Source organism: Armigeres subalbatus, chromosome 3 (genome assembly GCF_024139115.2).
Source record: "Armigeres subalbatus isolate Guangzhou_Male chromosome 3, GZ_Asu_2, whole genome shotgun sequence".
In the NCBI taxonomy this organism is placed as follows: domain Eukaryota; kingdom Metazoa; phylum Arthropoda; class Insecta; order Diptera; family Culicidae; genus Armigeres; species Armigeres subalbatus.
The window spans coordinates 48,944,665-49,016,578 of NC_085141.1; the positions used below are offsets into that span (position 1 = coordinate 48,944,665).

Sequence of the window (71,914 nt, forward strand, 5' to 3'; positions counted from 1 at the left end):
AATTTCTTCGGATTTTTTTCTAGGGATTCCTTCAATAATTCATTTACAAATTCTTTTAGGAATATCTTCGGCAATTCTTTTGTAAATTCCACTGGAAATGTGTATGGAATTCCTTAAAAAAATTGCCTTATATAGGAATTCCTGCGGAAATTGAATTAGGAACCCTTTCAAATATTTCAAGAAATTGCGTCAGCAAATATTTCAGGGTTTTGTCAAACAAATTCTTCTTCTAATTCCTCAAAAAATTACTTCCATAACTCTAGGAAGAAATTATTGGAGTTACTTTGAAATTTCACTTAGGAATTTATTCAGAGCTTCATCTTCAGAGCTTTACCTTATTTAGGAATACCTTCGAACATTCCTCCGAAAATTTAATTAAAAATTCCTCAACACCTTCGGATATTTTTTTCGAAATTCTCTCGGGATCTCTTCAGAAATTCATTAATTAAAATCTGATACGAATCATTTAGAAATTACTTCAAGAGTTCCTCGAAAAAATCAATTCGAAAATTCCTTCAGGATTGCCTATTTAATTCTTTAATAAATTTCAGAAAAAAATCTACCAGCTAAATTTCCGGAGCAATCCCTGCATGAATTTTGTATGGTTTTGCTAAAGAAAAAGGAACAGCCGAAGAAATTTCTACAGTAAACTCTTCCTAACTCGATGTTCTGTAACTCGAGTCTCTTGAATCTAGCATACAGCGATTCCGCCGTAAGACGATACCTTCCTTACTCGATATTCTGTAAGTCGAAGTAATTTTCCAATGCATATGTAACTCGCGAACTCGATGATGTCAGAAACGGTTCACATGCACGATATACACTTTGTCGGGCCATTTGTCCGAATTCCATTTGAATGTCATTTATATAGTTAAAAATTAACTTAGATTGTGAGAAGTGAAAAGTGAGTAATGAGAAGTATCTAATACAGTCTAAAAGATGAATGCATGTATTAGATAATTAGCAAATAAAATTAGTTAAAAAAAAAAAACGAACAGTGGGTAATGTCTGTGACATAACCGCTAAGTGGACGTAGGACTTGACTTGACCATGCCTTTAAAATACATAATATGTCCAAATTTCTCACATCAACTATTTTGGATAAATAATCGGCGTTGCATACCATTCCTTGGCAAAATCTTCTCATCAAACCGACACGGAAATCAAATCTACCTCAAACCTCGAACCTCGTGGGCCAATCAGCTAGTGTCTTGTATCCCGCTTCTTTGTCAGCCAAAGCGTCACCATCATCAACGCGTTCGAGAAGGGCTTCTTCTTTTTACGCTTGTTGCTCGCTGCTGGCGTCTATTTTCTAACAGGACTTTTCGCTTGATACAGGCCAATAAGCTGGGCAAGCGAGCTTAGAATTGCAGTTCAGGTGAGAAGTACGTGTTCTTTTCTGAGACAACATTGTTAGTAGTAGAAGGAAGGAAACACCCGGACACAATGTTTATCTACATATTTTTTATCAATGCCAAAAATCCAACATTTGATGAAAAATCGATTGATAGTTTATTAATGTTTGAGCTGTTATCGGTGTTTTTTTATCCAAATAAGATTATGTGAGAGATTTGGACATCTTATGAATCTTTAAAGGCATGGTCAAGCGAAGTCCTTCGTCCACTTCGCGGTTAAATCAGAAAAATTATCCACTGTTAGTTTTGACGCTATTTATGAAAATCACGCATAAAATTTTATCTCTAGAATATTGGATTGGCACCCAAGCACAATTTCTATCCCGACGGCTATCACGCAAGCTAATTAAATTTTTAAAACGATTCTACTGCGAAAAACTCTTTAGTAGATCTTGAAAACTTGAGATCGTAGAAAACTTGATCAATGAATCGTCCACTTTGAACGTACAGGGGCACACTAGAAGTTAACTTTCTGAAAGCAGTGTGGCGAAAGGCATCTAAGGTTCGATTTCTCAAATTTAAGCACCTTAATCAAAAAAAATATTTGGTAGGCGTACTAGCGAACACCATCCATTATAACCGGTACCATATAGTTTTTCATGAAAAGTTCCTAATTTTGAGAAAACCCGCGTTAGATGTCTTTCGCCATATCAATTTCTGGAGGTTAACTCATGTCGGCTATTTGCGTATATACGATAGCGCCTGGCTGTGGAAGTGGCGGGTAGAAAATCAGCCACTGTCAATAATTCATCTTGTTCAGTGTTGTCATTGACAGTCTATCGTCACACCGCCGAGCCGCGCTTACTGTCCGGTAGGCTTCTCCTTTGTGCGGTGGCCTCGACAATGCCGGACCGAAAATGCCGATGATGCTGACGATTCTGCCTTGCTCTTGAGAAAGCTTAAGTTTGCGATTGCGTAGCTGAGACAATGGAGCAAAACTTCAAAAGTTCTGGCGATGCTGTGGTTGCTTTGCCTGTTCTTGTCAGATCTCAGGGTCAGATTGAGAGAAAAAAAATCGTGCTGCGCTTTTTTATGCCTTCCTGACCTAGCGAGAGCTCATTTGCTGACGTCTGCACCAATCAGAGCGTGGCAATGGAATGATGCAAGAATGATGCGGTACTCATATTTATAGGTTCTCGTGAATTCAATATTTTGCTTTGAAAACAGTTTTGGGCCTATTGAAACAAGTTTTCGGATATTATCAAGCATGAATATGAAAGGCATACTTGAAAGCTGTTGATTGAGTGGTTAACTACAGAAAACTGTTCAATAGGGCAAAAGCTATTTACGTTTGAAATCTTTCAACACAGCGTAACGCGGTCGATTTAAAAAATTTGAAATGACACCCGGTATAGTAAAGAGAGACGTAAGTCCTACGTCAAAACGTGTTCTTAACTAAAACGTGGAATAGGGCACTGCACGGAAACATCTCTTTCTCTTTCGTTCTTCATAAATTTTGACGTTTACTGGCCTTGTTGTTTTCTAATTTCTTTGCAGCGAGAAAGAGACAAAGCAGTCCGTGCAGTGCCCTATAGTTCTCAACTCGTTTTATGACAGGTACTGAGATCATATTTTGAGAAAATAGATATAATTGTGTAGCAGGGTTACTGTCCCTATTCTTTATCTCATTGCCCCTTTTTAAGCACTGAGCAATGAGCATGCATGTTAGAAAAAGAAACGTTGGTACTTTATCTCTTTGTTACGAGATGAGATGAATTTGATACTGTAAGATGGAACAATTCCCCTACATATTTCAATACATCTGTCATCATTTCAACAAGAGAAATAAACCTAAATCTTTATTTTAAAAAAATGTCATCACATCATAAACTTTTTGTCTACTATTATTGGATCTACACAGTTCTAAATAAAAGCTACAAAGTAATGAAAATAATCTACATCCGCACTTCCTTCCCTCAATGATGCCTTCCGTAGTACGACCGATCCCCATCATTGTGGTAGTTATTATTCCGGGATCCACCGCCAACATTGACCGAGTATTCTCGCCGTCCAGCCGAATTGTTCGATCCGGGCGTCTCCTGTTGCGCCTCCAGATCCCGAACGATCTTGATGGGCGTCGAACTGACGTATTTGTCGTCCTTCCGATCCCCAGTCGGATTACGCTCCGTGGACACTTTGTAGGGGGCCTTCGTGGGGTAAAACGGATCGTACCGATTCGGGTACTTGTTGTAGTTGCGATAGCGCAAGTCTACGTTCGGGGGTGTCCGGACGACTTCGGGTAGTGTTGCGTAGTAGATGATGCGGCGGTTTCTCGACGGGATGTAGGTTGAGGGTGGGATGACCGGTTGATCCATGACATCGTTTGTGAGTAGGTAGTTCCGGTCACGATAGTAGGACGGGACGTCAAACCGTTTGTCCGGATAGTAATAGTAGCTGGGAAATGAGTATCTTGGGAAGTAGCTGTCGTAGTCGTTATCGTATCGACGCTGGTAGTACATGTCGAACCGGTGCGGCGCTGGCGGGTGCATCCGATCCATCATATCCCGATGGTACTCATCGTATTTGTTATAGATTTTGGGATACATTGGGGACTGCGAATGGGCGGAATATGAGTCGTATGCCCTTGGCACCGCTGGATATTCGTAGAATAATCTGGCTAGCGGTTTCCTATACAGCTCTGGGATAATCTTCTCCTTGTCTTCGCGAGCCTCCGATTGATCAGAGCTAAACTTCTTCTGCGTGACGAAGTTGACCCGAGGAGCTCTCGCTTTGATTCCCTCGCTCATCATAGAAGCTTCCGCTTCAGAATCTATTTCTTCCTCTTTAGCTGGTTTCTTCACCTGATAAGGAGTTTTCGCCCACGACTCCATGGTGCGTTCATCCATTCTTTGATGTTCTGGAATTGGAAGTTCTTCAGTAGGTTTTGTTTCTTCCGTTGCGTCGTCACTTCCACTCGTAGTACTTCTCCGCTGTCTTTTGTGTACCAAACGATTTCGACGATGGTGTAGATCTTGATCATCCGTCTGAGGTCGGAAGTGGCTTCTCAAACCTGGAGACTCCAACACGCGATAGGGAATTTCTCGCTTGTCCCGAATTGCTCGATAGTATAATGGTTCCAATAAACTCCGCTGTTCGTAAAAATCCTCCTCTGGGTTAATTTCAGTTCCCGCTGATTCCATGTTATAGCCATCCAAAATCTCCATATCTTCTGGAATGTGCATTGAATTCACCACACAGGCTGCCACAACCAGCATAACCAATGTGGTCGTTGACGCATTCCACAGGTGCGCCATTCCGTTCACCGATCTGCCAAAATAAAACGGAGATGAAAGCATTATAAATCTAATCAAGTTATATCAATCAACTATGTATGTACAATGTTGAGAAGATTGAAATGATCAAGCCACAAGGTAGATCAGATTGCACATTTGGTTCTGCTGTATCACCACAAAAAAGTAATTCAATCAATAGCCAACCGGAAAAGCTCTAAATAGAGAACCGAAAACAAAGCATCGCACTGCTACTGGTCATTCCCATTGAGTGCCCTCTTTGTCACCTGCGCTATTCATTGGAGATGTGGATAAACTTTTCGTTGTTACCGAGATGAATGTTGGCGTCAAGGTCAATACCATAAGTGGTATTGTTATGCAGTTTTTCATTATCTCTCTATATATATAGGAAACTTGCGTCACCCTATGAATGAAATCAACGACTGTTCTTGTTCAAGCGGTCACGAATTAATCTTATTCAAATCCATAGCAATCGATTTCGACATTCGTCACAAGAGCTAACATAACGCAGTTCAATTTATGGATCTGTCTTCTCAGAACATGAAGCGATGAAATCTGCAGTCTCGAATAATGTTAAAAGGAGCAGCAGAATTGAGAGAAAAAACAGCTACCGGGAATCGAACCCAGCATCTTCAGCACACTCTTAATGATTTGCTGAGATCCATTTTTTTGTTTTGCTTTTCTCGATGTCCCAGACTGTCAGCAAACATATTCCTGAACATATCGCTCGCTTATGTGGTCCTACGCATGAATATTCCTGGGTGGGACATTCAAAGCATTGTCCTACCCATGATTATGGTAAGTACATATTAAGTCCTAAGCTGGCAGGAATCTGTGTGTTAGCAAAAGGGAATTTTAATGTTAAGTTTAGACAATAATCATAGAGGTTTCTGGGATCATAGAAAGCAACTCATGATCCCGAAATCGCTCAAAGATGTCTAAAGTTGTAGGAATCTGCAAATGTCGGTAATTAAAAATCTTAGAAGAATACATTAGATAAATATAGCTCGTTTGAATAAATTATTAGAAGTACACGGAAATCTAAGGAACCGCAAACATCCCTCCCAAATCTGGTTCGTAAAAGGTTCAAACTACCAAATAGATTGGACATGTTCCAGATAGTTTGCTACAAATCGCAAGAATTGAGACGTCTAACTTACCAGTCCTCATTTATCACTTCTCACTGTAAAAAGTCCCACTACTCACTTCGCGCTTTTTACAGTGAGAAGTGAGAAATGGGGAAAGAGAAATGAAACGTCTCTCATCTTACTCATAATTTTTCACTATTCATATGACCTATTCGGCGAAATACTCTTTTGGCCAAACGACCCTTTTGGCCAAATGACCCTTTCGGTCAAACGGCCCTTTCGGCAAAATGACCCTTGGTCAAATGACTTTTCGGGCCAAATTACCCTTTCGGCCAAATAACCCTTTCGGCCAAACGACCCTTTCGGCCAAATGACCCATTTGGCCAAATGACTTTCGGCCTAATGGTCTGTTCGGCCAAACAACTTTCAGCCTAGTGGCATTCGACCAAATGGCTTTCGACCGAATGGGTTTCGGCCAAATGACCCTTCCCCCTACCGATGTCAGACATACAGAGTATTTATACAGACATTTGGTCTTGCATACAGACACCATATAGATTACAGACATTAAACAGACTTTTGATTGAAGTAACAGGCTTTTACAGACATCTGTTGTTTTCGAAAACTTTAGGCTTAAAAACAGAATATATTTACTGTTGGGCTTTCCATGCGTACGGAATTCTATAAGACTTCCTATTGCAATTATTTTGGACTTTGGGCGGAGACTTTTAGGCTTCTGAACGGATTTTTTTTAAATCCACACAGAATTCTTCTAGAATTCAAAAAGAAATCTATCTTTGGTTTCTGTCGAAAGCCCACAAAGATTCCATTCCGAATCCTAAAATAATTCCATTCAGAAGTCCGAAATAATTCCGTAAAAAATCCCAAAAGAATTGCGTTGGAAAGAAGCCCCAAATTATTCCGTTCGAAAGTCCAGAAGGAATTGCGTTGGGAAGTTCAAAAGATCTCCGTTCGTATGAATTTTTGCAAAGAATTAGGTGAACTTCCAAATGTAATCCTTCTGGGTTTACAAACAGCATTCTTTTGAACCTCTGAACGAAATTCTTTTGGACTTTCGAAAGGAATTCATTTGGTCTTTCGATTCGGGGATGCAGATCCGTTTCTGCTTCTGGACAGGGGATTCCAAATATAATCCTTCTATGCTTCTAAACGGAAATCCTTTCAGTTTCCAAAACAGAATTCGTTTGGGGTTCCGAACAGAATCTTGTTGGGCTCCCGAACGAAATTATTTTGGACTTTCTAATGTAGTCGTTTTAGACTTTCGAGAGGAATTTTTTTTGGTGTTCCGAGTGCAGCCATCTGTGCTTCTGAATGGAATCTTTTTTATGCTTCTGTACCAAAGGAATACGTATGAAAGTATGTCCTTTTTGAGATTCGCAACGCAAAAGAATTAGGTTTGAAGCCTAAGGCTTTGGTCCGATTCGTGAATCAAAATCGAATTAAACTTAAAAGTGACAGTTCAAAAATTTCCAAATAGCCCCTGCTCGCAGAGTAAGATTACTTTTGACAGATATTGAATCATTTTTGATAGATGTTGTGCTGGTCTTGCTGGGTAGCACAAGCCATTCTTATGAGCGGGGGATTTCATAATTTCCAAACTGTCACTTTTAAGTTTAATTCGATTTTAATTCACGAATCGGACCTAGAGTTTCCATCCCGGGACATCCCGGGACAAAAAATCCCGGGATTTAGGAAAATTCGGGATTTCCCCATTCCCGGGATATTATTTTTTAAATCCCGAAAACCCCGGGATACTCGGGACAAAAAAATACTGTTTCGTTTCCGGTTCGCAGTGTGTTTTTCTTCATACAAAACAAATAGTTTTGTACGCAAAACTCAACTTAGGTGATAAAGTCATATCATAAAAACCTCCCATCAGACATGAATTTTTTTTTTCCAAGTTCGTTTATTTGGTAGGTTCAGGCATGTATACGGAGCCTAGGTTCTTTGTGATGCACAATCGATATCATCTTACTATTAAATTAGTAAGAGAGGAATAGGCATGAAAATATCGGAGATAGTTAATAGAACACCTTCACAAAAAATATTAGATTCCCTATACCACTCAATGGAGGGCTACTGACTGATACTTTTTCCAGCAGCTACAGCTCTCTACTTGGCGCCTGCTTCCTACCCATCTCCCGTCTACAGCGAGGTTATGTTGTTGTGTACACTAGCTGATATTCGCCTTGCTAATCTCCTCGCGCCGCCCAACATTGAGTCAGTCTTCCTGAGCTTCTTGCCTCCAAAACAATTCTTGATCCAATTCATGTCCTTCCAATCGACGTCCGTACAACAAACTTTCCAGCACATGCACAAGTACAAGTGGTCCGATCCCGATGCTCTGCCTTATTTTTTTGGTGTATCGCTTCGATCAAAATCAACTCTGGTCAACAGGCTCCAATCAATTTGTCCAATTCTCGGCTTCTGTCAAAATTATATACCAACTTTAATCGCGTAATCTATTAACCCCATTATCGTTGAATTATCGAGTTAACTTACGTTACATTATCGAACTCCGATAATAATTGAGTTGATTCATCTTCATCGCAGCAAGCGATTACGTTGAACACAATTAACTTTATCGGCGATAACGATAAATTAACGAATTACATCAAGATTAGGAGCGATCTGGTCAAGATTAGGAAGAGCTGCAGCTCTTGGCAAAGGTATCAATTAGTAGCCTGCCATGGGTTCGAAGATACTCTAGTATTGTGTTTTCTTTGTGAGGGGGTTCCCATATCTCCGATAGGTTATGAGCCCAGTACGATTCTACTGCGCATCTTCCATCTTTCGTCACTAGGGTATTGATTGCAATCCCAGCAACTGTCTAAACCCAATGCATATTCAAAACAAAGCAAACAGTCAAGCCGACTTCAACCGCCAGAATCGATTCAAATTAGAATTAAAATAGAGTTCCAATTTGAAATCTGTATTATCTGACCTTTCAAAAATATGAACTTTACCCCTGAACATTGAATAAAATCGTTTTTAAACCAAAAAATAAGTTTTCTAAGGAAACATCAAAAAATCCCGGGATCCCGGGATTTCCCGGGATATTCGTACAAGTTCATCCCGAATCCCGGGACAACGAAAATGGCCGGGAAATGGAAACTCTAATCGGACCAAAGCCTAACGGTCTGTCTCAATTGGATAATTAAACTGAAATTCAACTTAAAAGTGACATTTCAATAATTATCAAATAACCCTGCTCGCAGAGCAAGATTACTTTTGACAGATATCGAATCATTTTCCATCGATGTCCTATTGGAATTGCTGGGTAGCACCAGCCATTCTTATAACGGGGTGATTTTTTAATTTTCGAACTGTCACTTTTAAGTTTAATTCTCCAAATGAGACATACCCTAAAAGAGTTACGTTCGGTTGAACAAAACAATGGAAGACCAAAGATTCTCCATTCGTAAACCCAAAAGAAGTCCGTTCCGGTCTTTGGATTTCCGAACGAAATTATTCCTTTTCCTTTCATGGCTCTCGTTCAAACCGAATTCTAAAAAGAATTCCTTTAGCTCTTGAACGAATTTTCAGTTAGAAAATTGCATATTATCAATTTATTTAAATGTAACAACATACACATTAATAAAAAAAATGCATTCGTATATCATGATGCTAACACGATGTTACTTTTATACCCAGGAAAGTCGAGAAAGTTTCCATCCCGAAAATTTCCTAGACCGGACCGGGAGTCGATCCACGCCACCTTCAGTCTTGCTTTGTAGCTGCGCATCTCACCATACGGCTAAGGAAGGCACCCAAAATTTGATTGTACCTTTGACAGAAACGTATTTCTACCTCAACAGTAGAGGCTTTCAGTATCTCGTACTTGACTCGACTAAGTTTCACACCAGCTTTTTGATTATCGAAACCTCGATATTCTACGTTATCAAGAGTGAGTGACCTGTCATAGATATTCATTTTTTATAACAGTCAACTGTCAAAAACCGCTCAGTTCTATATTCTGCAGATCTTAACACTGTTTCCCCTAAAAGTCATTGTTCTACAAAATTCTTGCGTTTATTACAAATCATTGCTAATTTATAATATTATTATTCCTCCTTTCTCCCTGGACATTAGAGTAATATGATTGTCAATGGGCGATTTACCGTTAAATTCTTAAAAATCAGAAGCTGAACATTTGTCATAAATTTACACGTTAGGATTTATTCAAACAATTTACCAAGAAAGGCAAAAGTAGAGCAAACGGATTGATTCAACGACAACAGACCCGGCAACGAATAAAGAACAATGATTGGAAAGTCGGATCTTGAAACCTGAGAACAGTGAATGATTTGCACGTCTCGGGCTCCTGGCGTGAGTGTGGTAGCAATCCATGAAATATGGAGACGTGAATTCCAGGCGGTGGATCCCATAGTTTACACCTCATTCAAGTACCACATCTACTATAGCGCCGGTGACAACTCAGAACGTGGAGTTAGCTTCATGGTGATCGGCAAGCAGACGAAACGTGTTATTCGGTGGAAGCCGATAAGCGACCACTTTTGCGTGATGAGAATGAAGGGCAAATTCTTCAATTACAGCCTGATCAGTATCTATGCCCCAACGAACGATAAGCCTGATGACGTGAAAGATGAGTTCTATGAGAGCCTTGATAAGGCCTACGGAGAGTGCCCAACACACGATATGCGCAGATCGGAAGAGAAAGTTTCTATCGCCCTGTCATTGGTACGGAAAGCCTTCATTCGTAGACACACCTTGTAACCTGCCAAATTGCTTACATTGGAAATTTACCTAAATTTACTATACATAATAAATTATTCATAAAACCTTACTTACTTTTTACATAAACTACTAGTTATTATTGCTCTAAAATTATATTACTAGGAATGAACTTAAAAGTAACGGAATTGAATTAAAATAAAACTGAACACTAAAACATCGAATATTGAAATACGGAAATCATCCTGCACATCCCTACACCCATCCTGAAACACTCCCGTAACGCACCGTTGACATCGACTGTCAACGCGACAGTTCACTACCACTGCATCACTGATCGTCGACCACCACCACCATCACGGACGAACGGTAAAAACTACCGGACAACGAGTCGACGAGCTCTCTTGGAGGGACCAGTTAAAGTATCCATTTTGTTTCGGGAGTGTGAACGCGTGGCTTCGGAGCGCCAAATTACACCGGCCGATCGAAGAAGTGGAAGTGTGTCCCGGCCTCGAAGACGATCCAACGGAAGGAATCTCAGCATTTTTGTGCGGTTCCGTGAGTCAAGTGTGGTGACAATAAGAGCCCTCGGTTCCGCTCCCCTCTTGTTGGCTCGCGACTCAGCCAGATCCCTCGAAGGCGAACGCTAACAGTGATTTCGGGTTGGTGAAGACGCCGGATATTTCCAGTTCCGTGGGCTACCGGATTCCCGTTTGCACGAGACGCGTCGACGCTGCTGTGCAATTTCGTGACTTCCCTGTGACGCTCGCAAGACCTGTTCAATACCGGAAGGGTTTCGGTCTACAGATCGACTGATCGACGGCGAGGCTGACAGACATACGGTCCACGAAGTCCGGACGAACGCTACTCGACCCAAGCCTGAAGAAAGTTGCAGAATGAAACGTCAGAAACCGACTCCAGCCGACGCTAGTCCCGGCCGTCAGGGTGTCCGTTATTCGGCCAAGGGTGCCTCGCACGGCGATGGAAATGTTTAAAGGTGTGTACTCATGTATCCTATACCTCTCCTTTGTGCGTGCACAATGTTTATTTGAAAATTAAAATGAATCATTGAACTATATTTTAAATTGCTTTAGTCTTGTCCATTTAGAAGTTATGCCCTGTTTTTTAATCAAATGTTCTATCGCTTATCTTCATTGATTGCACCTGTTTTTATATCAAATCTATTTCCATATCGTTTGGTTCACCTTGCCGGTTAAATTTAAGGGAAGTATTTCCGCCCTCCCTCCAATTTCTCCCAAAGAGCTACCAGAAAACGACCCTGAGGTCGCTAAAGGGCAGACAAAAGTCCCCAGCAATAAGTATCTCTAACAACCTGACAACATCCGAATTGAGACACTTGTTCACAGATATACCACGTGGGGATCGACGGACGTCATTTCTCGGATGATATAAATGTGAGGTCCTTCAGAGGCCCGAACATTGACTCGGATCACTACCTTGGATCACGAAACAACAGAACGATGCGTTTCATCCAACGTTTGTCAGTTGAAGGAGTTGCTGAACAGCACCACCAGAAGTAGGACGAGCGGAAATGAGATGCCACCGGATCTGACGACGGCAACAGATTGTGGGAAAATATCCACGAAGCTGTGACTACAACAGCGCAGGAAGTGTTAGGCACTGCACAGCGACGCCAACAAAATGGTTGGTTTGACGAGGAGTACCAGCGAGTGACGGACAAGAAAAATGCTGCTAGGAGGCGAATGCTAGTGGCTCGTACCCGTTCCAACAGAAATCAGTACAGTGTTGTAACGGCAGAAGAAAAACGAATCCATCGCAGAAAAACGGCAATATGAAGAGAGTGTGATAGCTGAAGCGCAGGAGAACATGGATAAAAACGATATGCGGAGGTTTTACGCAACTGTCCATGGCGCGTAGCATAAGACTGCGCCAGTGCCCGCCATGTGCAATGACCGAGAGGGCAATTTGCTGACAGACAAGACCAAATGGAAGGGGCATTTCGACGATTTGTTGAACAGTGAGATGAATATATAAATAAAGGTGTATTAATGAGCAGGATGAACATAGTCGGCGACAGTCAAGCTGTGGAACCACCAACGCTGGACGAGGTTAAGCAGGCTCTAAGTGTGCTGAAAAACAGTGAAGCTGCTAGGAAAGACGTGCTCCCGGTCGAGCTTCTCAAACACGAGCTTCTCAAACATTAATATGCAATTAATTGTAATCAAGTGTCGGTCTTTCACCGTCATTAGTCATCTGAGTACACGCGACCACACACGTAAGGCAATCAAACTCATCAAATGCTTTAGCCAAGCAAGCCTTTGGCACAGCAGAGTGCGATTGAATTCGCATTCTATACCGTCCCGCCCAGTCCGTTGCTGGGGGGCATGGAGTGCGATCCTCTCGTTTAATAAACAATGTGCACCCGCTTGGCTGTGGATATACAACAGTAAAGCAAATGTGGAGATTGGGCAAATCAAGCATCCGAAAGATATTCAATTTGCAAAAAAGAGAGCTAACCGCGGTGGAGGTTGGTACTCGGATTCTGATGGCTTTTCCGCAAACGTGACCTTTAAGTGGTCTTGTTGTGTAGGGGTTATCACGCCTATCTAGAGAGTAGGAGGTTGAGGGTTCGAGTCCCTCCAAGACACGTAGATTCTTTTTCGCAAATTTCATATCAATTTGTCCATTTCGAAACATATGCTGTGCATATGCACAGCCAAGATATTTAACAAAAAAATGGTTTTCGTACGGCCGAGTTGCCGAATAATATGCAATTAATTGCAAAATGTTTACTTTTCAGTTAACGAATGCCGTTCGATAACTGCAACGCATTCTAGACGTCAAACGGTTGTCAATCGACGTCAGATGCAATAAAAGTGCAGCGTAATGCAGCTGTCATTGAGTTTGACATCAGTTTGAAGTTTATCGGTCCGATAACTGCAAAACTGTTGCAACTATCGAATTGCAGTTAAAAAGCATTGCAGTTAAACGACTTGCAGTTATCGAACGTCTACGAACGTCTGTAATGTACAATTACAATTTTTCGGGTCGATTTTTACACTTACCCCCTTTTTCCACTTCCCCCAGTGTACCTTATTCGGATTGCAGACGAAGTGTCAACTTCGTTTGTGACCTGACCTAAGACGGATTGAAGTAGAAAGATGCACTTTCGAATTAATTGTTCAAAATTGCACTCGAAGGTGCGATTAGAAGATCTGGCATGCAGAGGAACGCCACTGATTCTACCAGTTGCCCTTTATGGACATGAAGCATGAACGTTAAAAGAGACGGACCGGATTGCTTTTGGGGTTCTCGTGCGAAAAATGCTGCGAACAATACTCGGAGGGAAACCAAAAAATGGTATGTGGCAAAGACGCGTGAATCATGAGCTGTATAAAATACGGTAGACTTCAGTGGGCTGGCCACTTAGTGCGAATGTCGGAAGAAAGAATAGCGAAAGTAATATTCAACAGAGAACCAGATAGAGGACGGCGACTTCGTGGAAGGCCACGAACACGTTGGCTGCACACGGTGGAATCGGCCCCGGGGACCCTAAACGTTTGGGGAAACTAGAGGAATATCGCCAAAGACCGACGATTATGGAGCTCTACAATACGCCAGGCATAGGTATAGCGACACTGTAGCGAACCAGGTGTCCAGGTAGGTACTACAAACTTGAATCTATGGAAAGACAAAAGGTCGAAAAGACGGTCGAAAGGACAAAAAATCGGAAAGATAAAACGTCGAAAGGAACAGAAGATCGAAAGGACAAAAGGTTGATCAAGAACAAGTCGATAGCAGTGGGTGGGTGTATTCCAAAGGAATTTGTGAAATGAATTTAAATTTAAGCAGAGGTAATACACTCATCTCATCAATTAAAGTTGTATGAGTAAGTTTAAAAGAAGGAGTAATTACTATGAAAAAATATCGTGAATATCTGGTCAGTTCTGTTAGAGATATAAACGATTGTTGATTTAGGAAATTAATAGAACTTGTATTGTGCGAGATTGATTCACTCCGTAGAGTAGTCAGAAAACCCAATACGATCTCGTAAAAAAATGATCTAGTGTGCGGCGTTGCAATCAACGCAGAAAATGACATTTCGAACAATAAACGTAAAAACCCGAGTACGTTCTGCTAGTATGATACAAAATTGCTTCCATCTTCAAAAATGTTCCGTTTTTCGAAAATATGTTCCACTGATCAAAGCGCCCCAGTTTAGGCTGGACGATATGCTTTTACTAATTAACTCGAACTACTACTTCATCTGGCTATGCTATTGGGCCTATGGTATCCAAAATAAATTCAATGCATTGTTTAGTAGATTTTTTAAAGCTTTGCCAGAATCTAATGAGAAAAAAACACCAATTCATTAACACTCGCAGAAAATCAGGGGACTTCTTGGCAGCCACGCACGATCCATCTTGCTGCGCACTTTGTCTTCTAGTACCCGCCGGATCGCTATCGAGAAACATTTTCACTGGCCCACCGAAGTCCGCATGCACACAAACACACACATGTTACATGCCTGAATCGGAAGGCTGCGGTGGGCCGGGCACGTTGCGAGATTGTTGGTCAAAATTTCAAAAATCTACGACAAAATGTACAAGATGGTGACGTGCATAACGAGCAAAGATCATCTGATGGAAGATGATTTTGAATCTATGGATCTAGCAGAATGAAGGCAACTTTTACGTACTGCACAAGACAACTCGTTCATAGTTTGATAATTATAATAATCAGCCTACAAACAGTACATTATGGCCCCCAAGGCACCGCTGAGGAATTTCCCATATATTACAAAAAGTTTAACATTAACACATACATAAGTATCGAAAACACATTAATCAACGTCTAGATTAGCAAATTTGAAAATGTAAACAGCAAGTTATCACATGAGTACGTTTCACTTATCCATTGTATTGTACATTAACACTATTTGCCGCTCTTCACTCAAAAACTGTAGAAAACAATTTTCAATCCGACATTCTCATTTTTTGAACATTTCACGTGTTCAACAGATGTAATGTTCTTCGTCTTCATCCAGTAGCAGAGAAACATATCGTAGCACCACATCATTTGAACCAAGTTGCTCAAGCAAACTACGGAATTCCCTCACTTTTCAATCCACATGCTATTCTGCAACTTTCACCTTTAGGTCGCATTACCAAACAGTCCCCCACACGACAAAAAAACGTACCGAAACAACCCAGTAAACCGCAAAACATCCAACTCGAACCGAACGCCAAACCCAACTAAACCGCGCTCCATTCTGCCAATTCTGTGTCGATCATCATGTCACACCAGAACTGCCGCCAGAGGAAAATCTGCAAAAACTAAATGAAAAGCGTCCGCAACCGATATGGATGGCACACGGGTGAATTATTTCCCAGACACACAAAAGAGTTGTTCCTCTTTTTTCTGCTCTGATGTATGTGATTCAATTTAAATTAGACAGAACCAACTCACCGCACACCGCTCGCCTGTGATTACCGCGTGCTAAAGCTTTCCAGTAGCGTGATTCCGACCGCCCCACCATCCAGTAGAACCCGAATTGGAAACCTCACTAAGTCTTGTTCTATACATCATGTATAGCAACGCAGCATAAAGCAAAAATGTTCTAATGGAACGCAGTCGAGGAGTGGACAATTAGTTCCGAAGCAATGCGCTCAGGTGTGTTCTCTTGCGTAGCAAACCTAATGCATAGCGCAGAACTGTCACACTATACGCACTACTTCGTAGAAATTACTTTTGAACGAGATAATCCCATAAACGTGTCTTAATTTTTACTTTTTGAAGAGTTATGGAATGCACATGATAATACTGTTAGAATACGGCAGACATGGAAAGCCTAAGTAGGTCGCAATTCGCGACTAACAAAATGAAATCCGCCACTACAAAAACAAAACCAAAACAAACAAAAATAATGGCCTTATTACTTAGAAATACGAGGCCTGATAAGGACTGTTAGCGACTCCAAACTAATGGTGGAATGAAAATGAGAAGGCTTCCGTTTAGATTCTACACACTTGAACTGACGTCGATGCGAAGTGTTCTAAATAGGTTGTTTAAATGGCGTTGAATCACACGTATATCACAAATTGGTTAATGGCACATATGTACTTTATGTACATTATGTCATATTATGCTGCAGAATCTTGAAATGCTATTAAATAAAAATTTGTTTACAGTCGAGGACCAGATTCTTTGAGTACTCGTTTTGTCTAAACTGAGATAGTTTTAAGAATCCTACCCAACAAAGCGTGAAGAACTCTCTTAAAAAGGATGCAGCTGCGGGGGCAAAAATGACGGTAAGGTTTGCGGATTGTCCAACATATTGGTCAATATGGTATGCTGTCCACGATGTGAAGAATGGTATCATTACCACTGCACATATATTGCACGGAGACATATGCAGCATTGGCCTTACTTGCCCCGACACCCGACGGGGGGTTATATGGCGGGGCTATAGCCCCTTCATATATTTTCTCTATTTTGAGCTTCTTTTCAAAAATTCTCGAACATTTTACCACCTCATTAAGTTATCTTAGTGGTAATGTGATAAATCCGGTCCAACCACCTAAGGCAATTGCGGATCAATCACACTCATCCATATTCTCTTTTCTCAAGCACGTGCTTTCTGTTGTAGCCCACAGTATCGAAGTGTGTTTGTTTACCAGCCGATGATTGCTACATACTTGATACTTGATGGGCTACAACTCTCCGATGAACCTCGCCGAATGGAGTATCCTTCTCCACTGGACTCGATCCTGGACTCGATCCTGGGCCAATCGCTTCCAGTCGCCCTGAACATTGAGCGCTCTCAGGTCCTCTTCAACTGCAAAAATCCATCGTGTACGCGGCCTTCTACGAAGCATGCGGCCTCTTCCTGGTTCTCTACTAAATATTATCTTGACGTTCTTCCGGCATACGAACAATGTGACCAGCCCATCGTAGTCTGCCGTGTTGTATAAACTTAATAATATCCAGCCCTTAATACACCTGGTACAACTCGTGATTCATGCGTCGCCGCCAGATACCGTTCTCCTGTTTACCGCCGAGTATTGTCCGCAGCACCTTACGCTCAAACACTCCGAGAGCTCTCCGATCAGCCTCCTTTAACGTCCATGTCTTATAGCCACCGGAAGAATCAGAGTAGTATACAGCGCGAGTTTTGATTTCGTTTGCAGACTACGGGACTTAAGCTGGTTACGAAGTCCGTAATAAGCCCTATTTTCAGCTGCAATATGCCTTTTCACCTCGCGGGTAACATCATTATCGCACGTCACTAATGTTCCAAGATACACAAATTCTTCTACCACTTCAAATTTTTCACCATCCAGCACCATGTACTTCGTTTTGCTGGTATTGATCGTGAGTCCAATCCTCGCTGTCTCCCTCTTAAAAGGCACAAAAGCCTCTTCCACGGCACGGCGATCAATCCCGATAATATCGATATCATCTGCAAATCCCAGGAGCATATGCGATTTTGTAATAATGGTACCGCTTCTTTGCACACCAGCTCTCCTAATCGCTCCCTCGAGCGCAATATTGAACAGTAGATTCGAGAGTGCACCACCCTGCTTTAATCCATCTAAGGGAACAAATGACGTCGATATTTCATCCGCAACCCTTACACTTGATTTCGATCCGTCCAACGTTATACGAATCAGCCGTATTAGTTTCGCCGGAAAACCATGTTCAACCTTAATTTGCCATAATTCATTCCGTTTCACTAAATCGTACGCCGCCTTCAATTCAATTCAACAGATGATGTGTCTGCAAGTTGTACTCCCAGAATTTATCAAGGATTTGTCTCAGGGTAAACATTTGATCCGTCATTGTTCGGCCTTCACGAAAACCTGCTTGATATTCGCAGACGAAAGACTCTTCAAGCGGTCTCAATCTGTTGAACAGAATACGGGACATAATTTTGTACGCCGAATTAAGGAGGGTTATTCCTCGGGAATTGGCACACTCCAGTCTGTGCCCTTTCTTAAAGAGAGGGCAAATGAGGCCGTCCAACCAGCTAGCAACAAATTCCTCGTCTTCCCATATTTTCGACATAATATGGTGTAGAACTTCATAAAGCTGCTCACTGCCATGTTTGAGAAGTTCAGCCGGGAGCTGGTCCTTCCCCGCAGCCTTATTGTTTTTAAGCTCTTTAACAGCTTTTTTAACCTCATCTAGAGTAGGTGACTCCACTGCTTGTCCATCGTCGCTAATATTTATTCTGTTCACCGATGCATCGTCACTTCCACGTTTTAACAAAGTCTCGAAGTGTTGCTTCCACCTGGCAGCTGTAGTAGATAAGATCGGGTCTATAAAGTATCGAAAAAAAGTGATTTGATATTGATATAGTGATATTGATTTTTGTAATTTGAATACGCTCTTTTGGTATGTACTTCTTTCGAATGGGTAGCAAGCTACCTTATTTTGAAACATGTCGAATGGTCGTGTCAAAAGCGAAGAGCGGATCAGTTTGCTGAGTATTGTTGCGACGAACGGTCGAGACTAGAAATCTCGTCCGGGTCACGACAATGACGCAGCCGGTAGTCCCGTATTTTCTGTAGTTTGTGTAGGTGCTCCCGAAATATAAGTTTAAAGTGAAATAGCAAATAATTATAGTAAATTCAAGGTAAATATAGAGAAAAACATAATGTAAATATGCTAGCGTCTCCGGTAGGCTCCCTGACGGAAGGGCAGAGGAGTAGGCCGATTGACAAAAAAGTGCAAAAAAGACGGCACAATAAAAAAAGAACAAAATAACGGAAAAGACAAGTGTCTCCGGTAGGCTCCCTGACGGAAGGGCAGAGGAGTAGGCCGGTTGAAAAAAAAAGTGCAAAAAAGACGGCACAATAAAAAAAGAACAAAATAACGGAAAAGGCAAGCGTTTCCGGTAGGCTCCCTGACGGAAGGTCAGAGGAGTAGGCCGGGCGACAAAACAAAGCGTAAAAGAAAGGCAAAATAGGGCAAATAAGCAGACAAATGTTTATAAAAATAAAATGACGAGTTGGATTGTTTGTTTGATACAAATCTAAAACATTAAAATAAAATTTTAAGATTGCATGGAAGAAATGGTTTGGGAAATTGGTTTCAAATATTATGTTTGCAGAGCAGAGCTCTTATTTGGAAAAAGTTCCTAGATTTGGATTACATTTGAATTTTGAACTTGATTTGAATTCGATTTGGATTGAGTTTGTATTGGATTTAGATTTGACTTGAATTGGATTTGGATTCGATTTAGATTGCATTTGGATTGGATTTGGATTTGAATTTGAATTGTATTTGGATTGGATTTGGATTGGGTTTCGATTGGATTTGGATTGGATTTAGATTGGATTTGGATTAGATTTGGATTGGATTTGTATTTGATTGGATTTGGATTGGATTTGCGTTGGATTTGGATTGGATTTAGATTGGATTGATTTGATTTGGACTGGAATTTGGATTTGCATTGAATCTGGATTAGATTTGATTAGGATCGGATTTCGATTGCATTTGATCTGATTCGGATTTGAATTGGATTGATATTGGAGTTGAATTGAATTTGGATTTGATTCGGTTTGAATTTGAATTGCATTTGGAATGGATTTGGATATGATTGGGATTAGAATGGTATTGGATTTGAACTGAATTTGAATTGAATGTGGATTGGATTTGATTTGTATCAGATTTGGATTGTCTTTAACTGGATTTGGTTTGGAATGAATTAGGATTGGATTAAGATTAGATTCGTGTGGATTTGAATTAGATTTTGATTGAATTTGGATTAGATTCGTATGGATTTGGATTTCGATCGAACTTTGATTGGATTTGGATTGGATTTTGAATTGGATTTGGATTGTATTTTGGATTGGATTTCAATTTAATTCGGATTGAATTTGATTTGGATATAAACAAATCCTTGGGATTAGGGATTAGAATTGGATTGGATTTGGATTGAATTTGAATTTAATGTGGATTGGTTTTTGATTGGATTTGATTTGTATCGGATTTGAATTGTATTTGGACTAGATTTGGTGTGGAATGAATTTGGATTAGATTCGTATGGATTTGAATTTGGATTGGATTTGCATTGGATTGGATTTTGTTTTGATTTGGATTGGATTTAGATTGGATTTGATCTGATTCGGATTTGAATTGGATTGGTATTGGGTTTGAATTGGATTTGGATTTGATTCGGTTTGAATTTGAATTGCATTTAGATTGGATTTGGATATGATTGCGATTGGAATGGTATTGGATTTAGACTGAATTTGAATGTGGATTGGGTCTGATTTATATCGGATTTGGATTGTATTTGGACTGGATTTGGTTTGGAATGAATTAGGATTGGATTAAGATTAGATTCGTATGGATTTGAATTGGATTTTGATTGAATTTGTATTGGATTTGGATTAGATTCGTATGGATTTGGATTTCGATCGGACTTTATTTGGATCTGTATTGGATTTGGATTGTTTTTTGGATTGGATTTCGATTTAATTCGGATTGAATTTGATTTTGATTTGTTTATGCTTGGGATTAGAAATGGATTGGATTTGGATTGAATTTGAATTTAATGTGGATTGGTTTTTGATTGGATTTGATTTGTATCGGATTTGAATTGTATTTGGACTGGATTTGGTATGGAATGAATTTGGATTAGATTCGTTTGGATTTGCATTTGGATTCGATTTTCGATTGGATTTTATTTTGATTTGAATTGGATTTAGTTTGGATCTGAATTGAATTAAATGGGATTTAAATTGGATTTGCATATTTCATTCCTTTCGAATTGGATAGATATGTAAGCTTGGACTTGAATTGGTCAGCAAATTCCCTTGTTGGTCGTTGCACATGACGGGAAATGGCGCTGTCTTTCTTCGCACGCCATTGACAGAATCAAAGAACCTCCGCATATCGTTTTGCTCCATTTTTTCCTGCGACTCCCTTATCACTTGTTCTTCATATTCTTTCTTCTTCCTGCGGTGGGTTCGTTTTTCGGCTGCTCTTGCTTCCTTGTACCGATCTCTATTCGATCGGGTACCCGACACCAACATCCGGCTTCTGGCAACGCTCTTCTCGTCTGTCACTCTCTGACACTCCACATCGAACCAACCCGTCCTGGGTCGCCTCTATGCAGTGCCTATACCACTTCTCGTGCTGTAGTGCTCACCGCTCCATGGAACGACTCCCATAGATCGTTGATGTTGTCGCTGACCATAACTATTGTAAGCTATTGTAACCCATCGTTCGCTGTGATCTTCCGTTCGTTACAGTTGACAATCGAATTTTACTGACAACGAGGTAGTTATCAGAGTCACTGTTAGGACCTCTGAATGTCCACACATCGATAACATCCGAGAATTGGCGCCCATCCACCAGAACATGGTCTATCTGGTTGCAAGTTTCACCATTTGGGTGTCTCCAGGTGTGCTTTCGGATATTCTTTCGTGCAAAGTAGGTGCTACTGATGGCCATCCCTCTGGCAGCAGCAAAATTTACTAGTCGTAGGCCGTTGTCATTGATAGCAGAGTGAAGGCTTTCCCTACCAATTATGAGACGGAAAAAGTCCTCTCTACCGACCTGAGCGTTAGCGTCTCCGATAACAATTTTTACGTCATGCTTTGGGCACTCTCCATAGGCTTTATCGAGACATTCATAAAACGTGTCCTTCACGTCGTCGGATTCATCGTTTGTCGGTGCGTAAACGTTGATTAGGCTGTAATTGAAGAATTTGCCCCGTATCCTCAACACACAGATTCGTTCGCTAATGGGTTTCTACCGCATCACTCGCTTCATCTGCTTGCCCATCACTACGAAACCAACTCCATGCTCTACTTTTCCGCCGCCGCTGTGATAGATGTTATACTTGAATGCAGTGTTGGTCGTGGGGTCCACGGCTCGGAATTCATGTTCTCCGGATCTAGGCCATCGGACTTCTTGAATAGCGGCCACGTTCACTCCAACCTTCTGCAGTTCACGAGCCAGAAGGCTCACTCGTCCAGGTTCATTTAGGGTCCTGACATTCCAGGTACCGAGTTTCCAATCATAGTCCTTATTTCGTTGCCGGGTCGGTCGCCAAAAATAACGTTCTTTTTTTCTTCTATCTCCATTTTTCGTGGTATTTTAGAGGCTTCAGTAAGCTACCTTACCGGGGTCGCGTTACCTACATCGCGCTGATGTCGCTGCCACCTTAGGTATAGCTGATGCGATACAACATTTTATTGATCAGCCGCAGGGTACCAGGCAGACGCTGTTTGAGCCGCACCTCCTGGTGAACAGACGCTCGAGGCGTACCTTCTCACTCTAGCTGATGTCAGAAGGACAACAGTGCCCAGGCTGCACTACCAGCCCAGTACACAACCCTTAGCTGGCGGTCTTTTGTCATCGGACGACCCATGGAAGCGTTAGATAGGAACTTGTGGGGACCAGAGCCCTGTTGGGCGCTCCTTCCTTGATGTCAACCCACCATTTTGCAGGAAGTGGGTATGCGACTTAATAATTATTTTTTGCGAAACTGTGTCATAGTAATTTACTGATCCGCACAAAGCAGCACCAAGCAATCTAATGATTGTGAGAACGTGCTGCGTCCGATATAAAACACGAGAAAAGGCGCACTCTATACTTCCCGAATGCATAAAACAAAACTAAACACCCGGATCCGCGCCCGATACGAAACACGTTCAATTGCAAATTAATTGATTTACTTTCCGACCGCACAAAATAGAACTGAACACCCCGATCCGCGTCCAATATGAAATAAGTTCAATCGCGAAATTTCTGTAATATGTTTTGATCCCAAAGTATTACCCGTAACGCTGGGTAGACACCTTTACGTGGTGTGTTACGGGGTAAGATCTACCACGGTTACATTGCCAGCTGCAGGCAAATCCTGACCCAACGAATACCTTCCTCATTATCCAACTCCGTGGTACTTATGAGGGTGTCGCTAAGTCGGTGGCCTCTCGTTAAGTAAGTACTACATCAACACTTCCTTCATCTCTTTAGTTACGGTGAAGATGGACGTGGCCAGGAGTAGTAATCCTCATGCTTTTGTTATTTTTGTTTAAGACTGGAATCAAGGACTACTTCCCTTCTTGATTTCTGATAGCATTCTAGATGAGGATCTCAAAAGTAAAACATGAGTATCACTAGTGTCCAATCTACGAATTACACCGTAACAATGCTAATGCTAATGCTAATGTTTTGATCCCAAAGTATTGCTTGCTTAGCATCCACTCATACGAAAAGGCGATTGTCGAGAGTGTGCAAATATAAATACGCGATTTTCGCGTCCACATTGAAAGGAACCGCGATTTTTGCGACTGGATGAGCAAATTCGCGACAAATCCGCGAAAATCGTGACCGTTGTAACAGCTCGTAAAACGGTAGGTCACTTTGACGTAGTGTGTTACGGAGTAATATCTACCAAATAGAGCCCTAGCTTAATCCATTTCGTAGTATTTAGTCCTCGCTACCAACAGCAGTGTTTGAAGTATAACAACATTAACTTTACCCTGCAGATAGTTAAAGGACTCGAATTTCCATTGATTGAGGCTAAATTTTATGCAGCGGAAGTAAGTTTCCAACAATTAGTTGAAAAACCTGGGTACCCATCCTAGATTGAACTGATCGCTGGAAAAATCCAGTTAATGTGTACTAACCCTTCATTAACTGTTAACAATGGTAGTGAAAGGAACACACGGAAACTCTTGTTACTGAACAAATTCTTCAGCTAGAAATGGTTTTGTAGATAGAGCTAAATCCCGGGTTTGTAGCTTAATTACTGGTGATACTCTAGAAGCAAGGCAAGGATGTGGCTAGGGCTCCGATGCATAGCCAAATAACAGTATTACTGTTCTGTTTTCTCAAGAAAGGATTGATTTCCTATTGCCAAGGGATGCGCCTTCAATGGGATTGCACTCTGCGAAGGGTCTAAATAGCGGACCTTGTTACTATGCTCTTGAGAAAACAAAACAAGAACTGTATCGAAACCCATAATGCATTGCACAGTGCACAAGCTAGGACATGCGGCTTCCCCAGCCTGTCCCCAATGCTTAGACGTGACAGAAACAACTGAGCACATACTGTTCACATGTTCCTGGTTCGAAACGGAATAGAGTTCGATGCGGAATGTACTCTACCACCGATAACATCGTCAGAAAAATGTGCCAGAACCCAGAACAGTGGAGAGCGGTCGAAAGAGTGACGTCCAGGATAGCCGATATCCTACAACGAAGTTGGCGTACGAAGCAGCAGCAGGCCACCATTGCAGATATCGGACCATGAGCACTCCGCCGCAGAAAATATATGTCGATTATGTATGGGAACGCCAGTGCCACCTATCAACGGCGTCAACTTGCGTCGTGGTGAAACGTCCGGTTTCGGGGGAGCTCCCGCTTTCGGGTAACTTCTCGTCGGAGAAGGTTAGATCCGCCATCGGGGACTATCCAAATCCTTTACGACAACGACCGAGGCGGGAGCCAAATGGCTCAACGATTAAAGTGGGAGCTGAATGGCTCAAGGGCATCGAAAGTCGGTTATCCGGGTAGGTTAGGCTCACCACCTAGGACCAGCTGAGTAGGCCATGACGTGCGAATGCACCGGCTTCGGGTCGTCGGGGCACCATTGAACCGGAAGTTCTCTCCACCCGGAATCTTTAGATCGATCTCGGCACTCGTCCGCGGTCCCCTGTTGAGATGGGTCGTCGGTTACGGGAATGTTTCCGACGTCGGGAAACTCCCCGTCGGAGTAGAATATATCCACCGCCGGGGCTATCGGAATAGTGTGCTTACTGGCACAAACAAGGGAGCCGAAGGGCTCAGAAGTGTGCGCTTAGTACTGCCTATCATCCTCCAGAAGTAATACTGGAAGGTAGTTCCGGGGAATCAGGGCATTAGAAGAGAGGGTAACTCAAGTAACCTTCCGTTACTTGGGTGGGTTTAGTGGGAAGGCCTTCCGTCAACCCCACTCCCTGAGTGATAATTTCAGGTATCTGTTTGCAGATTTACCTTTATCCCTAGGGAGAACCATCCATTGTTCATACCACGAAAATCGAACGACTGTTGTGGGCCTGTTACGTATCCAGTATGTTGGACAATAACCCGGTAAAAATGGTCCTTGACAGCGATACGATGGGCACAAAAGGTGAGGTACGCAATGAACAAGATAGGTCGATTAGGTAAAAGCCCTCGGTGCTCCGGCAGGCGAGTGTTGTACCGCCCGTACTGGCTACTCCATTATTACTCGATGACAATTAAGGCCGTTATAAATATTTAATTAACTTTTTGTCCTACTGGTCTCTGAAAGGTCAAGGGGGGATAAAAATAAATATTAAAATGAGAAAAATAAAAAAACTCCTCGGATTTGTTGAAGAATGTTTTGAAAATCCTCAAAATTATCCGAATTTTTTTTTTGTTGCCCCAAAAAATATTATTTTTCGTCAAAAAAAATCTGAATGGGGGAGATAAAATAGATTTTAAATATTTGTATCGACCTAATAATCATACGCCTTTTATTTTATTTCAGATATACAGAACATCGTCAAATTTCACGATTGAAATAGGCTGCTTACTGAAATTTATTAGAATGATCTATTTCAATGCCAATTAGTTGATAAACTGCTGGAGGAGCGACCAGAAGTTTACCAGCCGTGGTGGAATTCACAACTAAGTAATCTTCGTAACGTATTCACAACAGCGTGTTAGCGCACGTATGGAAAAAGATCCTTTGCTTTTTTGGATTTATGTGAGCAAACGAGAAAGTAACACTCAGATACCACACATGCTTTTTCACGCTAATTCGTAACGAAAATGATGACAAAAAGCAGTGAATCGATGGCACGAATCTCCCAAATAAAGTAAAACGGGCCCCTTGAACCCGTGAGATACCGAATGAAACCATCATAATGCCAATTTATTTTATGCTGGTCACTAACCTGGGCAATACCCGATCGTCAACACACGTATGCTTCACATCAGCACCTGAAGCGTAAATCCGCAAACACCGATCGTTCTCATACTGAGACCATTCTCTGTGCGGAGTACAGAACTCATCCAGAATAGGTGGACCGATTAAATGGTGCAACACGCGTATAATTTTAATCTGGTCGCATAAAGCATTCTATGGTGACAAGTTTTTTTTTCGTGTGCTTCAACCAGACTCTTCTCCATCAACAAATGTACGTAGGGTTGGTACGGCACGACCAGGGCACGACAACCTGTTTTGAATAGAATACTGCGGGCATTTCCCTCTGATGGGTCACCGTTCTTTACCAACGTACAAAATTGATCACCGGCTAATCGGCATAAATTCTGGATCCAATCCAAGTGATGTCGTCATGGATGGAAAAAGAGTCCATTTTCCGATGCATTTGTTTGGCGGGAAATGCTAATGCGTTTCAACTGATGCATTTGCTCTGCGGTAGCTCGACACCAATAGGTACACGTTGACGCATTTGTAAGGTACTCGAGCTGGTGATGGAGGTTTGATGTTATTTTGCATAAAATTAATGGAGCGTATCCAGTGTGGCATAGCTGACGTATGTCCAGTTCATTGTTCCTTCAACTAGGTGTTACAACAATTTCGTTCAGTATGCGACGCTTGTGGATAAACTGTCCACACCGTGAGAGTGAAAGCGTTAGACTTGGCTTTGGTAGAAGCGAAAAAAGTAAAAGTGCATTCTGAAATAAAACATGATGCAGATCGCGGAGTTTTAGTTTTTTTTTCACATCAGGAAAAGCGTCCACAATAGAAGAATTGTAAGCAAATATTGGATCTACTAACCACGCCAAAGCATGACGTGAAAATTGTTATCGGAGACGCTAACGCTCAGGTCGGTAGAGAGGACTTTTTCCGTCCCATAATTGGTAGGGAGAGCCTTCACTTCGCTACCAATGACAACGGCTTACGGCTAGTAAATTTCGCTGCTGCCAGAGGGATGGCCATCAGTAGCACCTACTTTGCACTATAGATAGTAGAATCTATAGATGAGCGAAAGCATGGCTGAGTCGATTTTTTTGCCCGTGCACACGCGCATATGACGTCACAGCCCTTAACGTTTCCATTGAAATCGTGACGTCATGCTCGTTTGGAGACACGTTTGACAGTTCGTTTGGAGACAGAGGATTTATCTTCGCTCATCTATATATTCCACTATCTATACTTTGCACGAAAGAACATCCGAAGGCACACCTGGAGATACCCAAATGGTGAAACTTGCAACCAGATAGACCATGTTCTGGTGGATGGGCGCCATTTCTCGGATGTTATCGATGTGTGGACATTCAGAGGTCCGAACATTGACTCTGATCACTACCTCGTTGTCAATAAAATTCGATCACGGTTGTCAACTGTATCGAACGAAATATCACAGCGAACCATGCGTTACAATATCCAGCGATTGTCGGCGGAAGGAGTATCGGCTGAGTACCGCCAGAAACTCGAAGAACGGATAAGTGCAAACAACGTTAGCGACAACATCAGCGATCTATGGGAGTCGATCCATGGAGCAGTGAGCACAACAGCAAGAGAAGTGGTAGGTTCTGCACAGAGGCGACCCAGGACGGGTTGGTTCAATGTGGAGTGTACAAGGTGTAGAGGTACAAAAAAACAGAGTGAGGAAAAGCAAAATAAAAACACAATGTGAGTGAGGCGTCGGGCGAAAGAGCACTCAGTGAGCCTCCGGAGCAACGCTTTGAATGTGAAAAAAATCTTGGATGCTGTTTTGAGTGTGAGTGTAAGTAAGTGACGCAACACAAGAAAAAGATGAACAGATAGACTCCCTCTTGTTTTGCGACGCACAAGCTCGGGTTTAATGATGCACAATGTTGTGAGTTTGGATGCTTATTTCTGCTCCTCAAAAAAACTCTTGCTCTTGCTCATTTTCTACTCAGCGAGGAGTTTTTGGCAAGCCTGCGATGTGCAACGACCAACAAGGGAATTTGCTGACAGAAAAGACCGAAGTGGCTGCCAGGTGGGAGCAACACTTCGAGACTTTGTTGAATAGTGGAAGTGACGGTGCATTGGTGAATAGAATTAATATTAGCGACGATGGACAAGATGTGGAATCGCCAACACTAGATGAGGTTAAAAAAAACTGTTAAAGAGCTGAAAAACAATAAGGCTGCGGGGAAGGACCAGCTCCCGGCTGAACTTCTTAAACATGGCAGAAGGGAAAGTTTAATAAAGTTCTGCACCATATTATGTCGAAAATATGGGAAGACGAGGAAATGCCTGCTAGCTGGGGTGGCATTGCGCACCTCGACTCGAAACGAGTAAACCATGCAAACTGTCATACGAAAGAGCTATCGAAAGGAGATGCGCAATGAGGCAATGAGGATGGCCTCATTTGCCCTCTCTTTAAGAAAGGGCACATACTGGAGTACGCCAAATCCCGAAGAATAACCCTCCTTAATTCGGCGTACAAAATTATGTCCCGTATTCTGTTCAACAGATTGAGACCGCTTGAAAAGCCCTTCGTCGGTGAATACCAAGCAGGTTTTCGTGAGGGCCGATCAACGATGGATCAAATGTTTACCCTGAGACAAATCTTTGATAAATTCCGGGAATACAACTTGCAGACACATCATCTGTTTATTGATTTCAAGGCGGCGTACGATTCAGTGAAACGGAATGAATTATGGCAAATTATGCTTGAACATGGTTTTCGGGCGAAACTGATACGGCTGATTCGTATAACGTTGGACGGATCGAAATCAAGTGTAAGGGTTGCGGATGAAATATCGATGTCATATGTTACCTTAGATGGATTAAAGCAGGGTGATGCACTCTCGAATCTACTGTTCAATAGAGCGCTCGAGGGAGCGGTTAGGAGAGCTGGTGTGCAAAGAAGCGGTACCATTATCACAAAATCGCATATGCTCCTGGGATTTGAATTGATCGCTGTGCCGTGGAAGAGGCTTTTGTGCCTTTTAAGAGGGAGACAGCGAGACAGTGGGTTCATTAGTGGTGGTGGTAGCGAAATGGTGCTGGATGGTGAAAAATTTGAAGTGGTGGAAGAATTTGTATAACTTGTAACATTAGTAACGTGTGATAATGATGTTACCCGCAAGGTGAAAAGGCGTATTGCAGCTGCCAATTAAAAATTACGGGCTTCGTAACCAACAACGTCCCGTAGTCTGCAAACGAAAACAAAACTCGCGCTGTATACTACTCTGATTCTTCCGGAGGCTTTATAAGGCCATGAAACATGGACTTTAACGAGGATAATCGGAGAGCTTTCAGAGTGTTTGAGCGTAAGGTGCTGCGGACAATACTCGGCGGTAAACAGAAGAATGGTATCTGACGGCGTCGCATGAATCACGAGTTGTACCAGGTGTTTAAAGGGTTAGATATTAGGAAGCTTATACAACACGTCAGACTACGAAGGGCTGGACACGTTGTTCGTATGCCGGAAGAGCGTCAAGCGAAGATAATATTTAATAGAGAATCCGGAAGATGCCGCAGGCTTCGTGGAAAGCCGCGTACACGATGGCTTTTTGCAGTTGAAGAGGATCTGAGGATCGGCCTGATCTGATTAAAAGCCGTTTCTTCAACTATAGTATCATCAACGTGCACTGCCCACACGAAGGGAGACCCGACGACGAGAAAGAAGCGTTCTACGCCCAGCTAGAGCAGACATACGATGGATGCCCATTGCGGGACGTCAAAATCGTCATCGGTGACATTAACGCACAGGTAGGAAGGGATGAAATGTATAGACCGGTCATCGGACCGGATAGTCTGCACTACCGTATCGAATGACAACGGCCAACGATGCATAAACTTCGCAGCCTCCCGCGGAATGGTAGTCCGAAGCACCTTCTTTCCCGCAAAATATCCACAAGGCCACATGGAGATCACCTAACCAAGAAACAGAAAACCAAATCGACCACGTTCTAATCGACGGTAAATTCTTCTCCGACATCACGAACGTCCGCACTTACCGCAGTGCGAATATTGAATCCAACCTTGTTGCAGTGTGCCTGCGCTCAAAACTCTCGACGGTGTACAACACGCGTCGAAGTCGGACGCCGAGGCTTAACATTGGGCGACTACAAGACGGTAAACCAGCCCAAGAGTACGCGCAGCAGCTGGAAGTGGCACTCCCAACGGAAGAGCAGCTAGGCGCAGCGTCTCTTGAAGATGACTGGAGAGATATTCGATCCGCCATTGGAAGCACCGCAACCGCTGCACTTGGCACGGTGCCCCCGGATCAGAGAAACGACTGGTATGACGGCGAATGTGAGCAGTTAGTAGAAGAGAAGAATGCAGCATGGGCGAGATTGCTGCAACACCGCACGAGGGTAAACGAGGCACGATATAAACGGGCGCGGAACAGACAAAACTCGATTTTCCGGAGTAAAAAGCGCCAGCAGGAAGATCGAGACCGAGAAGAGAAGGAGCAACTGTACCGCGCTAATAACACACGAAAGTTCTATGAGAAGTTAAACCGTTCACGTAAGGGCCACGTGCCACAGCCTGATATGTGTAAGGCCATAAACGGGAACCGTCTTACGAACGAGCGTGAGGTGATCCAAAGGTGGCGGCAGCACTACGAAGAACACCTGAATGGCGATGTGGCAGACGAAGATGGCGGTATGGTGATGGACCTTGGAGAACGCGTGCAGGACATAATTCTACCGGCTCCGGATCTCCAGGAAATCCAGGAGGAGATTGGCCGGCTGAAAAACAACAAAGCTCCTGGGGCTGACCAACTACCATGAGAGCTATTTAAACACGGTGGTGAGGCACTGGCTAGAGCGCTGCACTGGGTCATTACCAAGATTTGGGAGGAGGAAGTTTTGCCGCAGGAGTGGATGGAAGGTGTCGTGTGTACCATCTACAAAAAGGGCGATAAGCTGGATTGTAGCAACAACCGCGCAATCACATTGCTGAATGCCGCCTACAAAGTACTCTCCCAAATTTTATGCCGTCGACTAGCAGCAATTGCAAGGGAGTTCGTGGGGCAGTACCAGGCGGGTTTTATGGGCGAACGCTCCACCACAGACCAGGTGTTCGCCATTCGCCAAGTACTGCAGAAATGCCGCGAATACAACGTGCCCACACATCATCTATTCATCGACTTCAAAGCCGCATATGATACAATCGATCGAGACCAGTTATGGCAGCTAATGCACGAACACGGATTTCCGGATAAACTGACATGGTTGATCAAAGCGACGATGGATCGGGTGATGTGCGTAGTTCGAGTTTCAGGGGCATTCTCGAGTCCCTTCGAAACCCGCAGAGGGTTACGGCAAGGTGATGGTCTTTCGTGTCTGCTATTCAACATCGCTTTGAAAGGGGTAATACGAAGAGCAGGGATTAACACGAGTGGTACAATTTTCAATAAGTCCGTCCAGCTATTTGGCTTCGCCGACGACATAGATATTATGGCACGTAACTTTGAGAAGATGGAGGAAGCCTACATCAGACTTAAGAGGGGAGCTAAGCGGATCGGACTAGTCATCAACACGTCGAAGACAAAGTACATGATAGGAAGAGGTTCAAGAGAAGACAATGTGAGCCACCCACCGCGAGTTTGCATCGGTGGTGACGAAATCGAGGTGGTAGAAGAATTTGTGTACTTGGGCTCACTGGTGACTGCCGAAAATGATACCAGTAGATAAATTCGGAGATGCATAGTGGCTGGAAATCGTACGTACTTTGGACTCTGCTAAACGCTCCGACTGAATAGAGATCGCCACCGCGCCGTACCAAACTGACAATCTTCAAAACGCTTATTGGACCGGTGGTCCTCTACGGACACGAGACGTGGACGATGCTCGTGGAAGACCAACGCGCACTGGGAGTTTTCGAAAGGAAAGTACTGTGTATAGTCGGGTGCAGATGGCGGACGGTACGTGGAGGAGGCGAATGACCCACGAGTTGCATCTTTTTTTTGCGGAGAGCCTACTCATTCGCTCAGATCTGATTTTGTACAAAGTACACAAACATTTCGAAAGGTTGTCACTCGGGGAAAAACCACCCACCGGCATGAGACAAAATCATGAAATTACAATTAACTAAACATGTGTGAGATCTGCTGGTCTGCGAGAAAGCAGCCTGCACAGGTTCGCGGCTCAGCGTCAAAAATTCAACTAAACGATTAAACTCCACGAAATCATCAGTAAAAAAAATGCTGAAATTTAACATGCATATCCCATTTATTAACCCACCCAGTATCTACTTAAAACTATTGGTTTTACTTAGCTGCTAATGTTGTAAATGTGTATACGTGTTTGAAGTCTATCCCTTCGGCGACATCAGTAACCATCCGGATGGAAATGCTCTGCCACTGTCTGCGCTGTCTTTATACTCCGGTTCTCAAAGGTTCAAGTGCGGAACAACCATCGCACTTTCCATCGACTGGGACCGGTTGGAGACATCCAGTGACAAACACAAATAGGCCTAAGGTGGTACCAAAAGGAGTTTCAGGCATAGGATTCACTTCCACAAGCTATGTTTCTCACCGATCTCACAGCACTTTACTCCTACTCTATGCACATGCTTAGCTCGAACTGACTATATTGTTCTAACAAGTTTGAACAAAGAACTTTATTTTAAAGAACTGCGGTATACTCTTGATGTTGTGTGTACCACGGATCGATCGGAACTGCCTAGCGTCTTCGTTATCGAGCGAGTTTGACCTTTGCGTACAACAGATAGAAATTCACCACTGCACAATCCAGCTTATCCGAAGAGCGAGAGTGATGATCAGGTACCTTGGACAGTTTTAGTACAGCGCGGTCAAACTACTGTGTTATCGCACTGCCCAGACGAGTGGAGTTCATCCCATTATTATACCAACAGGCTAGCCGTCGTTTAGGTAGGATAGGATACATGTGTTGGGAGGACTGCGCAGCAGACGATCGATTGCTATATGGCTACAATCGATTGAAGATGATGATCTGTTGTATTGTTCTGTTGGAGAGTGTTGTGCACATACAAGGAAGATTAACTCCAACACTTCTTTCAATACTGATGGGTTAATAACCATTCCAAGGAAAACGTGCACATCTGTCACATGCTACCTTTAAGCAGGTGACAAGGTATTAAACTCTATATATTTCCACAAAATATAAACGTCCTTTTCAATACCTGTACAGCGCACAGATTATAGTGATAAGCATAAACAACCTCACACATGCATCTGAAATTGATTTGTTGTGCATCCTTCTCCTAATTACACAATTTCCTACATGCATTTCACATGAATGTAAAATTATGATGCAGTTGACTACCTTCTCAAATGTTCCTCCAGATTCAATAGAGCAATGCAAACTCTAACTTAACCTCACTTATTTTGACAGTTCACAGAGCTTGTTTACAAGGTGTTAGAAGAAAAATCGATGAAGGGAAAATTAAAATTCATATTTTTAGTTTAAAATTGCTGTGATCCGAATATTTTAGTGTTATTCTTGGCATTCAGCATGAAAGCAATCGCAAAGGACATCTACATGCGAATAAAATGACGAAACAATTTTATCGGAAGCTGCGCCGGAGGCTAAGTCCCGGAGAAAAAGCTCTGTGAACTGTCAACCTACGTCATCATGCACTGGTCTATGGATTGTTTACATGACCATATGATTGGTCTCTCTGTGTACATGAAAAGTGATGCCGTTTTAGCATTACATTATTATTTTAGCACTACATTACATTATCAACACTTGAATTATGAAAAAATAAATAACCTGCGTTGCTTATGGATGCTTGCGTTTTTACAGTTCTAGCTCACATCTAATATTTAGTGTCAATATATAGCATGAAAAGCATCATTTTCATAGATTATTGCTTGATGTTTACGTACATATTCGAGAAAACAAGCATAACATATAGAACAAATCAACACGCAACACTGAAATTTGAAATTTGAAAACACGCAACATGATTTTCGAGTATCTGCAAAGTATAAGAGAACGTGAGAGTAAATCGACGGTTTCCCCTCCTGGAAAAATATTTTTTCAACTTTGCAATATTTTCTGCAAAAGGCAGTTTTTTCAAATAATATTACAAAATTCATCCAAATGAAGCATCCCACGGATGTATTGAAGTCACCACTACATGTTGATGTAGTTTTAAAACAAGAGTGCTTCCCCGATTCAGCTGGGGAATGCATTTTCTCCTCAGTGGGCGGATTTTTTCCTGGGGGTGGTACAAGCACGTGGCTGTTTTCTTGTCAATGACTGGATTACGGTAATTTGGGCCTTAAAGATCATATAACTTTTACATGATAAAACTTGTCAATAAGCTCATAATGAGGGTGGTTCATATTGACTCGTATGTTCATATTGCCTCTACTGCCCCTACCTTTTCATTGCTTTGTTTTTGATGGGATGTAAATAGGAGCTATGAGATGAAGTGCCGAACCATTTCCCTATTACTAAAAATATTTAAATTTTAAATTGCTCGACGAGATTACGATTTCATAGAAAGTGTGTTTCGCATAAGAAACAATGCTAAAAAATATTTTATTTTGCCATAACGTGCTGTGCCCTTATTCCGTTCACCTAAGACAATGCACTTTGTCTAAGAGCTCTAAAAAAAAGCCGTTCAACATTTTCAAGCTGAAATTACGTTATATAGTGGCATTTCCGTTGTACAATGATGGATAAAATATGTTGAGACTCGTTCATAAACTTACGCTCTAATAGTGAATACAAATAAGAGAAATTATATGATCCTAATTCCAATCATCTAAAAAGGCATCTTAATTCCGTTCATTCGCGTTCCTAATTCCAATCACCCGAAAAACATTTCATTTCATGGAAATAATAGTACCGTAATGTTTTTTTTTTAACAAATTCAACTTTTATTATTATTAAAAATACATTTCAAACAAAGTTTTTAATGTAATTTTCTTACAAATTTTAAAGAACCTTTAGTTTCCTTGGTTGTTTCTTCATTTTCTGTTTTAACTCGTTCTTTCTTTGCTTTTCCTCCCTTTTCTTTTGTTTTTCCATTTCTGCATCCTGTTTTGCCATCTCAAGTTTCTCCACATACAAACGATAAGCATGACTGGTGGCCACAGAGGGTGGAGAAGTTTTCGTCGGATGACGTTTAGCACGTTTAGTTGAAGTAGTCAGTGATGTGACGGGAGTGCGAAATGAATACTCAAATTCGTTTCGTGGTTCACAATTCTCTTTCTCTGCGTCAAGTTCCATCGAAGTTTCTGAAGAACCTCGTGCCTGGTTGGTTTCTGAAATAGCCGAAATTTTTATGAAAATATATAAAATACATATTATAATGCTATTTCACGCATACATACCTTCAACTAACCCCTCGTCGAATCCATGAAATACGGGCTCTACCGGTTCGGGATACGATATGTTTGCCTTAGCCTTATTCCACACTTGATATAGATTTGTATCAAAAACTGCTCCGTGCCACTCTCCGATCGAACGACAGCTTTGGAATACGCTCAACTGATCAGCCGTTAAAAATGATTCCAGACGACTCACAAAGGATTGTTCAACTGCAACCGCTGGCGAAGATATTGTTGGAAAAGTGGTCTCCGCTGCAACAACTGGTTCCATAACTTGGGTTGGTGGTATGACATCAAGTCCTCCAATTAAAGATGAATAGTTGACAGCTTCTGGATCAAATGGATATAGGCCACAACGCCTAAAGCCGTTAATCAAGATCGATGGCAAGATGGTTAGTCATACGATCTACAGCACTTTTCAAAAGTGGTGCGATTTCTTTTCTCGGTAACATTTCTCCATTATTACTAATCCTCCATTCTACCAAAACTTGATTCCAATAACTCTTGAGTGGACGGAAGAAGCTGACGTCTAGTGGTTGAGTTACTTGAGTAGAATTGGGCGGAAGACAGATAAGAATCATGTTCTTTTCGGCGCACAATTTTGTCGTGTTGGGTGATACGTGAGACTTATGCCCATCGAGAAACAGTACTACAGGAAATGGTGTCTTTTGCTGAACAAGCCAAGGATAGAATAGATCTCTGAGGAATAGAAAAAATGTGTCCCTATTCATCCACCCAGATTCCGTTTTCCCAGCCTTCTGGCAATCTCTGCCAAATTTCGCTTGGCATTCGAGATTTATATGGATACAACATGAGCGTTGGGGCCAATTGTCCAGCAGCATTACCACAAAACAGTGCTGTGTACGATTCTCTATCGGAGTTTCCAACTTTAGCGTGAACATATTTTTGACCAGAACCTGCCAGAACAATTTCTTTAATTGAAACTGTTCGTACCGCTGTCTCGTCCAAATTGAATATTTGCTCAGGGTTCTTTAAAACTTCGGATAACCCTACTTCTGCAAAATATTCACGAATCTCGGTGAACCATGATCTTATTCGTGGTTCAGAGACGGCAGCACGGTGCTTTGGTAGCGGACTCGGTACTCGCCGCGAAATCTCCGGATGACGTTTGAGGAACAGCCTGATCCATTTACGACCGGGAATGCCGTTTTTGAATGGGTTGGGCTGCGACGACGTTTTGATATGATGTGCCACACACGATGCTAATCTATTTGTGTTTACCGGAAATCCTTTTTTGGCATTGTCCAGCAGCCACTTTACAATCCGTTGTTCGACGTCAGCTGAGAAAACAGTGTTTTTTCCCGGGCTGAGGTTAGAATACTTGCCCATTATCTTATCGCGCAGTGTGGTATTCGGAATTCCGTTCATCCTGGCCGCTTCACGTATAGAACTTCCGGATTTCACCATTCTCACGGCTTCTTCTACCTTTTCTCGATGATACACCATGTTTTTACGGATGCTTTTTTTGTGATCCATCTTCCAAACCTACAGAACGGAATTGGGAACGGAAATAATTTATTGTATCCTTATTCCGGTCAATTCAAATATCACGTTTTATCATCTTAAATCGATAAAATTTAGTCAATAAAATTTTAAAACACTATAATATTACCTTGTATGCCACATAAAGCTGCTGTGTTTGATATTAAGCACGATTTTCCAGCTGTAAACACTTAAATTTTGTGACAGTCGTTCTTAGCCAGTGAATTAACGAAAACAGTCAAAATGGCGGCTGCATAGAAGACCAACAAAATATGTTTATTTTCACATTGTTAAACGCTATAAATGTCTTAATATTGTGTTTCATTTCACGCAAACATAACTATAAAAAATAAAATACAAAGCTAGTATGCAGTTATTTTTAGTCATATAAATATACGATGCTCAAAAACGGCCCCGTTCCCTGCCTTACCCTAAATAAATAAAACAACTTCGAATGCGTCTAAAATATTTGTGTATTATTTTCGCACACAGTTTATTCAACTTTCAGTTCGGCTGTTTAATTCTCCAGAATATTTGCACGGTTAAACAAGTGAACGTCAACGTTCCATCAGAGAGCAATTTTCTGGTGATGTGCCGGATAATCACTCTCTGAACGTACCTCGTCTGACTTCTACCTACATGCTATTCTATTCTTTTGTATATTTCTCAATTAAAAACGCCTGAACTGAGTAACAGTACTAGATACGGTTAGTAGCGATAACTGTATAACTATTGAGCTAAATATGCTTATGACTAATATAATATAATATATAAGAGGAAAATCATGGATCCTTAAAGCAATATCGATCATAATTAGTGTGTAATAAATTACAAAATATTTTATTTGCAACGACTGATACACTCCGAACCCATTGCTCAATAAAAAAAAAGCTTAGCCCTAATCATCTAAAACAATGACTTCGCCAGGCTCGGTCGCTTGTCCACCGTGGTTTCCATTCGCGACGGGAGGATCAACCTCCATCGATTCCGGCACCTTCGCACTGCCCTTATCACTGCTTGTGGTGGTCCCACCTTTGGCCAGAAACTGGCTGATTAGATTGCTCTTGGTGGTCTGATTTATGCTTTGCCCCCGTGGCACTGACATCAGCAGTTGGACACGCTTTTTGGTGGCCGGTTTTGCGTCCGAACTGGGCGAAGCGACCACCGGCGAGGAGACAGCGGCAGATTTTCTGCTTCCGTTGTTGGGCGATGCGGTGGCAGATTTGCGACCCTTCGCTGCAAACTGTTTCCGTTTGTCGTCTTCGGAGAGTTTTTTCGTGAACTTGGTGATGTTGGAGGCAGGGGCGGCAGGTGTTTTTGATTTCGATGCTGAGCTAGGAGTCGATTGCGGTCTGAAAATAATGTGATCGTAAGAACACGATGTCATCGTTATGTGATCGTTACTTACCCATCATTTTTCTGTTTATCTTTAGGAGATTCCTTTTTCGTTTCCGATTTCTTATCACCATCATCCTCGGCGTCCTTCACTGCATCTTCCTTTCTCGGTTTTTTCTCCTTCTTGCTTTTGATGATAGGTTTCAGAATGAACTCCCATCCAGTGGGTATTTTCAAGTCTATCAAACCGTATTTGACCAGTGCTTCTTTGTTTACATACCAACACATTTTGTTCTGCATTGGCCCTTCATCTGGGCAGGGTCTCCAGCTGGCAACTTGCAGAATTTTCGTCCTAATACTATCGTGAGCGAACTGTGGCGCGTTAATTTCTCCCTCGTCCCTCCGCTTGGCCCAGTATGCCAAGAATTCTTTTATTAGGAACTTTCTATTCAGAGCGCTTCCGTGGATGAGTGTAATCAGCTCCTTCACACCCTCGTCCACCAGTTTGATCTGTTTGAGCTTTCGCTCGGTTTGTTCCTTTTCTTTCGAAGGTGATGAACTGTTCGATTCCGGCTCATTTTTCTGCACAGTAAACGAAATGGGTTCCTCTGGATCGAACAACATGGCTCGGGCTTTGAGGATTTCCCTAATCACGGCTGAACATTCTGGTTCCTCACCGGGTCCATTCTCCCACAGGCAACCGATAAGGCGAGGTTTGATTTTCTCCGTTTTCTTCTTCATTTCGGCGGCAAATTCTTGCTGCATGATTTTCAACTTAGCCTTCTGGGTTTCCGGACTGTTGTCCTCAATGACGTCGTCCTCTGCTTGCATCTCTTCGTCGCTCAAGTGACCATGCGGCACGAAGAAATCGTTGTCCACTTCGTAGTCTTCTTCGACTGGGTCGACATCCTTTTCGTCGTCACTGCCGTGGAGCGACTCGCCCGGTTCCTCCTCTTCCCACTCGTCATCCGAGTCGACTTCGTAATCGAAGAATTTCTGGAAGAGTAAAAAAGGTACGTTAGCTTCATAACAAGTAGTCTTCATCAAAACGCATTACTCACAGTATCCTGGACGAAGGGGCGTCGTGGTTTGATCTGCGTGCTTTGCTTCCGCCACGTTCCCCGATACGGCGGACGACGGTTTTCCTCAAATAGGAAGTACTTGGCACGATAGCGGCGGGATGGGGAAGCTGCCGGGTCTACTTCGATCTGATGACACACGTTATCATCTAAAATTAAATTAAAAATTGCGTTTTCATTTGGACAGTTTCAACAAAAACATTCGATTTCAACTCACCTACGATCATTACATCGTCGTCCTCCCCCTCGTCATCCGGTGCCGTTTTTGTACGTTCGCATTTGCCAACCACGTAGTTTTTGTTTTTCAACTGCTGCAGGTACAATCCATTCCGTTCGTTCTTTCCTGCGTCGGGTTCAAGTAACATTTCTTCCAAACGCTTTTTGCGTTCCATTCCCAGGAATACTCTGCACACTGGAGCCAATCGCATATCGCCCTTCACACAGAAGGGCATGAATGCCAAGCGAGGCACCACATCGATACCGTCTCCTACAGACTGACGATCCATCGAGTTCTCATCATCCGATTGTTTCAAATCTTTTTGCACTGGTTTCTTTACGAAGAAACTCTGGAAGGCCTGCGCAGTCTTCTGTTTACGCTTCACCTCTGCTTCTTTTTCCTCTTCCTTCTTCTTCCGTTCTTCCTCCTTTTGTTCCTCCTTCTTGCGCTTTTCTTCGGTTTTCGCTTCCACTTCCGCTAGCCTTTTCCGTTCCTTCTCTTCTTTTTCCTTGCGTTTTTGTTCCTCCTTCTCTTCTTTCTCTTTGCGTTTCTGCTCTTCCTTCTCTTCCCGTTCCTTGCGCTTCTGTTCCTCCTTTTCCTCTTTTTCCTTCTTCTTCAACAGTTCCTGTTCTTCCTTCTCACGTTGCTTGGTTTCCTTTTCCTCTAGCTTCTTTTTCTTCTTTTCCTCCATTTCTTGCAATTTAGCAGCGTGTCTTTGTTCGGCTTCTTTCCTCCGCGCTAACTGCTTGGGAGTGAGTTTTTTCTCCTGTTTGCTATCCGACAGCAAGGAGCGCTCCTTCGAGTTGGGCGTGCACAACATGTAGGCATTTTCCTCGTCGTCACCATCCGCTGCGCCATCGTTGGACTCGTCCAAACAGATAGTGACGCTAATGGCGCTGGTGTTGGGATTTTTAGCGCCAGCTTCTTCCTGCTGATCGACCTCCATGAGTTCGTCATCCGCTTTGGAAGGATTTTTTTCTGGTGTCTTCAGAATTTCAGTCGAATCATTTGGCTTTTTCTTGTTTTCGGTTTGAATTTTGGCAAACAATTTATCCAATGCACCAGCGCTTGATTTCTTTGTTTTCTCATTTTCCTTTTTATTTTCAGTGTTCGGTTTGTCCTTGACCTGAGGCGAATCCACCTCAGCAGAACTTTGCCTTTTCTGTGTTTTAGAAGCTGACTTTTCATCAGCAGGGGATTTCTTCGTCGATTTGCTCCGTTTTGGGGTGCCTTCAGCTTTTTGCAGTTCAGATTCATTAGTTTTCTGTGTAGCTGCTCTCGGAAGACGCATACGACGAGGAGTAACTGCTTCGTCCTCAACTTTCTGCTTCAATTCATTTATTTGCTCATCAGATTTGACTGCAGTATCTGATTTTTCATCAACTTTCTCGACTTCGGTCAACTTATCAGATTTGTTTTCGATTTCAGTATCTGCGCCCGACTTGTCTTCGTCTGACTTGTCTTTAGTTGTGTTCGGAACTGCGGATTTGTCTTCTGATGTTTCTACGCTTGCTACAACTTTCATCGATTCCTCCTGGTCTTCAACCGCATCATCTTGAGAAGAAATCACTGCAGCAGATTCTACATTATTTTGTTCGATCTTATCCTCTTCGTCCTGATCTTGTTTGTTATCCTCGGGAGTATCTGTAACTTTCACCACACCTTTTTCATCTTCCTTCTCTGCATCTGACAGGTCGCTATCATCGTCGATCATAATCGATTCTTCCGCTGGCTCGACTGATTCGTTGCCTTTAGTTTTCTTATCCAACTTACGTTGCTTCTTTTTCTCCTTTTGACCCTTTTTCTTCGCTGATCCTTCCCCGGCATTACTCTTACGGGCCTTTTTCTTCCCTACGGGAAACTTGATCATAATTCGGTCATCCTTTTTCGCACTACCAGATGCGTCATTACTTTCATCGGCCTTTTTCGTAGGAGTTTGCGATAAACTTTCTTCCTGTATTTCAACTGTAGGAGCAACGCTTTCAGTCGGTGCCTCTATACTCTCCTCATCTAAAACTACGACCGCTTCAACAGGATCTTTGACATTTTCTTTGGCTTCCGAAGTGCGACCAATTTTAGTAGCCCTGTTTACGTCCGCTTCGATCGAGGGCTTGCGCTTACGTGAAGGAGTTGTTTTCGTTGGTTCCGAAAAAGCCACCGGTGATCCACTCAAAATCTGTTTAATAGAAATTGCAAGAAACAACAAGTAAAAAAACGTTAAGGAATGCATTAGAATTATGAACTTTCAACAGATAAAGGAATTGGTTTTAGGGAAAGATCTTTTTCTTTCTACGGAATCGATAACACATATATGGAATCGATAGCAAAATAATATTCGCTCAATTCGAAAGGCAGTACAGACATATTGTTTTTCGGCACTAATATATTCAGGATATCGTGCGTAATTAAATTACAATTACATTGTTCACGTCAATGAAGCAATTTTTTTTATCATTATTAGGAAGCAAAAATTAATAGCCTAAATGAATAATAATTTATAATAAACACGAAGGAGAATCCTTATGGTTACGTACTTTATAATTGATACTTAATTCAAATTTTAGCATTTGCCTTACCTTGGCAATGCTAAAATTTGCTCATAACAAAGTTCTAATAATTTATTAACAAAGGCTATAGCAAATTATAATCTATAGTTTGTAATTTTAATGAGAAAAAAGTTTGTTGTCATTTGAATATCAAAAACAAAATAACATTCCTAGGCTATACGGCTTTTTGCATACTTTGCTTGTGATTAGTTCCCGATTAAATAAAAAATTTACCTGAAATGGAAGTCTGGATTGTTTCAACTTCTTCGCCGCTGATGAAGGCGAAAGTTTATCGCCTTTGGCGAGCGATGCCATTATTTCCTCAAAACCAAAATATCACTCTTCTTATTCCTTGTGCCTGCCCACTTTTCCTTCTTGATCACTACCTCTTCAAGAGTGCATATGAAAAAAAATCCTTTCTTCCCCGGAAGATTTAGCGCTACCGATGGGGTCAACCCGTCTGTTCAACCTTTACCGACTTCCTAATCACAGAACACAAAATTCTCCACAACAAATTAGCAGCACGCGGGAAAAACTAAGCGCACAGTCTCTAGCACTAATTATCCTTAGCCGAATAACCAACAATTTTGTAATTTTCCACTGCAAAATCGGAAAATCTACGTGTTTTTCACCTCGCACGACGTAAAACCGCACGAACCGATCACTGGCAGAAGAAAACGCGTTTGACGTTTGAAAAAGAGCGCGGTTTTCAAAATAAACACCCCTCCAGTGAAGTCGAGCGATGCGCGCAAAGAATGAACACGGCACACTTTTCCAGGATGAACATTTCCAGGACGTTACCGGCGTTACGTACTGATACACGGAAGCTCAAGAGTACACCCTGAGAAAAAAATTGTAGAAATTATAGACAATAGAAAAAATCGAGGAAAAAATATTAAGGTGCCTGCCAGAGTAAACGCGACGTGCGATGCGAAGCGACGCGACTCACGTAAACTACATTATCAACAGGCTGTAAAATTGCATTGTCGCGTCGCGTCGCATCGCACGTCGCGTTTACTCTAGCTTCACCCTTACTCTGGCTTCACCCTAAGGCTTTGGTTCGATTCGCAAATTAAAATCAAATTAAACTTAAAAAGGACTGTTCAATAATTTCCAAATAACCCTGCCCGCGGAGCAAGATTACTTTTGACAGATATTGAATCATTTTTAATAGATGTTTTGTTGATCTTGCTGGGTATTGTCGCGCTTATCTTTTTCTAGAGTGCTGCGGCGGTCTTACACTCGCAGGCTCGACTGCGAAGGTAAACGTCAAGATAGCCGCCGTGTTAAAAGATAGGCAGAATTTCCCCGCTCAAAACAAAACCACGTGCTTTTCGCGAAATGACAGCAGTGTTCGATTGTATTAGTGAGAGGCAACCGGAGTCACTGAGTACATGGAGAGTGTTTATCATAGCAAGTGCATACGGTGGGTGAGATTTTCATTGACTCTGTTGTGTTTAGTGACCGTTGCGATTACCTGAGAAGCAACCAGCAGGAGACCGCAGTATTCTATTTTATCTCGAGATGCATAATAGCACCAGCCATTCTTATGAGCGGAGGATTTCATAATTTCCGAACTGTCACTTTTAAGTTTAATTTGATTTTAATTCACGAATCAGACCAAAGCCTAACTTCTTTTGTACCATTGATCTTTTGATAATGAAGGAAAAAAAATTAACAAATTATTTAAGGCTCACTCGCCGCATCCAGCTTAACAGAGCCGATATTCATCTAATATACTACACAGAAAGAAAAATCCTTTATAAAATTAAAAAAACCATTCGTTAAAATAAAAAGTTTCGTTGGTTCTTTTTCGTAGAGAGTTGTATATGTTTAGAACAAAAGTCAGTAAACTGTTAAAAAAAAAGTTTATACCTACTCGGCATCCACCTCTGAAATAAAAGTTTATGCACTTTTGAAATGGATAGTATTTAAAACTGTCAAACCTAAAAGATCACACTGTAGAAACAATAATGGATTCTTTTTTTATTTTACAGGAAATATCTCACATTTTCTTCCCAAGTTTCTCCATTCCCCCTTTTTTGTTTTCCCCACAATTAACTTTTTGAATAAAATATGTTTCTTAGGAAATATTTATTGCAGTTGTAATAAAACGTACAAATAACGAACATATATTGTGGATAGTCATAAATGATCGAAACATAAACATTAACATCCGTCCTCTGGCTCCTTTAGGATTTAGGACACCGATTTCTCTGGAACCTCATGTTGCAAAATATGCAACGGTACTCAATGTTCCCGATTTTGAAGGAGCTTTGGCCGCAAGGTCCCTGCTGCGACTGCTGTTTTGAAACAAGAAATTCATATTGTCGGATTTTCTGGATATGATACACTGCGCGGCGTTTGTAATGTTCCTAAATAGGTACTTGCACAAAACTTCACGCGGCGAATGACTGTCGAAAAGTACGGCCGCGCCAAACGATACACCGCAATGCTATTCACCCATAAGAATCAAGTAAACGGGATGCAGAAAGCGCGGCGGTACCTTTCCTGAAGGGTACGCCGCGTGCAATTTTGAGAAAATCAAGCAATAACTTTAATCTCTATACAAAACCGCTGCTGGAATACAAACTTACCCCAATGACAGCCGAATGCACTCCCAGAATATTTTCTGCTTCTGGTCATTTCCCACTGCATGGAACGGCAAGAAAACTATCCCGAATCTTTCCATGGCTGATTAAAATACTTTTAAATTAAACGAAATAACAAAAATACTATTCCAACTAATAAAAACTAAGGAAATGAAAATTTTCCTTTACGTGCGGTGCGGACACCAACATATTGTTTGTATTGATTTTCATCTGTCACACTATGTAATCAAATGGGGATACAATGGTAGGTTTACATTTCATTAATGTCCAAAATTAGCATTAATGGGAAATATTAGTTTATTTTTTTAGGTTTATCATTTTATTTATACATTAAACCGAGTATTAAACTATCAGTTATCAAAATTTTAATGAATTTGTAAATCTTTAAAGAGATGCATTTAATAAGGAACGAACTATTTATTAAGAGCTGGGGTATCTGAGTTTTTCTTTTTGAGCTATCATAATTATGAGCTTATCATAATCTTCAACTAATGGTACCAAAAATTGCTGTTGAATAAATATTTTGAAAGAATTTCATAAATTGATAAAATTATAAATTGACATGAAATTTGGCCTTTTAAAATGCCAGTGTTCTTGCAAACCGACCTCTTTTCTCTGTTTGGTTCAACGGGTTTCGTTGAGTTTCTCTGAATTTGACACTTCTACAGTTATCAATCTGAAAGAAAGAACTTTTAAATTTACGGGAAAGAGACACGCAAAATACTTTTAAATCAAACAAATAACTTTCGTTTTAGAGAAAATCGCTTTTATACTGAACATTGTAGCACTTTTCAATTTAAAAGTGCTTTATATTTAATAAAACTATTTTTATTCTTTGTGTGTAATGACACACTGGTGGTACAAGTACCATGGTACAAGAATCTTGAAATGAATACCATACACTGAGGAAAATGTACGTACGATTTTCAATCAAACGCCTTATGAAAATTTGCCACAAGGAATAGGTATGAATTTCAATATGTTGCCTTATAGCACCTCCACGGGAGACCTCATCGCTATTCTCATTATAGTGCTCCCTCCCGAGTGGTATTTTGCCCCATCTTCCCACCGGTGGTTTTTGTTTTAGGTATAACGACTTCGTAAACATATTGACACAGAGAAACAGACGTCTCACTTCGGTTTACATCTATCGTTTTGATAAAAAACAGTCAATTTGAATTCTAGTAGGTGGTCGAACCGCCACTCGGAGCGCTGCAGTAAAAATAATAACGTATGACATTTCATCTGCTTTTATATCAAATATATTTGTAGTAGTGTTTGTGACCGTCGACTTTTGTTGTTTTTACTAAGTTTTCTCTGTCAAAATATGGGGCGAAAGTGTGAATTCTGAATGAGAAGGGAAAAACTGTGGAAAATCTTTCTTTAGGTTTCCTCGTGACCTTGTAAGGTGTGCACAGTGGGTATCATTCTGTCGAACGAAGGAACTTGCTCTCGAGTTTAATGGAGGTGGGCAAAATGCCGTGCAGAAACGAGTTTTGTGTTCCGACCACTTCAGTTCAACAGACTACAAGAACAGTTTGAAGCCGGAGAAAGGGTAAGATAAATACATAACGAGCTGACTTGAGTACAAACGTATTTTTTTTTTATTGACCAGGTTACGTGTCAATGTGATCCCGTGCTGTCCACAAGAATCAATGGTGGTTTGTGGTGTACCTCTCTCTTCACAGGATCCCGGTTTCTCATTCGACGAAGCGGAATTAAATTTTCAAGAAATCGAATTTCTTGAAAGTTCCGACGAGGATGATGCCGAATACCTAGATGTACAGTATTTGATTGAAGAGGTAACACCTACTATCATCCAATCAAGAACCATCGAACTGCACATATCTCCAAATTCTTGCAAGTCTTCTGATCTTGACAGTTATCAAGAATCTATCCAGGAAGTCTCACAAACACATTCTGAATCAGCTCCTAATTTGAATGAGCCGGAATGCCAATTAGATTCAGACAACACCAGACCGAATAGCTTTTATGCAGGAACACGATTTTCTAGGTCTTATGATGACACTGATTCCGGACGTAATCCGAACTTCGAGCAATTATTTCTTGATGAAAAAAAGACTTCTATGCGACTGCGCGATGAAGTTCAGAAAGTTAAAAGAGAATGGCAAAGAAGTGATCTGAAAGTGAAGCGGAAGGATAAATGGAGACTCGAATCTATGGAACGAGGACGGAGAAAAATACAGAACCTGAAAAAGGAATTGAAGCAGCTACGGAAGCATAAATCACAGGATGAGTCATTAGGTGGGCTGGTTCGAGCTAACCCAGTGTTGCACAACAGTCTGTTGAATTCTACGCGGAAGCCAAAAGGACGGCGTTATAATTCGGCACTAAAGAAATTTGCACGTGGAGCCTATTTAGCCGGACCAGCGGCGTTCCGTTATGTACAACGATCAAAAATTTTGAGCCTTCCCAACAAAGCGACCATTGGACGATGGAATGCATCAGTTGGAATGAAAACTGGTTTAAATATATCAATCCTGAACCGCTTGGGTGCTAAAATTAGAGGCTTCACCAAGGCAGAGAAAGCAGTAGTAGTTTCGATCGATGGAATGTCTATTAAATCCGAACTAACATACAACGCCAAAACGGACACTTTTTTCGGATTTCCCAGCACAGGATGTAACCTCAAAATCGAAAAGAATAACCCTATGACACTAGCGACAGAAGCAGTTGTTGTAATGGTCTCTGGTATTGCTCCATTGCAACCAACAAGATGGGAAACATATGATGAAACCGATGAGCGTAGTAGAACAGTGCGAAAAAGATTCAAACAGGTATTATAAATTGTGACATAGGGTAACGGCAGGTATTCCCGGCAGGCTATTGCGCTTCGACATACCCCTCTAAAGCCGCTATTGCATCGTTAAATTCTATCTCAACTAGCTGCATCGTAAATTCTCGAGTGAGCTCACACGGTTACGGAAGACTTTTGGCAAAATAATGTTTCTATCCTTGGTTGTTGAGCCTGTGCCGGGAATTGTTCCCTGACGGGAATACCATTCGTAACCCTATAGCAGCTCATGTATCATTATTTTCTATTAAACTTACTTTAAATTGCAGGCTATTGGATACGAGTTGGCGCATAATACTCTCGGCAGTCAGGATCAGTTTGATCTTATCAAACGATCTATCAAAGCATTGAAGCTGCGTGGGTTATATCCATTAGTGTTAACCATGGATCAATGCACCACCAATGTTAAAATGGAGAAAGAAATAAAATCAACCACGGAGAAACCAACAGTTAGAATAGAAGGTACTGATATTGCTGTAATGTTTGATACTCCCCATCTACTGAAAAGCGCCCGTAATATGCTACTAAAGCATAATGCCATTTTTGCTGGTCAAATAGCATCATTCAAATGGATAAGACAACTATTTGAAATCGATCACTGTTCCATTCCCAGACTTGTACCAAAGCTCAAAGAAGAGCTTATTAACATGGCTCCATTCGCAACCATGAACGTATCGAAAGCAGCGCGAACTTTGAGTAACTCTGTTGCCAAAGGTATAGAGTTTTACGTAGAATCTAAGGAGCTTTCACAGGAGGCAAAAGGAACAGCAAGCTTTGTAGGATTTTTCGACAATTTGTTTGATTGCTTCAATTCAAAAGGATCCCAAAATGAAAGAAAGGTAAATTACAATAGTTTTGTAAGGAATTAATTCTAAATTATCGATCTGTAAAATATTCGAATGTTATCAACTATGTACAATACTATAATTTGAATACTTCCTACATTTACTCTGATTTCGCTCTAATAAACAGTATTGCGCATAAGCCCCAAAATTTTATTCCCACCTTTGGGTTTCCGCGCCGAGCACTCAGCGCCAGACTCGGCGACAAGGAGATAGTGGTCAAGTTGGTACTCCTGATGTTTTGACAACTGATTTCGATTGGTTGTGTGAGTGCACCGGTGTCAAAAAATAGAGCTTTTAGCTGAAAATTTAGTTGTCAAATGCACATTTTGACAGCAATGTAGAAGTATGAGTGAATGAAATGTGCAAATGCTCTATCGCGGAAGCAGTCGCTGAAGACAAGTGTCAATGGTTTCAGTGACGAAACGAAAAGTTTCAATGCAAAAAGCAATACAATGTTTTTATACAGGCGTATCGTAACGCGATCATGAATGATTCTTGTCATTGGGGATTTCTTTCGAAAGCTTCAAAGCAGTTGAATGATTTATATTCCACAAAAGACACTCGTTTCAACATTAAGCAGGTATTAGTCGTATACTGTGAAACGCTAAACTAACAACATGTAATTTATTTATTCAATTAAGTCTTGTTCTGATTTTAATTTCAAGACGATTCGAGACTCGAAAGAGTTGACTGCAAAACAACGTCACCCGAATTTTGTTTACGGGTTCGTCAGGAATATCAACGCCATACAATGGATATGGAACAAGTTGAACAACGAATTTGGCTACGAGAATCTTTCCACAAACCATCTTTGCCAAGATCCCAACGAAAATTTGTTCTCAGAAGTAAGGCGTCGATGCGGCCGAAATGATTCACCTAATGCTGTTCAATTTGCAACAGCATTGAAAAGTGCGACAATCGCTGCGAACGAGAAAATACAAGGAAGCAATTGTGAATCCGACAATGCCGTACCACTATGTGACTTCAATGATATGGAATTAGAAGATCTTTGGGAAATGGAGGAATACTCGCCGCATTTCAAATACAAACTACGACCACTAAAATCTGCAAATTCTAACTTCACCAACAAGGAACTCAACGGCCTTACCTATATTTTAGGAGCGGCGGCTGTTGTAAAGCTATCACACAGTAAGTGTCGACAACGTTTGACTACTGATCGATAGAATCTGGATAAAAACGATCGAGTATATTGCTTCAGCACATTAAAAAATGCCTCTTGCTATCCAAGCGCGTTATTATTCGAAATAGACTACAGGCATTTACCGCATTCAAGCAAAAATTTAGGAAATTCCTATATCAAAATCGACGCAATGATAAAACACGTCTAAAGCAATAAATTATTTACGATAATTTCTGTGATGAGATGTTTCAGAAATGCTTCGAAACGATTTTAGATAAGATTTTTAACACATTCATTCAAGGGTTTTTAAGGGAAGTAAAACTATCTCTGCGCATGAAACAAAAGGCTAAGCGTGATGGAAAGCGCAACCGAAAAGCTGTTCGTATGAATTTACCTAGATAGATGAAAGTGTAACACCTACAATTTGCACCGTCCGTTATGAAAGTCATTATAACTAGTTGGTCGTAAGAAAAAAAATCATAAATATATTGCGCTTTTTGCACTCTTTAAGAGTTTTGCGAGATTTTTTTTCTCACAGTCATCTTTTTCTCACACTCAATAAACTCGAAAAAGTTTGATTTTCCGTGTATAATATTTATGTGTGAGTGCTCAATCTGAAAACAAATAGACGTCAAATCATGGCGGGAATCGATTAAGTGTACACGCTTACATGTGGCTAACGAGTAATGGGTTATAATTGGGTAAATTTCAGTGAAAAAAAAATCGATCAACCCGAAATGAGAGTAGGTGTGAGAAAAAGAAGCGGGCAAATCACAATCTACACATAACTCTTCAAATTGGTGCAATCGGCAATACCTACAAACACTTTTCTCCATCATCACATTTTTGCTGAATCACCCTTCGCCTTTATTCACAATTCACGGTCAGGCTCACCGATCTCTTAAAATGCCACGGCATCAGCAATATTTTACACAATTTAGAAAACCTCGAGCTTTGTCGTGGTACTTGTAATTGATGATTTTTCACAGGATATACACACTTAATCGACGTTTTTCTTCTTGGTAAAATAAATTAACGAACATCCCAAGTAACACCAAGCATTACAATATTGCACATATATCAATCACAAATCGGCATGCCAAATGCTAATTGCATTAGATCTGTTTTAACGATGTGTTGTTGCATTTATTTATCAACTGTCAGACAACGATACTCTAAATCAACCGTACGAATGCATCGATGCATTACTGGAGCCTTATTTCAACATGCCAAAGTAATGAACCATTAATTCGGTCTTATAATTGCCCTTTTCCATTTTAAGTCAACTTTTAGGGCTGTGTTTTTTACATGTATATATAGCTTCATGGTTACTTGGGATGATCGTTAAAGCTTATTTTTACTGATATCTCGTTAATAAATATGACGTTTCTCAAGTTTACTGAAAATCGGCAATCAAGATTGCCATAGTGATCGGTAATTCGAAACTTTACCGAGTTTCAGCATACCCATCTGTCAAACGCAGAACTTCTAGCGTGCTCTATCTCTGTTGAAACAAAAAAGTGCGAAAAAGCAAAATCAATAGGAAAATGAATTCTTTTGGTAAGTATTTAATCTGATTTAACTTTCTCCGGACACGATACCAATCTGCTCAAAATTCACAGTAGATTTTATATTGACTACTTTTGGTACGTTTTTTCATTTCAGCCCATCTGTTTTTCACCTGAAAAAATGACGCCTAGATCTATAAAAATCGCTTCCTCCGCGTGAACATATTTAACATGATAGAAATATCTTTGGGAAAATTATGAACCAATCGAGGAACCAGTATACGTGAAAGGACCATTTCGGAAGCCCCCTGTTCCCGCCCCAGCGAGCGAATGGGAATCTAGTGTATTTTTATAGGCAAATTCGTATTTGCATTGCTTGTACCTTTTCTCATGTTTCATTCAACAATTTGTACAACAACAGAAATATGGCCTTGAATATATTTTACTTTCATATTGATTGACTTTTTTTTATTTTTGTTTTGACTCATCCTCGGACTCATCTAAAAATAAATAAAAATAATTATTTGCTGAATTTCGGCAAAGCACTTTACCCATTGACGAATACATAGACCTCAATGTCCGGTACAAAGCCATCAGAAAATCGGGCACCATGTCTTCTTCTTCATTTTGAAGAAAATACCCCTTGTGGGTGACGAATTACATAAATATTTTACGAGCGCTGACTTACCCCTCTTGACGTTTTGACAGTTTGTTTGTTTTTCTCCCTCACCTTGTGACGTCGTTTCGGTTCGTTTGTTGTTTGTTCGTTTCGTTACTCAGTTGGAGCGTGAGTTCGACCGTTTTGGTGCCATCAAAAAGATTGAATATTACAAAGGGGACACCCAGGCCTACATTCTGTACGATTCTATTGATGCTGCTACGGCTGCTGTGAAGGAAATGCGTGGATTCCCGTTAGGGGCACCGGATCGTCGTATTCGTATCGATTTTGCTGATAACGGAACAACACCATCGTTGTCAAAGCGCAGTGGAGGTTTTGAGGAAGGCGGTGAGTATCGGCCCCGACTACGAATATCCGGAAGGTGGTGCATCATACGAGGAAAATTCATTGTACGGCTATGGTGGAAGACCGTTCCGCGGCAGAGGAGGATTCCGCGGGCGTGGTGGTTTCCGTGGCAGTTTTCATAGGATGGCCCACCGCACCACGGGGACAATGATGAATGGCGTCGATCAGGAGCCGATGGCGAATATGATTCACGCCGTCGTTCTGGATCACGTGAACCAGGAATCGATAGAGCTCGCTCCCGTTCACCGAGGCGACGCAGTCCGGCTGATTCGTCTTCTCATAGGAATGGCATGTTATCGAATGCAAGAACGTTACCAGAAGTGGCACGGAAATCTACCACATTCTGGCAAGGGGCGCTGATTTTGAAGAGTTCACTATTCCCCGCCAAGTTGCACCTAACGGACGGAAACAACGAAATAGTGGACAGCCTGATGAAGGACGAGGAAGGTAAACACCACCTTCGTGTTACTCAGCGACTAGGCCTCGATCAACCCAAGTTGGAAGATGTGCAGTAGCGCATATCGACGTCATCGTCGCACGCAATCTTCCTCGGCCTTCCGGGATCGACGTCATCGGTAGCATCGTCGGATGATGCCAGCGTTCAGACGCGTCCACTGCGTAATCTCGTGTCCTACCTGAAGCAGAAAGAAGCGGCCGGCGTTATATCCTTACTCAATATGGAAACGGAAGTAACTGATGAGCTCTACTCATTCCCGCCATGCGATTTTTCGACAGAATTGTTGAAACGAACATGTCACAACCTCACCGAGGAGGGACTGAAGGAAGACCATCTGGTAATCGTGTGGTCCGAGGAGGAACAATCCTCTGAAGTGCCTTCTTTCTGGAATTGCAGCAACTAGTCCATATTGGCACAGCATACAACATGGCTGGTCTAAAAATTTGTTTGTAAATAAGTAAAATAATAAGTAAATAAATGTAAATAAGTACAATAAAAAAAGTAAAAAAGTCGGCTGGTTAGTTGATTAATTGTTTTGTTGGTTGCTTGGTTGATTGGTTAATAAGTTGATTGGTAGCTTGCTTGAATGGTTGGTTGTTTGATTAGTTAGTTGATTGATTCGTTGGTTATTTGGTTAGTTGGTTGCTGCTTGATTTGTTAGTAGGAAGAATGGTTGATTGGTTGGTTTCTTTTTTTGTTTATTGATTACTTGATTGGTTGGTAATTTGGTTGATTGGTTGCTTGACTGATTGATTGATTGGTTGGTCGGCTCGTTAGTTTATATGTTGATTTGTTGGTTGCTTGAATGGTTGATTAGTTGGTTGGTTGAATGATTGCTTGGTTGATTGGTAGCTTGCTTGAATGGTGGGTTGCTTGGTTGATTGGTAGTTTGCTTGAATGGTTGGTTATTTGATTGATTGCTGCTTGATTTGTTAGATGGTAGAATAATTGATTGGTTGGTTGATTGCTTGCTTGATTGGTTGGTCGGCTGGTTAGTTGACATGTTGTTTTGTTGGTTGCTTGGTTGGTTGATTAGTTGATTCGTTGCTTGATTGATTGGTAGCTTACTTGAATTGCTGATTGCTGGATTAGTTGGTTGGTTATTTGGTTGATGGGTTGCTTTACCGTTTGATTGAATGGTTGGTCGGCTGGTTGGTTGATTAGTTGTTTTGTTGGTTTCTTGATTGGTTGATTAGTCGATTGATTGATTGATTAGTTGATTGGTTGGTTGTTGCTTGATTTGTTAGTAGGTAGAATTGTTGATTAGTTAGTTCCTTGATAGTTGCTTGTTTGGTTGCTTCATTGTTTGTTGGTTGATTGATTGGTTATTTAGTTGATTGGTTGCTTGATTGGTTGGTTGGTTGATTGTTGGTTGGTAGAATGATTAATTGGTTGGTTGCTGCTTGATTTGTTAGTTGGTAGAACTGTTGAATGGTTGGTTGCTTCATAGTTGGTTGGTTGCTTGATTGGTTGGTTATTTGGTTGATTGGTTGTTTGACTGGTTGATTGATTGGTTGGTCGGCTGGTTAGTTGATTAGTTGTTTTGCTGGTTGCTTAAATGGCTGATTAGTTGGTTGCTTGATTGGTTGATTGGTGGCTTGCTTGATTGGTTGGTTGCTGGAATCGTTGACTAGTTAATTATTCAGTTGATTGGTTGCTTGATTGGTTGATTGATTAGTTGATTGGTTGATTTGTTGGTTGGTTGATTGTTGGTCGGTTGCTTGATGAGTTGATTAGTTGTTTTGTTGATTGCTTGATTGGTAGATTAGTTGGTTGGTTGCCTGATTATGGGTTGGTTGCTTGATTTGTTAGTTGGTAGAATGATTGATTGATTGTTTGGTTGCTGCTTGATTTGTTAGTTGGTAGAACTATTGAATGGTTTATAGTTGGTTGGTTGCTTAATTGGTTGCTTCATTGTTGGTTGGTTGCTTGACTGGTTGATTGATTGTTGGTCGGCTGGTTAGTTGATTAGTTGTTTTGTTGGTTTCTTAGTTGATTGGTTAATAAGTTGATTGCTAGGTTGCTTGATTGGTTAGTTAATTGGTTGATGGGTTGGTTGGTTGCTGCTTGATTTGTTAGTTGGTAGAATGGTTGATTGGATGGTTGCTTCATTGTTGGTTGATTGATTGATTGGTTGGTAATTTGGTTGATTGGTTGATTGTTTGGTTGCTTGATTGGCTGGTCGGCTGGTTAGTTGATATGTTGTTTTGTTCGTTGCTTGGTTGGTTGATTAGTTGATTCGTTGCTTGATTGATTGGTAGCTTGCTTGAATGGCTGATTGCTGGATTAGCCAATCAAGCAACCAATCAACTAAATAACCAACCAAGCAACCAACAAACAATGAAGCAACCAACCAACCAATTAAGCAACCAGCCAACTATCAAGGAACCAACTAATCAACAGTTCTACCAACTAACTAATCAAGCATAACCAACCAATCAATCAATCAATCAACTAATCAACCAATCAAGAAACCAAAAAAAAACAACTAATCAACCAATTGATTGTTGGTTGGTTGCCAATCCAACCAACCAATCAGGTTATTTGATTGATTGATTGCTTGCCTGGTTGATTGATTGGTTGGTCGGCTGGTTAGTTGATATGTCGTTTTGTGGGTTGCTTGGTTGGTTGATTAGAAACGGAGTCGTTGCTTGATTGATTGGTAGCTTGCTTGTATGGCTGATTGCTGGATTAGCCAATCAAGCAACCAATCAACTAAATAACCAACCAAGCAACCAACAAACAATGAAGCAACCAACCAACCAATTAAGCAACCAGCCAACTATCAAGGAACCAACTAATCAACAGTTCTACCAACTAACAAATCAAGCAACAACCAACCAATCAATCAATCAATCAACTAATCAACCAATCAAGAAACCAAAAAACAACTAATCAACCAATCAGCCGACCAACCATTCAATCAAACGGTAAAGCAACCCATCAACCAAATAACCAACCAATTAAGCTACCAACCAACTAATCCAGCTATCAGCCATTCAGGCAAGCTACCAATCAATCAAGCAACGAATCAACTAATCAACCAGCCAAGCAACCATTGAAGCAACCAACAAAACAACATATCAACTAACGAGCCGACCAGCCAATCAACCAGTAAAGCAACCAATCAACCAAATTACCAACCAATCAATCAATCAACCAACAATGAAGCAACCAACCAATCAATCATTCTTCATACTAACAAATCAAGCAGCAACCAGCTAATCAAATTACCAACGAATCAATCTAACTAACTAATCAAACAACCAACCATTCAAGCAAGCTACCAATCAACTTATTAACCAATCAACCAAGCAACCAACAAAACAACTAATCAACTAATCAACCAGTCAAGCAACCAACCAACAATTCAAGCAAGCTACCAATCAACCAAGCAATCAAACAACCAACCAGCTAATCAACCAATCAAGCAACCAATCAATAACCAATCAAACAACCAACCAATCCAGCAATCAACTTATTAACCAATCAAGCAGCAGCCAACAAAACAACTAATCAACTAACCAGCCTACTAACCAATCAATCAACCTGTCAAGCAACCAACCAATCAACCATACTACCAACTAACAAATCAAGCAGCAATCAACCAAATAATCAACTAAGCAATCAAGCAACAATCCAACTAATCAAGCAACCAACCAACTAATTAACCAATCAACTAAACAACTTATCAATTAACGAGACGACCAACCAATCAACAAAATAACCATAACCAATCAATCAAGTAAAGGAACCAATCAACCAAATAAGTAACCAACCATCAATCAATTAACTAATGCAGCAACCAACCAATCCAGCAACCAACCAATCAAGCAAGCTACCAATCAAACAACTAACTAATCAACCAACAAGCTAATCAACCAAACAAGCAACCAACCAATCAACCATTCAAGCATCCAACAAAACAACTAATCAACTAACCAGCTGACCAACCAATCAATCAATCAGTCAAGCAACCAATCAAACAAATAACCTACCAATCAATCAATTAGGCAACTAATTAGCCAATTAAGCAAATAACAATTCAACCAACTATCAAATCAAGCAACCAACCAACCCAACCAACCGGTCAACCAATTAAGCAACCAAATAACCAACCAATCAATCAACTAACAAATCAAGCAACCAACAAGCTAATCAACCAAATAAGCAACCAACCAATCAACCATTCAAGCAACCAACAAAACAACTAACCAACTAGCCAGCCGACCAACCATTCAATCAACCAGTAGAGCAAACAATCAATTAATCCAGCAATCAGCCATTCAGGCAAGCTACCAATCAACCAAACAACCAACTAATAATCAACCAAGCAACCAACAAAACAACATATGAACTAACCAGCCGACCAACCAATCAAGCAACTAATCGATCAACCAGTCAAGCAACCAATGAACCAAATAACCTTATTAGTTGGTAAGATTGAGAACCAATCAACAATCAAGCAACCAAATAACCAAACAACCATTCTACCACCTAACAAATCAAGCAGCAACCAATCAGCCGATCAACCAAATAACCAACCAATCAATCAACCAACCAAACAACCAATCAATTATTCAACCAACGAACTAATCAAGCAAGCAACAAACAGTCGAGTACGAGACACTGAATACGACCACACAGCTGTGGTCGAAATACGTATCTGCGTCATAATCTCGGCTTAGACGGTTGAACAAAACAGTATCAACTAACCAGCCGACCAACCAATCAATCAACCAGTCAAGCAACCAATCAATCATATAACCTGATTGGTTGGTTGGATTGGCAACCAACCAACAATCAAGCAACCAACCAATCAACCATTCTTCCAACTAACAAATCAAGCTGCAACCAACCAACCAAATAACCAACGAATCAAGCAACCAACCATTCAAGCAAGCTACCAATCAACTATTAACTAATCAACAAAGCAACCAACAAAACAAATAATCAACTAACCAGCCGACTAACCAATCAATCAACCTGTCAAGCAACCAACCAATCAATCATACCATACTACCAACTAACAAATCAAGCAGCAGCCAACCAAATAATCAACCAACCAGTCAAACAAGCTACCAATCTACCAAGCAATCAAGCTACCAATCAAGCAACCAACCAACTAATTAACCAAGCAATCAACAAAACAACTTATCAACTAACCAGCCGACCAACTAATCAACCAATCAACTAAATAACCACAACCAAACAGTCACCCAGTAAACCAACCACTCAACCACTCAAGCAACCAACCATTCAACCATTCAAACAAGCTACCATACCAATCAATCAATCAAACAAGCAATCAACCAATCAAGCAACTTAGCCACTTAGTCGTTTGATGTAACAATATGGATCTTCGGGCCTCTCAACAAAAGTTCGTTTTGAAGTGATCTTAAAATAGGTATGTATTCGTAATCATTACGGTAATTTATTACACATTACGGTAGTGTGGGCAGCAATGCGAGTCACCAAATTATGCAAATGTATCTCCGTAAATATAATCAATGATTCATATTGAATAAATGTCATCGTGTATTTTACGCGACAATATTATTTAATGTACCGATCTCCGTCTCACTGAACATATTCATCTCATCGCGGAACAAATAAATACGTCACCAATTTCGTCGCTTCTTTTTGTAAACATGTGGTCGAGTCAAGTACGAGACACTGAAGACGACCACACAGTTGTGGTCGAAACACGTATCTGCAAAGATATCGAAAATTAATTGGTGGAATTGAATGGAGAGTACTTAATTCGTCTTAGACGGTTGAATACATTCCACTAAAAGAGCTAAATATATTTTTCATAAAAATGAGGTTCTTGTTATTTTAATTCATTTGGGATAATATTAAAGTCAAGTAAAAAATTACTTTAACTTGCAATTTATTTATGTTCATATATGTTTAAAAACATTACATTCATATTGAATACATAAATTACTGGGGCCTGCCCTCTATAAATAACGAACCAAATCCCATTTTTGGAATAGGAATGTTACCGAATATACGCCGAAAAAACCTTTCGAAGTTCATTAACTTTCCTTATGAAATTTCGCCACAAGAAAATTGATTGAAAACCATAAGGTTGCTTATGGAACTGAATGAATTATGCGCATAATGAAGCATATGTTTTTCTTAAGGTTGCTCTTGAATTTTCATTGATCAACCTTATGAAATTCAAAAGTCTGATTTATGAAATACTTATTTAATAAGTATGAAAATATTTTAGAAATTTGTTATTTAACAATTAAATTCAAAACGAAAGAATGATATAGTTTGTTTTCAATAATAATATCTTTATTTGAACAATTTATAGCACGAAGAAGAATCACTTGCTGATAACTGAGTAATTTTGTGTTACGTTAAATATCGTTTCAGGAAAAGTTCTGAAATAGAAGTGTTGTATTTAAACCTACACTGCCGCTAACCGCAAGTCAGACTTATCTGTATATGGATACCGTATCCAGGTTAGCCTGGTTTTCGGTTAGCGGCAGTACACTACTACACCTGGATGAAACTATATCTCTATCAGCTGAGTTGAGTCATGTGCAATGGCTTGCTGCCAAGCTACGATCGTATAAGCTGCCTCTGTAGTCACAACCTAATATCTGCGATAAATATTGGCCCAGCAGATCTCATCTCATATCCGCAGTTCTGAAGAGCTTATTCACTAAATCCGAGTTTGTCGTCCGTGTCGAGTTGCCGCAAGTTATCGCAAGCTATACTCCCAAGGAGTAATGTCGAAATTCAAGCTCAAAAGAAGAAATACTGTAGCATCTGAAAGAGCAAAGACATCGTGTGTTAATCATGTCATTTAGAAGACGTTTGGCATTTAGAAAGTCTTCCGAGTGAAAGTATGTTACCTAGCAACGTCCTCACGGTTACTGGTTGGTAGCCAGTGTCATTCCTAACTTTTACGATCTTCGATGGGGCATACAAAACGACATCCGGTTCACAATAATCTTCTTTTGGAACAGACAGTTGCCATCGAGATGCAATAGCGATGAGCTGCCGTCATAAATATTTGTCGAGACGCTAGTTACCCGATTATGGCTCACAGAACAATACATTTGCACCACAGGCCGTCCTTCACAAGCTGTCAAGAATTTTAGCAGCTGAATATTCCATCTTCCAGAAAAGTTCTCAGTTTAGAATCCCCAAGTAGTATATATGTAATTTGACTGAAATAGAAAAGAAACATTTTTTTAGTACGTTTCAATAATACAGTTATTGATGCAGTATTATGTGTATCATGTACATCATATATCATCAATACATCACTCAGTGCTTACCTAATTGATTTCCCGTTCAATTATGTTAACGACCGAGTTGCTGTTGATATTGTTCGATGTTCGACGACGATTAGCTTTAGCTTTTCTGCAGTTTCGAACGGTATGGTGAGCAGCGATTTCTTCAGCTGATTGATATCTTTTCTAGAAGGAAAGAGAAAGTTGTAGCTTGTTATAAGTACATATACATTAAACATTCGTTAGAATCTCACCTCTTAGCGTCTTCCTTTTCTTCACGCACTCACAGGATTATCGAGTGCAGGCGCTATCGGGACATACAACAGATGAAACTTTTACAAACGCAACGGCATTCGGAGTGGAAGTGACAAGTGAGCTCACTAGGAACAACGATTTCCTCCATTTCCTCTGATATCTCCACAGATATAAAAACTTGCTTAGGCATTGTCAGTCTGGATAATTGTGTTCCGAATTCCTGAGTCAGCGACCACTATATCAAGGAGGACGTTGAGGGCTTTCCGTGCAAGGAAAAGATCCAAGTCTGTCCAAGGGATATCGTTCTTTCTGATGATATCATCGATGTGGATTATTATCGGCGGTTTAGTTCCATTTCCTTCTGCTACATACGATGGATTCAGATACATATGATGATACTCGTCTCGATTCATTGAATCAGAAACAGGAGGTAAACAAAAATGGAAATGACAACTGTTGTCAAACTGACGTGATTTGAATTGAGGGGCTTCTCAATGGTCGAGTGATTGTAATAATTGTAATCCGTCACTCCCCAGGGGTATATAGTGGTGCCCGAAAATATGGCCACCACTCCGTCTATGTATTCGTCAATGCTTTACCGATCAATTCGGCAACCCACTACCGAGCGGCACGGTAAATTTTGACAGCTGGATGGTATCGAACATTTTACGACCAATCGGTAATTTGAACTTCCACCGAGATTTTTACCGAGATATCAGCTGTTGGATTCTCGGCAATTTATTTTGCCGGCCTCGGCGAAAAAAAATAAGTGTGTACATTTTCCGATACACCCACATCCTCCTGATTGTGGAATATGCGTCGAGTAGTCAACAAAAATAATTCCACTTCTTTGCAACCATAATTTATTGTCAAACAACAAACACCGGTGCAATTGAAATCACAATGATGATTTTTACAGAAAACACTCTAGCTTAATTCATAGTACGGGAACCTCCAGTATAATTGAACGGTTGCGGCAACACATCACTTTCACAATCAGTTCTATCGGTTCTGTCGACTGTGCTGTTCCCCACTTCAATTAGCAGTCTCTGTTGCATTCCAGATTTTTGTGCATCAAGAGTGAAAGAGTTACTTGCCGAAGACGCTGTTATTTCCGAAAATGGTAACGATTATTTACAATGTTACAAAATGCAAAATCTCATTCAACTTACCTTTTCTTGCTTTTCGAATATATTCACAAAAATCGATTCTGTAATCCATAATCCTAGCTCCTGGAAGTTGAGATATCCGCTGAGTAGACGATTAACTTTTTCGTCGGAACACTGTCCGGAAAATGGAAATAAGATCCCTAAAAAGGCAAATGATCGACTATGTCGCGGCCCAAACAACATCCAATTGTTAAACAACAAATGAGTGTGTGTGCGTAACAGCAATAAGTTGACAGATAAAAAGGTGTAGTTTTCCAAAATGTCTTATTTGTTTTTGGAATAAAATATAATTGTTGCATTGCGCATTTCTGTATTACTTTCTATTTATTTTTGAATCTAATATTGCTAGGCGATAGCATAAAAGCAGTGTTACATGACACGGTTGTTGTTTTGTGTTAAATTACTCGTTATTTTAAGTATCGCACATTGAATATTTTTTCATCATACCAATTAGGTTCTTTTAACGAAATCGTCTTGATATGCATATCTTTTTTAGGTGGTCAAGCGGCAAACAGATAGCGCTAGTGTTCTAACGTATATGAATTTGAATTAATTACAATGATTTTAAGTAAATTTGTTCCAAACACGTCTGTTTCTCTGTGATTGAAGCTTAATAAAGCAAATACAGAAGTTTTTTTTATAAACTTACGAGTAAGTTGAAAGGAATGTTGGATTGCGAATGCGACAGAGAGCGAAGCGATCAGCAACGGCGTAGTATCCCAAAATTTGGAAAACTAAATGTCGTGTAAATTTCACTGCGTTATATTATATTTAAGATATTGGGTCTGCTCGGGAGTGAAACTCAAGTATCCGAGGTCGGTCAGACTGCTAGCTCAAGCAATCAGCGTGGAAAGCTGGTCCTAATGGAATTCAAATCGGTTCCAAGCTTTATCGTCAATTTGAATGAAAATTGAAATGAACTCTACAGCTACCCGTTCCAGATCCAATTCAGGTGTTGTTGTTAATCTGTTAATTTTCGGGTCGTGGGACATGCAGTCTAAAGGAAAAAAAAACATTAAAAAGCGTAAGCGCAGGAAGCTTTTCTGGTAATGGCTTACGAGCTAGTTCTGAGTTTGCAGCGACGGTGAGGGAGGGTGGTTTTGGAAACGACTAAGTGACGGTCTTCTGACAAGGTTGGGAAAAAATTCACCGGGATTGGCTTGCGGTCAGTTTTGTTGAAAATTTGATGGATGTTGAGGGATGTTCACTCTGAAGTAGTAGAATTTATTTTCGTAGCCAAAATATTGCAGAAACATTAAGTTGTACAGTGATCGTTCGCTAATTGGGGCACGACCTCACCCCAACTAGCGAATGCCGTTCGCTAATTGGGGCGGTTTGACAAGCGTCAATGTTGTTTACTTTTTGCATTGAACAAAAGAAAATTTTACGCGCCAGGAAATATCGATCCCGCCAAACACGGAAACAAAACTTCAACGCGTTTTTGACATCACATTCTGACGTTTAGCTGCTTTTTAATTGGGTTTCGCCCCAATTAGCGAACCCCCAACTAAAAAGCGCCCCAACTAGAAAAACCCCAATTAGCGAACGTTCACTGTATTAACTTACGGCTATGTCGAGATATCGTTCTCTATCTACTTGCTGCAATTTACCATCTTTAAGAGCGATTTGTCGGCAGTTTCCGAGATGTCGGATGGCAATCAGACAACAATAAATTGGAATACATTAAGCGTTTGGATATCCCCGAAAACGAAAACTTGATGCGTAGCATCAGCTTGAGGATTGTTTAATTTGTTCTAATGGCGGTAAATAAACAATTTGAAAAATGTTGCTTAGATACCATAGAGCGTCGCAATCAGTTGAGCGTCGGAAGCAGTTACTGTTAAAATTATTTATAGCAACCGCCATTATGGCTAGCGTGGAAAGCTGGATAGTAACATAACTTAACCGCCCTTTCCACATATTGTAAATTGGTGAAATACCATTTATCGTATTGTCGAAACAATCTGGGGTAGTGTAGACGTATTGTTGCTATAGATGATTCGTACTGTTGTACAAGTATTGTTTGGAATGGTTTTGAATTATTTAAGAGACAGTAATGTAATAGTCCAGAACTATGCGGGAAATGTTACTTAAATCCTTTAAAAAAATTAAGCGAGATTTGTCCGTGCACGGAAGAAATAAACTACCCAATAGTGAGTTTAATTCACCCAACCTCGAACATCCGTACGGGAAGCCAAAATTGAGTAAGTAGAGTCGAAGTAGTTTGCCTTTACTCCCATGTTAAAAAAGTACCCAACGGAAAATTTATTGACCCAAGTTTAAGTTTAATTCACTCAATTTCGACCTCAGCTAATAAAACTCAAAATTGGCTTCCCGTATTGAACTGGCGTCGTTGGATTGTTTGGCTCTTTTGTTTTTGACAACAAAAGAAAGAGTGGATGAAAGAGAAGAGAAAAAATAACTCAAAAGTAAGTTTAAAAATACTCAATTTTGGGTACTTTTTTTCTTCCGTGTGCAGAGCGTGCACATTTTCCCTTGCATTTTCCCGCACTCTCGTAACAGTCTGCTACATTTTTCCCGCCGTGCAGACTGTTACGAGAGTTACGTTTAGCCAGATTCATTTGTTATGAAAAATCGGAAAAATCGCAAAGAAAAATGTCAAAATGAATAAAAAAAAATCCAATAAGAATTTTGCACCATATCGACGCAGTGTGTTGAATTTTATCGAGACAAGTGGAAAAAGTATTTTTCTCCTCCAGACAGATTTTCTAATCTTTATTGTACAAATTAAAGTAAATTCCAGCAAAGTAGTAGTTTGCAGACAGGAGTTATTATTATCTAAAGTGCAGATCGACTAGTAATAGCGTCAGTCAATTATCAGTGAGCGTCTTATTTCCGTTTATCATTGAATACTCGGGGCATCCTTCTCAACCTGAACTAAAAGTGAGTAGCTAATTAGGATACAAAAGTCATTTGAAGATAGCAAATATAAATCAAACATACGCATTTCAGTTTCTTTGACGGTTACCGCACTCGTTGTTTGCAATGAGTAAAATGACCAAGAACAAACTTAATCTAACGTTGCCCCCGGGCTCGGTAGACGTCACGGTTAGTCAACAAACTACTCCAACGCCCTCGTTCAAGACGCCCTCCGGTACGGAGTATGTCATCGGGAAGCACAACCTGTTGGGCAAACCCAAGAACAGCATCGATGCGCTAACGGAAACGCTGGAAGAGCTGGAAATCGACGAGAATGCTCGGAAGCGGATAAAGGTGTTCCTGAGCCAGAAGGAGAAGATCGGTGAGCTGAGCGATGAGGATCTGGAGAAGTTGGGCGAGCTGGGTTCCGGCAACGGCGGAGTGGTTATGAAGGTACGACACATTCCGACGGAGTTGATAATGGCCCGTAAGCTGATTCACCTGGAGGTGAAACCGGCCATCAAGAAGCAGATCATCCGGGAGCTGAAGGTGCTGCATGACTGCAATTTCCCGCACATTGTCGGATTTTACGGGGCATTCTACAGCGACGGGGAGATTAGCATTTGCATGGAGTACATGGATGGCGGTTCGTTGGATTTGATCCTGAAACGGGCGGGTCGCATTCCGGAGCCGATACTGGCGAAAATAACGTGCGCCGTGCTGAAGGGGTTGAGTTATCTGAGGGATAAGCACGCCATCATGCACCGGGACGTGAAGCCGAGCAACATTTTGGTGAACAGCAGCGGCGAGATTAAGATCTGTGATTTTGGCGTGTCCGGGCAGCTGATCGACTCGATGGCAAATTCGTTCGTCGGAACCAGGAGTTATATGTCGGTGAGTAGATTTTGAATGGTTTCATGGGAAGGGTTTGGTTTTCAGCTGCAGTCTGTCCCAGGGTTTGCTGAAATCGCTTTCAATAGATAACGAACAACGATGAAAGAGAATCAAAAACCTTTTCGAATCATAATAAGTCATGAAGACAAGTTTTTTACATTTGTATAATACAAGTGCGAAATAATAGAATCGGATGGGCAGGCTTCACCGAGAAGACATGAACTCCTAAATCATTGACTGCATCCACGTCCTCCTCCTATCAGCCAGTAGCTTCTACGTAAGTAGACGTCCAATATGCCAACTGCTAGGCTAAGAATGCTGTGGATGGCAATTCTAACTTTTTTTGCGAGTAATTGGAGCACTTTGGTCCACACCTCTACTAAGGCACATCGAGATACTTCCAGCCAAATCGAGGTCATTTTATTGCAACTATTTCATACTTGTTGAGCAGTATCAAACTGGAAATATATTTTCTGTCCTGCCTGAGATTATGATTTTTTGGACAAAACTAAATTAACAATTCTTATATAAAAAAGGAGGAAGTCATCGTAAAAAAGGAAGTCAAACACCACGTCCGGTTAGTATGAAACTGGAAGTTTTTTTTTATTTGTTCATGTGCCTGAATACTATTACAATGATGTACAAAAAGAGTACTGCTATCACGATGACCATGGCCGTGAGCGCTACTGACTGACCGATGGAAATCTGCGCTTGCTCGCGGACACAATTCCCAAAATTGTCCTCATATTCGTTCTCCCCGTCGCACATCCTCCACCAGCGGTTGAAGTCAACGGAACTTATATTGTTTGCCGCCAGTTCGGCCATAATATTCTCCATTCTGACTTTGCCCATTAGTGTATTGTCCAAATAAGCTTCCTTCAGGTTTGGCGCAGCCCGTAGTAGAGCAGTCACGTTAATTGTAGTAAGTGCATTGTTTTGAAGGTTCAAATAGTTTAACGATTGCAAATGAACATTAGAAAAGTCGGCCGACTCAACATTGCAATAACCACAATCAAAGTGGATTAGGTTGCCTGGAAGAGCATCCCAAGGAATCGCTTTCAAGTAGGTATACGTCAGATATAAATATTTGAGTTTCGTCAGCCGAATAAACACCGAGCTTGGAAGGTTTTTCAAAAAATTATGCTCCAGGTGCAGCATTTCCAGGTTTACGAGATCGCTGACAAAATCGATGTTATCCAATCTGTTGAACTTCAAGTCTAGATATGTGATCTGATAGTCCTCTCCACTAGACACATTCACTGTAGCAATGCGATTTTCGGCAAAATTTCCCAGCATCAATTTGGGAGGCAATATCAACTTGTTCATGGCAGTGTGCGTCATCTCAACGCTTGATGGCCAGTGCATGGCTTCGTAGAGATCTTGATCGAACGTGGTCACGTTGGAGGTGATTTTCTTGAAGGAACGAGGCGGTTTGATTCGATAATGCTGATAGCCAGCAGGAAAAGTTATACGATCGCCAGGAGTGTAGGACATGTATTCGATTATGCACATGGATGTTACTGGATATGGGGAACATTCGTATTGAATGCCAATGGTAATTGCAATCAGCGAAAACCTGACATGGAATTGATTACACATTTAATGTTGAGGGACAGTTTACTTGATCATCTTAACGAAGTATACTAACCAAGTCAAAGCTCGCAGCATCATGGATCTGCTACGTTCAGCAAGGCGCCTCAAAAGCTACTAAGTACGTTGAGACTAACTTATGAGTGTTGGTTGATAAGGGTGAAAGCCAGTGATAGTGGAAACTGAATGGCTTGCAATGCTAGTATGTATGTTTAAATAATCAATGTTGACGTTGCTAACGTTGGGATTGCTTACCGGGGAATCTCGTTGTGACTCATTAAATTAGGAGGAAACATCGATTAATTGTGAATAAATTTTATATAATTTTTAGCACTTATGAGATCGTAGGCTTATGGTGAGCGAGCCTCACTAATCAGTAATAATGTTTCCTCATATTAGTAAACCAATAAAAAATATCAACAGAACACCGCACTGCCGATTCAGTTTTAAAATTGATAAGGCTCTTACTAGTTATCATCTCCCTAAGCACAATAATCATCGATGCATTTGCTTGAACACCACAACCGTAATATACATAAACAGCCCCGCCGTGAGAACGACTACGGTTGACAGCAGTAGAGCTTTACCGGTGCTGATTGACGGATTTTCTTCATCTTGAAAGCATTTTTTGTCACTAATCGGACACGTATCATGCCGAAAAGGATCAACATAGCTGATGTTGTTTAATTCCAGCTCGGCATGAATCTCCAGCATGCGGGTTATATGAATTTCGACATTTTCTAGATGGACTTCCTTGAGGTTAGGGGCTGCTCGAAGTAACTCCGTCACGTTGATCTCCGACAACTCGTTGTGCTGAAGGTTCAGATATTCCAAAGAAGGCAGACTAATGTTGATGAATACGACGGATCTTATTTCTCCGGAATAACAATCCAAATGAATCAAACTGGGGGCCAGATCATTCCAAGGAATCGTTTCGATGAAGTTGAATTGAAGATATAGATATTTAAGTTTCTTTAACGGAGTTATCGCGGATCTGGGAATGCTTTCAATGTAGTTTCGTCCCAAATGCAGAACTTCCAAATTCACCAAGCTACTCAAGAAGTCTATGTCCTTCAAGTTGTTTATCTCAAGATCCAGATAAGCGATTTGATAATTTCTTCCATGTGATACATTTATTGATGCGAGTCCGTTTTCGGCGAAATCACCCAGCAGCAATCCCGAAGGCAATGTCAGTCTATTCAGCCCAATGTTTCTCATCTCGATACTGGATGGTCGATGCATGGCCTCATAGAGCTCCTCATCGAATGTGGCCACATAGGAGGATGCGTCTTTCTTTATGGAACGAGGCGAACTAAACTGGTAGTGCTGGAATCCAGTGGGAAAAGAGATCTGATCACCAGGATGGTAGGATATGAAATCGATTTTGCACACGGAAGTGCCTGGATACGGTAGGCACTCGTAGTGGACTGCACGTGCTGTGAGTAATAATATTGGAAACCTAGTTCGGTATTGTAAAACGGTATTTGGTTAATAAAATATTTGCAGAAAGTTCGTAAGCTACTTGCCACAATAATGAACTAATAAGAAGCATCTTGTTCCTGATCCGTCTAGAAAGGCTGCTCGTACTCGAATGAATGAAACGAGTATTTCGTGTGACCGGTGATGCAGGAGTAATGCAGAGAAGATACCCGACCAAAAATTTATTGTTAATGATAGTTCGAGCAAAAACTTAAGATACAATAATATCATAGTTTTGAAAATCATCATTTTGCAATTGACAAATTAACTCAATGTGTTTTATTTTTATTGACATACATTTAAGTTGTAAAATTACATTTATTTTGCATGTAAATTTTTAAGAGTCTTTTAAAAACTAAAAAAAAGAGACTTTTAAAAACTAAAAGTGTTCTGGGTATTTGTCATTCGCATTTTAAGTGTGTCATATTCTTCTGATTGCTTAAATTTTATCGAAAATAGTTTGTTTGAGTCTTCTGTTTTATGTGAAAAGTGGAGTACAACTAGTTTTCAATACTAGTTTACTTGTATTTGCGGTTCAATTTCGGAACATTTTATTGCCACCATCGTGACTGTTAGCGAGATTGTTTATCGTCTCGGGAGTTACGAAAGTATCAAAAGCGAAATGGAGAAGAAACAATGCGGTACCTGTGGACTGGATATCAATGATCTGGAACCAGTGCGTTGCGGATTCTGTGAGGCTTTCTTCCACATCAGTCAGCAGTGCTGTGGCTTGAACCTACGTGCATGTAAAGATATTTTTGCACAGGGAAAAGTGTTATTCATCTGCCCTCCGTGTAGAAACATGCTGACGGGAAGAAGCATCCGCGCTTATGTTGCTAGTTTGGGTGTTGCGGAACTGACCGACACTGATTGTCTTGCTTCACAACTGCAACAATAGTCAGGCATGGTTGAAGTGTTGATTTTAACTTAACAGTTGGCAACATTTCTACTATACAACCCCGGAAACCTGTTCCCACTGCATCTCCTCCGTTTCTATTTATTTTATTTTTATTTTTATTTTTCTCAATACGTATTCTAGGTTTCTTGCACTGAGATACGGATTACCTTACAACAGTTTCATTGGGCATTGAACAAGTTTTGTACAATAAGGACAACAAGAAAAATTAACGAATAAGGAAAAAAATACAAAACAACCTTAGGAATTACTTATTAGGAGGAAAATAGAGAAGAAAAAACTTAATACTATATCACAGTGTTCACGCGGCCAATTCTTGCAGTAGAGGGTTTGCAGATGAGAAGCAGCTCGTGCGAAATTCTTCTATCATTTCGATTTCTGCAAGTTGGTGGACTTCCTCTGTTGGGTGAAAAGGTTCCAGGTTCAGCATCATCTTGAGAAGCCGGTTTTGCTTCACTTGGATTTTCTCTCGATGGGTACGAGCTCAATCATACCACGCAGGAAATCCATACGTGATCATAGGCCGAAAAACCAGTTTTGTACAGCAATATTTTAGCCACCGGATCCAATCGTGAACGGCGACACACGACCGGGTATAGTATTCTGGTTAGCTTATCGCACTTTTTGACGCATACCGAAACATGTTTCCGAAGCTTAGCTTCTGATCCAATGTTACTCCAAGATATCTCACATTTGGTGACCAGGGAATGTCAAGGCCCATACAGCTGACCTGTTTGTGTGGCAAGTTTCTAGCACTTCTGCGGGTGAAGATGATTGCCTGTGTTTTAAGCGGATTAACTTTCATCTTCCATTTCTGATGGTACTGTTGAATTCTTTCTTGCGCTCGTTAGAGCTTGTCCACGACTACCTTAGCATCACGATGGGAGGAAAGAAACCCGGTATCATCAGCAAAAGAGTAGTACTGGACACCGTTAATTCTGGTAAGATCGGCAGTGAAGATATTGTACAGCGTTGGGCTCAATACCGAACCGTGGGGAACCCCGTAGGGGACATTCAAGGGGTCAGAGAAGCAACCGTTCACTCTGATTTAAAATGTTTGATTTCTCAAGAAGCTACTCGCACCAGTTTCAAAATGTATTTTGGAAAGTTATCCACTGGCAGCGTCGACGGTTTCTTAGCTGTATTAAGAGTTTTGTTTCTTATGGAACACTGGCCACTTCGTATGTTCGAGGTGTAACTTCCGATTCGGCTTCGATTAAAACGGCATTGAAGTGGTCGATGGCTGCATCAATCTCAGCTTCGTCATGGATGTCTGCTACCAACGGATCGGTTAAGTTTAACATGTCGTTCATTACCCTTTGGAAAGCAACCCAGTTTGCGCGGGTGTAACATCGCATGTTGGTCTCGATATGCTAGCAGGCTTGATTTCGAACGTTACTGGAAGGTGATCTGAAGACAGTTCGTTCAAGGACACGGGTTTTGTCATGTCGATCAAATTGTTTGACAACACAAGATCGAGTGTTGATGGGTGACTCCGACCAGACGGAACGAATGTAGAAGTATCAGGGAAGTTTATATGAAAGCCCATACGATTTGTTTCCTGGCATAGAATGTTGCCAGCTTTATTGTTATTTGCACAGTTACAATGGCGATGTCTAGCGTTGAAGTCTCCAACCAAAAGTAAGATTCAGTGCGATCGGACAGGGAACGGATAGCGAATAGTGACCAGTCAGAGCAGCGCCGGCTTCCAGGAAAATATGCAGCAACAATGTGTATTTGACTATTTGTTGTAGGAATAGAGATGCCAGTGGCTTCAATTACTTTTGTGGATAGGTTGAGTTGGTAGTATCTTAAGCCCTTTCGGACAGCGATTAAAACACCTCCTCCTCTTGCGATGTCATCACTGGTGGGGCGATCGAATCGGATGCAGTGGAACTTTGGATGCAGAAAAGACATATTGGGACGCAGCCAGGATTCGGTGACGATTGCTATATCAATATTATTCCGCTCAGCGAAATCGAAGAACTCCACTTGTTTACTGAGAATGGATCTTCCATTCCAATTCATCAAGCGTAGAGTGGGAGTGCTAGACATTATAGACATGTTTCATTATAAGCTCTGAGAGAGCTAGAAATTGTTCCATTTTTGTGCGGCAACCCTCCAGTCGTTGGAATAGATCTTTGGCTAGGCACATAAACTCGGCGACGCTGAATAGATTTGGGTTGTCCCCCGTATTATTTATCTCTGTGTTTGTGTTTCGAAGAACATCAGAATAGGAGTTGGCATGAACAGTGGTTGGTTTTGCTCTTGGATTTTGCGCAGTAGCTCTGGAAAAAGTGGCACCCAATTGTCCGTTCTGCAAAGGCGAACGAAAAGTTGATGTGAGTGGTTTTTTGGTAGCACGATTACGAATGTCTTCAACTCCTTTGAGGTAATTTTTATCTCCTCTGTTTGCTTTGCCAAATGAAACAACAACACCAGTTTGGTCGAGAATGAACGCAAAGCGCCGTCGTGGTGATTTTGATCAGCCTATTCGACCAACTGCGAACAAAGGCACGAAAGCAATAAATTTTGAGGATCTTTCCGTTTCGTCAATAATACCAGCCGCCCCGACACCAACATTCTGGCTCTATCTTTCTGGATTTCATCCCATGATCAGCGACAAAGATGTGGAGAAAATCGTATCACGCTGTTTGGACACAAATGAACCAATGAATGTTATTCG

The 71,914-nt window shown here is 41.1% G+C and overlaps 5 protein-coding genes and 2 long non-coding RNA genes across 12 annotated transcripts in view; 1 reads left to right on the top strand and 6 right to left on the bottom strand.

The window, feature by feature from the left end:
- Positions 1 to 3,178: 3,178 nt before the first annotated feature.
- Positions 3,179 to 32,953, bottom strand: LOC134227748 (uncharacterized). 6 transcript variants are annotated; one of them, XM_062709413.1, is made up of 3 exons: positions 32,916 to 32,953; positions 32,652 to 32,853; positions 3,179 to 4,682 (listed from the first exon to the last, which is right to left on the bottom strand). In XM_062709413.1, exons 2-3 carry the CDS (start codon positions 32,717 to 32,719, stop codon positions 3,332 to 3,334), a joined length of 1,419 nt encoding a protein of 472 aa, XP_062565397.1. In that variant the 5' UTR covers positions 32,720 to 32,853; positions 32,916 to 32,953; the 3' UTR covers positions 3,179 to 3,331. The 6 variants fall into 6 exon arrangements, with proteins under 6 accessions (XP_062565397.1, XP_062565399.1, XP_062565400.1 ...); XM_062709415.1 differs by having other exon boundaries at positions 32,681 to 32,853; positions 32,916 to 32,952; XM_062709416.1 differs by having other exon boundaries at positions 32,657 to 32,853; positions 32,916 to 32,952.
- Positions 32,954 to 37,849: 4,896 nt separating this feature from the next.
- LOC134225118 (chromatin assembly factor 1 subunit A) lies at positions 37,850 to 43,089 on the bottom strand. The gene is made up of 5 exons (XM_062704914.1): positions 42,622 to 43,089; positions 39,842 to 42,017; positions 39,607 to 39,773; positions 38,619 to 39,541; positions 37,850 to 38,562 (listed from the first exon to the last, which is right to left on the bottom strand). The coding sequence occupies exons 1-5, from the start codon at positions 42,700 to 42,702 to the stop codon at positions 38,109 to 38,111; spliced, it is 3,801 nt and encodes a 1,266-aa protein (XP_062560898.1). The 5' UTR covers positions 42,703 to 43,089; the 3' UTR covers positions 37,850 to 38,108.
- Positions 43,090 to 44,462: 1,373 nt separating this feature from the next.
- Positions 44,463 to 45,427, bottom strand: LOC134223633 (uncharacterized). Its single transcript, XR_009982646.1, has 2 exons — positions 44,985 to 45,427; positions 44,463 to 44,690 (listed from the first exon to the last, which is right to left on the bottom strand). It is a non-coding gene; the product is annotated as an uncharacterized LOC134223633 (long non-coding RNA).
- Positions 45,428 to 59,082: 13,655 nt separating this feature from the next.
- Positions 59,083 to 60,138, bottom strand: LOC134221105 (uncharacterized). The gene is made up of 3 exons (XR_009982212.1): positions 60,091 to 60,138; positions 59,662 to 59,979; positions 59,083 to 59,575 (listed from the first exon to the last, which is right to left on the bottom strand). It is a non-coding gene; the product is annotated as an uncharacterized LOC134221105 (long non-coding RNA).
- A 3,982-nt stretch (positions 60,139 to 64,120) lies between these two features.
- Positions 64,121 to 71,914, top strand: part of LOC134219234 (dual specificity mitogen-activated protein kinase kinase dSOR1) — a 19,066-nt gene continuing 11,272 nt past the window's right edge. The window contains exons 1-2 of the mRNA XM_062697940.1: positions 64,121 to 64,373; positions 64,443 to 65,243. Of these exons, the coding sequence (XP_062553924.1) occupies positions 64,476 to 65,243 (768 nt within the window). The 5' untranslated portion in view covers positions 64,121 to 64,373; positions 64,443 to 64,475. The remainder of the gene's footprint in view (positions 64,374 to 64,442; positions 65,244 to 71,914) is intronic.
- On the bottom strand, positions 65,817 to 67,020 carry LOC134226705 (uncharacterized). Its single transcript, XM_062707658.1, has 2 exons — positions 66,892 to 67,020; positions 65,817 to 66,819 (listed from the first exon to the last, which is right to left on the bottom strand). The coding sequence occupies exons 1-2, from the start codon at positions 66,912 to 66,914 to the stop codon at positions 65,847 to 65,849; spliced, it is 996 nt and encodes a 331-aa protein (XP_062563642.1). The 5' UTR covers positions 66,915 to 67,020; the 3' UTR covers positions 65,817 to 65,846.
- LOC134227723 (uncharacterized) overlaps positions 67,316 to 71,914 on the bottom strand; it is a 9,818-nt gene continuing 5,219 nt past the window's right edge. Inside the window, exon 2 of the mRNA XM_062709377.1 lies at positions 67,316 to 68,306. Within this exon, the coding sequence (XP_062565361.1) occupies positions 67,329 to 68,306 (978 nt within the window). The 3' untranslated portion in view covers positions 67,316 to 67,328. The remainder of the gene's footprint in view (positions 68,307 to 71,914) is intronic.

Excerpts from the sequence above, each read along its gene's own strand:
- LOC134227748 (XM_062709412.1), bottom strand. The coding sequence starts at position 15,723 with ATGGAGCGCGGTTTAGTTGGGTTTGGCGTTCGGTTCGAGTTGGATGTT. Across the intron at positions 4,683-15,652 it reads CGGTTTACTGGGTTGTTTCG|ATCGGTGAACGGAATGGCGC; the intron begins GTACGTTTTTTT and ends TTATTTTGGCAG.
- LOC134226705 (XM_062707658.1), bottom strand. The coding sequence starts at position 66,914 with ATGATGCTGCGAGCTTTGACTTG. Across the intron at positions 66,820-66,891 it reads ATGCTGCGAGCTTTGACTTG|GTTTTCGCTGATTGCAATTA; the intron begins GTTAGTATACTT and ends ATTCCATGTCAG.
- LOC134225118 (XM_062704914.1), bottom strand. The coding sequence starts at position 42,702 with ATGGCATCGCTCGCCAAAGGCGATAAACTTTCGCCTTCATCAGCGGCG. Across the intron at positions 42,018-42,621 it reads AATCCAGACTTCCATTTCAG|ATTTTGAGTGGATCACCGGT; the intron begins GTAAATTTTTTA and ends TCTATTAAACAG. Across the intron at positions 38,563-38,618 it reads GATAAACAGAAAAATGATGG|ACCGCAATCGACTCCTAGCT; the intron begins GTAAGTAACGAT and ends CATTATTTTCAG.